The sequence below is a fragment of the Panthera leo genome, chromosome Y (genome assembly GCF_018350215.1).
Source record: "Panthera leo isolate Ple1 chromosome Y, P.leo_Ple1_pat1.1, whole genome shotgun sequence".
Classification (NCBI taxonomy): Eukaryota; Metazoa; Chordata; class Mammalia; order Carnivora; family Felidae; genus Panthera; species Panthera leo.
The window spans coordinates 7849426-7921514 of record NC_056697.1 but is presented as its reverse complement, the minus strand read 5'-3'; the positions used below and the strand labels follow the sequence as shown (position 1 = coordinate 7921514).

Sequence of the window (72089 nt, the reverse complement as noted above, 5' to 3'; positions counted from 1 at the left end):
TTTTTTAATATAATTTATTGTCAAATACAACACCCAGTGCTCATCCCAACCGGTGCCCTCATCAATGCCCATCACCCACATTCCCCTCTCCCCCACACCCCATCAACCCTCAGTCCTTTCTCAGTATCTAAGAGTCTCTTATGGTTTGCCTCCCTCCCTTTCTGTAACTTTTCTCCCTCCCCCCTCCCTCCTCCCCCATGGTCTTCTGTTAAGTTTCTCAAGATCCACATATGAGAGAAAATATATGGTATCTGTATTTCTCTGACTGACTTATTTCACTTACCATAACACTCTCCAGTTTCATCCATGTTGCTACAAATGGCTATATTTCATTTTTTCTCATTGCCAAGTAGTATTCCACTGTATATATAAACCACATCTTCTTTATCCATTCATCCGTTGATGACATTTAGGCTCTTTCCACACTTTGGCTATTGTTGAAAGTGCTGCTATAAACATAGAGGCACAAATGCCCCTATGCATCACCACTCCTGTATCCCTTGGGTAAATTCCTGACAGTGTTATTGCTGGGTCATAGGGTAGATTTATTTTTAATTTTTTAGGGAACCTCCACACTGTTTTCCAGAGTGGCTGCACCAGTTTGCATTCCCACCACAGTGCAAGAGGGTTCCCATTTGTCCCCATCATCTCCAGCATCTATAGTCTCCCAATTTGTTCATTTTAACCACTCTAACTGGCATGAGGTGATATTTCAGTGTGGATTTGACTTGTACTTCCCTGATGAGGAGTGACTTGGGCATCTTTTCATGTGTCTGTTGGTCATCTGAATGTCTTCTTTAGAGAAGCATCTATTCATGTCTTCTGGATTATTTCACTGGATTGTTTGTTTTTCAGGTGTGGAGTTCGGTGAGTTCTTTATAGATTTTGGATACTAGCCTTTTCTCCGATATGTCATGTGCAAATATATTTTCCCACTCTGTTGTGTGCCTTTAGTATTGTTTATTGTTTAGTATTGTTATTGTTATTTTAATTCCCTTGCCTTTGGGGATGTGCCAAGTAAGAAATGGCTGGGCTGAGATCAGAGAGGTTTTTTCCTTCTTTCTCCTCTAGGGTTCAGATGGTTTCCTCTCTCACATTCAGGTCCTTTATCCATTTTGAGGTTTTTTTGTGTGTATGGTGTAGGAAAGTGGTCTAGTTTCATTCTTCTGCATGTTGCTGTCCAGTTCTCTCAGCACCATTTGTTAAAGAGCCTGTCTTTTTTCCATTGGATATTCTTTCCTGCTTTGTCAAAGATTAGTTGGTTATACATTTATGGGTCCAATTCTGGAGTCTCTATTCTATTCCATTGGTCTATGTATCTGTTTTTGTGCCAATACCATACTCCTTTGATGATTATAGATTTGTAATAGAGGCTAAAGTCTGGGATTGTGATGCCTCCTGCTTTGGTTATTTTCTTTATATTACTATAATATTCAGGGGCATTTGTGGTTTCATACAAATTTTATGATCGTTCTAGCTTTGAGAAGAATGCCAGTGCAATTTTTATTGGGATTGCATTGAATGTGTAGATTGCTTTGGATAATATTGACATTTATATTGACATTTTAACAATATTTGTTCTTCCAATCCATGAGCATGGAATATTTTTCCATTTATTTTTGTCTTCTTCAGTTTCCTTCATAACCTGTCTACAGTTTTCAGCATACACATCTTTTACATCTTGGTTAGATTTATTCCTAGGTATTTTGTGTTTATTGATGAAATTGTGAATGGGTTATTGGTTTCTTTACTTCTCTTTCTATTGCTTCATTATTGGTTATAAAAATGCAAATGATTTCTGCACATTGATTTTGTACTCTGTTACTTTGCTGAATTCATATATCAGTTCTAGCAGACTTTTGGTGGAGTTTGTAGTTTTCCATGTAAAGTATCATGTTGTCTGCAGAAAGTGAAAAATCGACTTCATCTTGCCAATTTTTATGCCTATGATTTCATTTTGTTGTCAATTGCTGATGTTAGGACTTGCAATACCATGTTAAACAACAATGGTGAGAATGGACATCCATTTCGTGTTCCTGATATCAGGGGAAAGCTCTCCATTTTTCCCCACTGAGGATGATATCAGCTGTGGGCTTTTCATAAATGGCTTTTATGATGTTTAAGCATATTCCTTCTATCCCGACTTTCTCATGGGTTTTTATTAAGAAAGGATGCTGAATTTTGTCAAATGCGTTTTCTGCATCGATTGACAGGATCATATGGTTCTTATCTTTTATTTTATTGATGTGATGTATCACATTGATTGATTTGCCAATATTGAACCAGCCCTGTAGCCCAGGAATGAACTCCACTTGATCATGGTGAATAATTCTTTTTATATGCTGTTGAATTCGATTTGCTGGTATCTTGTTGAGAATTTGCGCATCCATATTCATCAGGGATATTGGTCTGTTCTTCTTCTTCCCCTCCCCCTCCCTCTTCCTCTCCCCCTCCCCCTTCTTCTTCTTCCTCTTCTTCTTCTTCTTCTTCTTCTTCTTCTTCTTCTTCTTCTTCTCCTTCTCCTCCTCCTCCTCCTCCTCCTCCCCCTCCCCCTCCCCCTCCCCCTCCCCCTCCCTCCCCCTCCCCCTCCTCCTCCTCCTCCTCCTCCTCGCCAGCTCTCTCTCTCTGGTTTGGGAATCAAAGTGATGCTGGCTTCATAGAATGAATCTGGAAATTTTCCTTCCATTTCTATTTTTTGGAACAGCTTGAGAAGGATAGGTATTATCTCTGCTTTAAATGTCTGGTAGAATTCCCCCTGGGAAGCCATCTGGTCCTGGACTCTTATTTGTTGGGAGATTTTTCACAACTGATTCCACTTCTTTGCTGGTTATGGATCTCTTCAAGTTTTCTATTTCTTCCTGTTTGAGTTTTGGAAGTGTGTGGGTGCTTAGGAATTTGTCCATTTCTTCCAGGGTGCCCAGTTCATTGGCTGGACTAATTTTTCATAGCATTCCCTGATAATTGCTTGTATTTCTGAGGGATTGGTTGTAATAATTCCATTTTCATTCATGAATTTATCTATTTGGGTCCCTTCTCTTTTCTTCTTGAAAAGCCTGGGTAGAGGTTTATCAATTTTGTTTATTTTTTTCAAAAAAATCTACTCTTGGTTTCATTGATCTGTTCTACTATTTTTTTTTAGATTCTACATTTTTTATTTCTGCTCTGACCTTTGTTATTTCTCTTCTTCTGCTGTATTTGGTCTGTCTTTGCCGTTCTCCTAGTTCCTTTAGGTGTGTTGTTAGATATTGTATTTGGGATTTTCTTGTTGCTTGAGATAGGCCTGGATTGCAATGTATTTTCCTCTCCATACTGCCTTTGCTGCATCCCAACTCGTGTTTTCATTTTCATTTGTTTCCATATATCTTTTAATTTCGTCTTTAATTGCCTGGTTGACCCATTCATTCTTTAGTAGGATGTTCTCTAACCTCCATGCTTTTGGAGGTTTTCCAGACTTTTTCCTGTGGTTGATTTCAAGAGTCATAGCATTGTGATCTGAAAGTGTGTATGGTATGATCTCACTTCTTTTATGTTTATTGAAGATTATTTTGTGACCCAATATGTAATCTATTTTGGAGAATGTTCCAAGTACACTCGAGAAGAAGATATATTCTTCTGCTTTTGGATTTAGAGTTCTAAATATATCTGTCAAGTCCATCTGGTTCAATGTATTGTTCATGGTCATTGTTTCTTTATTTGATTCTCTATCTAGATGATCTGTCCATTGTTGTAAGAGGAATATTAAAGTCCCCTGCAATTACCACATTCTTATCAATGAGATTATGTTTGTGATTAATTGCATTATATAATTGGGTGCATTTTTAATTCGGTGCATAGATATTTATAATTGTTAGCTCTTCCTGATGGACAGACCCTATAATTATTATATAATGCCCTTCACCATCTCTTGTTACAGCCTTTATTTAAAAGTCAAGTTTGTCTGAAATAAGTATGTCTACTCCATCTTTCTTTTGACTTCCAGCAGCATGGTAGATTTTTTCCTTCACTGTGTAGAAGATTTTTATTTTTTATTTTGATGAGTTCCCAGTAGTTCATTTTTGCTTTTGTTTCCCTTGCCTCTGGAGACATGTTGAGTAAGAAGTTGCTGCGGCCAAGATCAAAGAGGTTTCTGCCTGCTTTCTCCCTGAAGATTTTGATGCCTTCCTGTCTTACTTTGAGGTCTTTCATCCATTTTGAGTTTTTTTGTGTATGGTGTAAGAAAGTCGTCCAGGTACATTCTTCTGCATGTCACTGTCCAGTTTTCCCAGCAACACTTGCTTAAGAGACTGTCTTTATTTCATTGGTTGTTCTTTCCTGGATTGTCAAAGATTAGTTTGCCATATATTTGTGGGTCCATTCCTGGGTTCTCTATTCTGGTCCATTAATCTGAGTGTCTGTTTTGAGTGCCAGTACCATACTGTCTTGATGATTCCAGCTTTGTAGTATAGCTTGAAGTCTGGGATTGTGATGCCTCCTGCCTTGGTTTTCTTTTTCAAGATCACTTTGGCTTTTGGGGTATTTTCTGGTTCCACAAAAATTTAAAGATTATTGTTCTAGCTCTGTGAAGAATGCTGGTGTTACTTTGATAGGGATTGCATTGAATATGTAGATTGGTTTGGGTAGTATCGACACTTTAACAATATTTTTTCTTCCTATCCAGGAGCATGGAATCTTTTCCCATTTTTATTGTGTTTTCTTCAATTTTATTCATAAACATTCTATAGTTTTCAGTGTATAGATTTGTCGCCTCTTTGGTTAGATTTATTCCTAGGTATGTTATGGGTTTTTTTTTTTTTTTGTACAACTGTAAATGGGATCAATTCCTTGATTTCTCTTTCTTTCACTTTATTGTGTATAGGAATGCAACCGATTTCTGTGCATTGATTTTATATCTTATAACTTTGTTGAATTCATGAATCAATTCTAGCAGGTTTTTTTGTGGAATCTTTTGGGTTTTCTATATTGAGTATCATGTCATGTGTGAAGAGTGAAAGTTTGACCGCCTCTTGGCTGAGTTGGATACCTTTTATTTCTTTGTGTTGTCTGATGGCAGAGGCTGACTTCCAATACTATGTTGAGTAACAGTGGTGAGAGTGTACATCCCTGTCTTGTTCCCGACCTTAGGGAAAAAGCTCTCAGGTTTTCCTCATTGAGGATGATATTAGCGTTGGGTCGTTCATATATGGCTTTTATGATCTTGAGGTATGCTCCTTCTATCCTTACTTTCTTGAGGGATTTTATCAAGAAAGGATGCTATATTTTGTCAAATGCTTTCTCTGCTTCTATCGAAAGGATCATATGGTTCTTGTCCTTTCTTGATGTGACGAATCATGTTAATTGTTTTGCGGATATTGAACCAGCCCTGCATCCCAGGTATAAATCCTGCTTAGTCGTGGTGAATAATTTTTTTAATGTATCGTTGGATCCAATTAGCTAATATCTTGTTGAGGATTTTTGCACATGTTCATCAGGGAAATTGGTTTATAGTCCTCCTTTTAGTGGGGTCTCTGTCTAGTCTTGGAATCAAGGTAATGCTGGCTTTATAGAAAGAGTTTGGAAGTTTTCCTTCCATTTCTATTTTTTGGAATAGTTTCAAGAGAATAGGTGTTAACTCTTCCTTAAATGTTTGGTAGAATTACCCTAGAAAGCCATCTGGCCCTGGACTCTTGTTTTTTGGCAGATTTTTGATTACTAACTTGATTTCCTTACTAGTTATGGTGTGTTCAAATTTTCTATTTCTTCCTGTTTCAGTTTTGGTAGTGTATATGTTTCTAGGAATTTGTCCATTTTTTCCAGATTGCCCATTTTATTGGCATATAAGTGCTCATAATGTTCGATTATTATTGTTTTTATTTCTACTGTGTTGGTTGTCATCTCTCCTCTTTCATTCTCGATCTTATTTATTTGGGTCCTTTCCTTTTTCTTTTTGATCAAACTGACGAGTGGTTTATCAATTTTGTTAATTCTTTTAAAGAAAGCCGCTTCTGGTTTCATTGATCTGTTCTTCTGTTTTGTTTTGTTTTTTTGTTTTGTTTTGTTTTTTGTTTTTTGTTTCGAAAGCATTAATTTCTGCTTTAATCTTTACTATTTCCTGTCTTCTGCTGGTTTTGGTTTTATTTGCTGTTGTTTTTCCAGCTCCTTAAGGCGTAAGGTTAGGTTGTGTGTCTCAGATCTTTCTTCCTTCTTTAGGAAGCCCTGGATTGCTGTATATTTTCCTCTTATGACCAGCTTTGTTGTGTCCCAGAGCTTTTGGGTTGTGGTGTTATCATTTTCACTGACTTCCATATACTTTTTAATTTCCCCTTTAAACCCTTGGTTAGCCCATTCATTCTTTAGTAGGATGACTTCAGTCTCCAAGTATTTGTTACCTTTCCATTTTTTTTTTTCTTGTGGTGATTTTGAGTTTCACAATGTTGTGGTCTGAAATTATGCACGGTATGATCTCTGCCTTTTTGTACTTACTTAGGGCTGATTTGTTTCCCAATATATGGTCTACTCTGGAGAATATTCCATGTGCACTGGAGAAGAATATGCATTCTATTGCTTTAGGATGAAATGTTTTGAATATATCTGTGAAGTCCATCTGGTCCAGTGTGTCATTCAAAGCCATTGTTTCCCTGTTGATTTTTTTATTAGATGAGCTGTCCATTGCTGTGAGTGGGGTGTTGAAGTCCCCTACTATTATCATATTACTATCAATGAGTGTCTTTATGTTTGTGATTAATTGATTTATATATTTGAGTGCTGTCACATTTGCCACCTAGTGTTTACAATTGTTAGGTCTTCTTGGAGGATAGACCCCTTGATTATGATATAATGCCCTTCTGAATCTCTTGATACGGTCTTTATTTTAAAGTCTAGATTGTCTGATATAAGTGTGGTTACTCTGGCTTTCTTTTGTTGACCATTAACATTATAGATGGTGTCCCATCCCCTTATTTGAATCTGAAGGTGTCTTTAGGTCTCAAGTGGGTCTCTTGTAAACAGCATATAGATGGATATTGTTTTCTTATCCATTCTGTTACCCTATGTCTTTTGATTGAAGCATTGAGTCCATTGATGTTTAGAGTGAGTACTGAAAGATAGGAAATCATTGTCACTGTGTTTCTTGTAAAGTTGGAGTTTCTGGTGGTATTATCTGGTCCTTTCTAATCTTTGTTGCTTTTGGTATTTATATACATATTTATATTTATACTTAATATTCATACACATATTTAATTACATATATACATATATGTTTATTTATTCATATACATATATAATTTATATATATATGCATATATATAAATACATATGGGAGAAAAGATGAATATATATATATTTTTTTTAAAGATGAAAATATATATATATTTTTAAGGGGGGCTCAGAAAGTCCCCCTTAAAATTTCTTGCAGGGCTGGTTCAGTGGTCACAAAATCCTTTAATTTTTGTTTGTCTGGGAAACTTTTAATCTCTCCTTCTAGTTTGAATGACAGCCTTGCTGGACAAAGAATTCTTGGCTTCATATTTTTCTGATTCAGCACATTGAATATATCTTGCCACTCCTTTCTGGCCTGCCAAGTTTCTGTGGATAGGTCTGCTGCAAACCTGATCTGTCTTCCCTTGTAGTTTAGGGACTTTTTTCCCTTGCTGCTTTCATGATTCTCTCCTTGCCTGAGTATTTTGTGTATTTGAGTATGATATATACGTCTTCGTGAGGGTCGGTTTTTGTTGAATCTCATGGGGTCCTCTTTGCTTCTTGCATTTTGGTGTCTTGTGTCTTTCCCCAGGTTCAGAAAGTTTTCCCCTATGATTTGCTCACATAATCATTCTACCCCTATTTCTCTCTCTTCCTCTTTTAGAACCCCTATGATTCTGATGTTCCTTTTTAATGAGTCACTGATTTCTCTAATGCTGAAATTCTTAATCTCCCTCTTTTTTTTTTTTTTGCTTCGTTATTCTCCAAAAGTTTTCCCTTATATTGCTGATTCTCTGTTCTGCCTCATACATCCTTGCCACCACTTCATCCATACGTGATTGCAGCTCAGTTATAGCACTTTTAATTTCGTTCTGGCAATTTTTTATTTCTTTTGTCTCTGCAGAAAGAGATTCTAATCTAGTTTCGATTCCAGCTAGTATTCTTAATATCGTGATTTTAAATTCTAATGCAGACATCTTGCTTGTATCTGTGTTGGTTAAATCCCTGGCTGTCATTTCTTCGTGCTCTTTCTTTGGGGATGAATTCCTTTGTTTTGTCATTTTGAAAGGAGAAAAAGAATTAATGAGGTAGAAATATTGAAATTAAAAAAATTAAATTAAAAAAATATAAAAATTAAAAATTAAACACACACACACTCACACACACACACACACACACACACACACACACACAAATCAAATAGATGATTCTAGATCCTCCGTGTGTTTTAGTTGGTGTTGAAAGTGGTTTGACAGATATGAAAAAAATGGGGGGCGGGGAGGAAATCATTTGAGAATTTGAAAAAATGAGAATTTGAAAAAATTTAGTCCACACTAAGTGGACTAAAATGAGATGATGGGGGTAAAATAGAATTTGAAAAAATGTACACAAAAGTAAAAAATATGATATAAAAAAATTAAAGAAAAATATTTTTAATAAAAATTAAAAATAAGTATGAATTTTTTCTTTTTTTTGTATTTAAGAAAAAAGAAATGAAAAGAGATAAAAGATAAAAAAGAAAAAAAAGAAATCATTTGAAAATTTGAAAGAGTGAATACCTGTAGTAGACTAATATAAAATGATGGAAGTAAAATAGAACTTGAAAAAATTTACATAAAAGCCAAAAAGAGTGTAATTAAATTAAATAAAAATATTTTTAATAGAAATTGAAAGTAAACATGAAGTTTTTCTCTTTCTGCATTCAAGAAAAAAAAAAGAAACGAAAAAGAGAAAATAGAAAAAGAAAGAAAAGGAAATTGTTTGAAAAGGTGAATACACTGAAGTAGACTAAAATAAAATGATGGAAGTAAAGTAGAATTTGAAAAAAATTAAACAGAAGTGAAAAATATAGTAATAAAAATTAAAGAAAATGTTTTTAATAAAAATTGAAAATAAAAATTATTTTTTTCTCTTTCTGTATTTAAGAAACAGAAAGTAATTGTAAAAGAGAAATGGGGGGGAAAAAGAAATAAAATTGAAAAAATGAACCTGCTAACAGATTGAAGTAAGATTCATATTGCTTTGTTTTCCCCTAGAAGTCAGTCTATGTATCTATTTATGGTCCATAAATTAAGTTGGTGGTGAGACTTGTGTTCTTGAAGAGTGAAGTGGCCCAGTTGGGCAGGACTGCATATAAAAACTCTGCTCTCCACTAGATAGCACTGCCAGCCTACTGGGGTGGATTGTTGCAGCTCTCCTTGGTGCATATACATATGCCCAAGACCGGTGAAAACGACACCACCCAGCTACCCAGTCTGTTCTCCCGGATCAGCAATCATGCACCTGTCCTCTGTCTTCAGCTTCTGTCCACTGCCCACTTTTGCACTCTCCATGACCAGGCCCCAAGCAGTACCTCTCTCCTGAGTTTTGTCTCAGATCAGTTGTTTTCCCTGGCTCCTTACTTCTGAAGGACTGTGGCTTTGACCCATTCTGCCCCTCTGTGGGAGGGTCTCACTGAGCAATGCCCAAATGAGCAATGGCTGAATATCGGCTGCCCCCAGGAATGCCCATTGGACCCTGTTGCAGCCGGTGCCCTGAGACTGTGGCCAGGTGCCAGGCTGCCCCAGAAAAAGTTCACAAGACAGTGTAGCAACAGTGTTTCAGGTATTATGGAAATTCCCAACACACATCTGGCACCAGGCTTCGTTTTTAATGACCTTGTTCCAGCATCAGTGAATGTGGCCATCTTCCAGGGTCTGGTGGAACAAGGTGGCTTCAACAGTCTCTACCAAATGTCCTTTCAGCCCTTTTACCCATGTGGCCCGAGAACCTCCCAGACCCCACTCTGTTCCTGGGGATTTGCCCTTCCCACCAGCGCACCGCCAGGTATTGAGCTGCAGAGTTGTAGCCTTTGTGTTCCCCTTAAGGATTGAAACCCTCTCCTTTATCCTTTCTCCCTTTTTAGTTTAATCCCTACAGCTGTTTCCAATTTTCCACCTTCTCTCCACTTTATTTGGGGAAGGGGTGCTTTTCCCATATTCTTCCTCCCTCTCTCCACCCACAAAAGTGTTTCCCTACCTTTCACGGCTTTTTGCTCCCCAAGTTCACCTCTCTATTCCACATACCTGCTGAATTCTGTGGTTCAGGTTGTGCAGATCGTTGTGTTAATCCTCCAATCAGTTTTCTATGTGTGTAGGGTGGTTTAGTGTTGATCTGACTGTATTTCATGGATGTGAGACACACAAAAAGCTTCCAGACTGTTTTGCCATCTTGCTCCTCCCTCTGGTTTGTTTTTTATTCAAACAATCTATGCATTTTGTTTGGGAGTTTAATCCATTTACATTTAAGCAATGACATACATCTACCATTTTTCCATTTGTTTCTATATCTTCTATTTCTCTTGTCTTTTACTTCTTTAATTACTACCATCTTTGAGATTTACTTGTTCTTAATTATTTTCTTAATTAAAATTGTGTAGAATTTTAATTCCTCTCTCATTTGCTTTTCTAAATATTATTTTTGGGGGTTCCCTGGATATTACAATTGACATCGAAAATTTGTAACATACTAGTCCATATTAATATCAATTTTATCTTCCAAAGTATAGCATATAGAATTATGGTGCCCAGTGGTGCCCATATTCTAATCTCTGAAATCTGTCAATGTGTTACCATACATGGCAAAAGGGAATTTGCACCTGTGATTGTGTAGGATATTGAGATAAGGAGAGTATTTGAATTGTCTAGGAGGGCTCAGCGTAATCAAAAGGAACATGATAAGAGGGAAGCAGAATGGACAGAAGGAAGCAAAGAAGTCGTTTAGGTGATAGAAGCAGAAAAGGGAAAGAGATATAAAGATGCTATGTACCTAACTTTAAAGATGGCAGAAGGAGTGAAAAAGCAAGGATGTGGGCAGCCTCTAGAACCTAGAAAGGACACAGATTCTCCTTTAAAGCCTACAGCAGAAACTGCTAACCCATTTTGGACTTCTGACCTCTAGAATAGCTGCATACTATATGCATGTTTTTTAATCCACGGTTTTTGTGGTCATTTCTTAGGACAGTAAGGACAGTAAATAAACTCTAACATAGCATGTATTTTGTAAAATGCCCCCATTCACCTGTTACCATAAGAGTTCTTCTGGGGCCACAAATTATATTCATTATGTCTCATTTTCTTAACCCTTTGAAAGATAGGTATTATACATTCCAGTTTACAGATAAGAAAACAAAGATGGACCTCCCACAGCCACAAAGAAATGCTTAAATTGTATATTCAAAGACTGGGCTTCTTGGCTTCCAAGCCACTATCCATTTCATCTATCTCATGCTCTCTGAATATAATATAGTTCTTGAATAAAGTAAAGGTAAAAAAGAATTTGCTCCTGTGGGATATGAGCAAAAAGTTAGTGGAAAGTAAATGAGTAATACATTTTGCTAAATGAAGATAAACACATATGGGAAAGGGTGTTTAATAGGACATATCATAGATCTCTTGTAATCTTGGGAACAGTAAGTTTTGCGTCTCATAGTCCTTATATATTTTGGTTCATATATTTAGACACAAAGTAGATTTTCATATATATGATTCAGGAGATATACTACACTGTAATGCCCTATACAAATTACCAAAAAATGTAATTTGCATTAATTAAAAGCTTGAGGAGATTAAGGTGACCGTTGAGCCAAGTTTAAGCTGTCATTCGCAAATCCATATCCTTCAATAATTACTTTTAATATAAATGAACTATGAGGGTTAAGATGGCAGAGAAGTAAGGCAACCCTAAGCTTGCCTCTTCCCCTGAACAGCTAGATAAATATGAAATAATTTTGTATACAAAAACAATTGATCAGAAGTCCTAGAGAATAAAGCTGTCTGTCTGAAAACAGGAACAATGATCTGTAGAAAGTGGGAACTGTGGGGAATTGGCTTCTGCGAGAAAAGAGCCACTGATGCTGTGGTGGGGAGGGGTCCCTGATCACAAAGAAATGAGTTAAGACTAAAGAAAAAAAAGAGTGAAAACACAGACAAGGGGCTGCACACATACACACACCAACACACACACGCACCTGTTCTCTAACACCATTAATGGAGAAAAAGGAGAGGGTCTCAATACAACCAATGTTTTATAAACAGTGGAGTGCACAGCCTGAAGATTTAGGGGTCAGTGCGTGGTGGTGCTCTCCTAAGGAAGCAGGGTGGAGTCCCCCTCTGAGGATCCCCTGGGTCACACTGGGAAAAGAAGTTCCCCTGCTTAGAATGCAACTGGTAGAGGTGATAAGACCTCTCTGGGGACAAGAGACCCAGCAAGTACCACAGAGCTTCCACATTCACTGATTTATAGGAAGAAAGACTCTGACTGCGGACAGCAAACTTGGCGCAGTTATGTGTTGAGATTTACCATAAACTCTGAGCTGCTACCACTATGTGGTGGTGCAACTGCTTCCTGGGACAAGCCAGCACCAGCCATAGTGCAGCAAGACCCTCCCTCAAAGGATAAGCATGGGTCTGAGCAATGAGGGTCTCTGAAGTGCTGTGGTTTTGAAACACAGATGTGCCTGAAATAAAGCACAGCCTTGGAGGGTAGCACACCTGTAAGAAAGACTTGTCAGACACAGACAGGATGAAAGCAGGTAGCTAACAGAAGTTGGGGACACAGGAGAGATTGTTTCTGTGTCTGGGACAGCCTGAAAATCCAACTCTGGGGACTAGAGAGCAGGGTGAAGCCATTTTTGGCCCTAGCCCACCAGCCTTGATTAATCTTAGTGAGCTAAACAGTGCCACCAAGTAGAAAATAGAGCCATTCCACCAAGCCCCACCTCCTGCATCTTCCAGGCACATCTCTATAGGGCAAAATCCATCTGAGAATCAAAGCTGCAGGCCCCTCCCCGCAAAAGACCACACAAATCCCTTCCATGCACCAAGTCTACTGATCATAGAGAGCTGCAAAGGTTCATCTCTAAGAGAAGGAAACAGGATCTAACTTACTATGGGTTTTTATTTGTTTGCTTTCTTTTTCTGTTTTTGTTTTTCTCTTCAAGGATATGAGAAAAGCACACCTTTATTTATTTTATTTTTAATTCATTTCTTTCCTTTTTTCTTGAAAGCTTCTCTTACCAAGGGGACCAAAACACACCTAGGTTTCAGCTTCTTTCAACATTGTTTTAAAATTTTTTTAATTTAAATTTAATTGTTACTTTTTCCCTTCAAAGTGACAAGACAGAGAAATGCATCCCAAAAGAAAGAAGAGGAAGTAGAAGTAATGGCCAGGGACTTAATCTATACAAGTAGAAGTAAGATGTCTCAACTAGAATCTAAAACATCAATTATAAGAATTCTAGCTGGGCTTTCAACAAGCATTGAAGTCTCTAAAAAATTCTTTACTGCTGAGATGAAAGAGCTAAAATCCAGACAGGCTGAAATTTAAAATTCCATAACTCAGATGCAAACCAGATCGGGTGCTATAACAGTGGTATGGATGAAGCAGAGGAATGAATTAGTGATCTAGAAGATAAAATTATGGAGGAAATGAAGTAAAAGAAGAAGTAACGAAGGTAATGAATCATGGAGGTAGACTTAGGGAACTCAATGTCATATTAAAATGAAGTAACATTTGTACCACCAGGAATCCCAAAAGATAAAGAGAGAGAAAATGGGACAGAAGTTTTATTTGAGCAAATTATAGCTGAAAACTTCTCTAATCCAGAGAAGCACACAGACATCAAAGTCCAAGCCACCCAGAGAAATCCCTTAAATTCAACAAAAGTGGGCTACTGTGAAGGCCTATCAAAGTCAAATTTATAAAATACACAAATAGGAAAAAATCCTGAAGAAGCAAGGGAGTAAAAGTCTTACACTTACAGAGAAAGACAGATCAGCTCATAGCAAATCTGTCCAGAGAAACTTGACAAGCCAGAAGACATTGACAGGAAATATTCAATGCGATCAATGGGGGAAAAAATGCAGCCAAGAATACTTTATGCAGCAAGTCGTTCCTCCAGAACAGAAAAAGAGATATAACACTTCACAGACAAAAACTAAAGCAGTTTCTGACCACTCAACCAGCTCTGCATGAAATATTAAGGGGGACTCTGAGTGGGAGAGGTGTGCAGTTAAGACAAAAAGCAACAGACTGTAAAGAAAAGATAACATCACCAAAAAACACCAAAATTACAGGTAACACAATGGCACTAAACTCATATCTTTCAATAATTATCCTGAATGAAAATGGACTAAATCCTCCAATCAAAAGATAGGGTATCAAATGGGTTCAAACAACAACACCCATCTATATGCTGCCTACAGGAGATCCATTTTAGACCTAAAGACACCTGTAGATTGAAAGTGAGAAAATGAGGAAACATCTATCATGCTAATGGATGCCAATAGAAAGCTGGAGTAGTCATACTTATATCAGTCAAACTAGATTTTAAACCAGAGAATATAACAAGAGATGAAGAAGGGCACTATATCATGATTAAGAGGTCTATCCAACAAGAAGTTCTAACAGTTGATAATATTTATGCCCCCACGTGGAGCTTCCAAATATATAAATCAATTAATAACCAGCATAAAGAAACCCATTGATAATAATACAATAACAGTAAGAGTCATTTTTAATTTTTTAAAACAATTAAGATTTTTTACAGAGAGAGGGAGCATGTGTGAGTTGGGAAGAGGGACACAGGGACAGAGAGAGAGAGAGAGAGAGAGAGAGAGAGAGAGAGAGAGAGAGAGAAAGAGAGAGGAGAAAATCCCAATCTTGTTCTATCCTCCGTGCGGAGCCCAATATGGGGCTTGAGCCCACACCCTGAGATCATGACCTGAGCCCAAATCAAGGGTCAGACCCTCAACTGAATGAGTCACCTAGGCGTCCTATTGTAGAGAACTTTCACACCTAACGAATAGCAATGGACAGGTCATCTAAGCAGAAAATAAACCAGGAAACAATGGCTTTGAATGACACACTGAACCAGATGGACTGAACTGATACATTCAGAACATTCCATCCCAAAGCAGCAGAATACATACTCTTTTCAAGTGCTCATGGACCATTCCACAGAATAGATTACATACTGAGTCACAAATCAGCCCTCAACAAGTGCCAAAAGATCGACATCATACCATGCATATTTTCAGATGACAACACTATGAAATGTGAAGCCAACCACAAGAAAAAAATTGGAAAGCCCTCAGACACGTGGAGGTTAAATCTCATCATAATAAAGAATGAATGGGTTAATCAGAATATTGAGGAAGAAGAAGAAGAAGAAGAAGAAGAAGAAGAAGAAGAAGAAGAAGAAGGAGGAGGAGGAGGAGGAGGAGGAGGAGGAGGAGGAGGAGGAGGAGGAGGAGGAGGAGGAGGAGGAGGAGGAGGAGGAGGAGGAGGAGAAGAAGAAGAAGAAGAAGAAGAAGAAGAAGAAGAAGAAGAAGAAGAAGAAGAAGAAGAAGAAGAAGAAGAAGAAGAAGGAGAAAAAGAAGAAGAAGAAGAGGAAGAAGAAGGAAAAAAAACTACGTGAAACTGAAACCAAGACAGTTCAAACCCTTTGGGAAGCAGTGAACGCAGTCCTAAGAGGAAAGTATATTCCAATACAGGTCTAACTCAATCAGTAAGAAATTTCCCTAAATCACCGTACACGTAAAGGAGCTGACAAAGGAACAACTAATAAAGCCTAGAATTAGCAGAAGATGGGAAATAATAGAGACTAGAAAAGAAATAAACTATATAACAACAACAACAATAACAACAACAGCAAATACCAGTAGAACAGATCAACCAAACCAAGAACTGGTTCTTTGAAAGCATAAATAAAATTGATAACCCCCTAGCCAGACTTACCAAAAAGAAAAGAGAAAGGACTCAAATAAATAAAACCAAAAATGAAAGCAGAGACATCACATCCAATACTGCAGATATATAATTATCAGGCAATATTATAAGAAATTACATGCCAACAAAAGTGATAATTTGGAAGAAATTAAGGAATTCATAGAAACACACACACACCACCAAACTTGCAAAAGAAAGAAATAGAAATATGAACAGATCCATAACCAGCAAGGAAATGGAAATAGCCATTAAAAAAAATCCTCTAGCAAACAAAAACCCAGGGCTAAAAGATGGATTCCCAAGGAGTTGTACCAGACATTTAAAGAAGAGTTAATACTGCTCATTCTCAAAAGATTCCAAAAAAAAAAAAAAAAAAATAGAAATGTAAGGAAAGCTTCCAAAGTCCTTCAACGAGGTCAGCATTACCTTGATTCCAAAACCAAACACTGTATACCAGCCAATATCCCCGACGAACATGCAAAACTTCTCAACAAGATACTAGCAAATCAAAGCCAACAAACAGTACATTAAAGAATGATTAACCATGATCAAGTGGGATTTATTCCTGGGCTGCAGGTCGGGTTCAATATTTGCAAATCATTCAGTGTGACACACCATACCAACAAAGGCAAGTTAAGAACCATGTGCTCCTCTCAATAGATGCAGGAAAAAGCATTTGACAAAATTACAGCATCCTTTGTTGATAAAATGCTCAACAAAGCAGGGATTGATGGAACACTCCTCAACATCATAAAGACCATTCAGCAAAGACCCTCAGCTAATATCATCATTGATGAAGAAACACGGAGAGCCTTTTCCCTGCTCGGGAGTAAGACAAGGATGTCCTCTCTCACCATTGCTATTTAACATAGTAACTGGAAGTCCTAGCTAAAGGAATCAGACAACAAAAAGAAGTCAAAAGCATCTGAAATAGCAAGGAGAGGTAAAACTGTCACTATTTGCAGAAGACATGATGCTCTATGATGTTCTCTATGGAGAGCACCCAAAAGACTTCCCCCAAAATTTGCTAGAACTGATACATGCATTTAGTATAGTGTCAGGATATAAAGACAATGTACAGAAATCTGTTGCACTTCTGTACACCAGTAACAAAACGGCAGAAAAATGAATCAAAAATGAGTCTATCCCATTTGCAATGGCACCAAAACAATTAAAAACGTGGGAGGAAAAAACCTAATAAATGATATGTACTCTGAAAACTATAGAAGACTTCCAAAAGAAATTGAAGGTGACACAAAGAAATGGAAAGAGCTTCCATGGTCACGGACTGGGAGAACGAATATTGTTAAAATATCTATACTACCCAAAGCAATCTACACATTTAATACGATCCCCATCAAAATACTGCCAACTTTTTTCTCAGAGCCAGAACAAACAATCCTAAAATTTGTACGGAGCCACAAAAGACCCTGAATAGCCAAGAAATCCTGAAAAAGAAAAACAAAACAAAACAAAACAAAACTGCAGGCAATGCCATTCCGGATTTTAAGCGATATTACAAGGCTGTGGTTGTCAAGACAGTATGGTATTGGCACAAAAACACACAGGTCAATGGAACAGAATAGAAAACCCAGAAATGTACTCACAACTATAAGGTCAAGTAATCATTGACAAAGCAGGAATGAATATCCAATGGACAAAAGAGCCTCTTCAACAAACGGTGTTGGGAAAATGGGACAGCAACATGAAGAAGAAGAAGGAAACTGGACCACTTCCTTACACCGACACAAAGGTAAATTCAAAACCGATGAAAGACCTAAATGTAAGCCGGGAAACTCTCAAAATTTTAGCAGACAACACAGGCAGCAATCTCTTTGACCTTGGCTGTAGGAACTTCTTACTAGGTATGCCACCAGAGTCAAGGGAAACAAAAGCAAAAATGAACTACTGGGACTTCATCAGGATGAAATCTTATGCACAGCAAAGAAAACAATCAACAAAACTAAAAGGCAGACATTGGAATGGGAGATGATATTTGCAAATGACATACTGGATGAAAGGTTACTGTCCAAAATATTTAAAGAAGTTATTGAACTCAACACCCAAAGAACAAATAACCCAGTTAAGGAATGGTCAGAAGACACCCTGGAAAGCAGTATGGGGTTCCTCAAAAAATTAAAAACAGAACTATGTTACAACCTCACAAGTGCCCTACTAGCTATTTATGTAAAGGATACAAAAATGCTGATTCAGAGGGTCACATGCAACCCAAAGTGTATAGCAGCATTATCAACAATAGCCAATTTATGGGCCAAGCCCAAGTGTCCATCGACTGGTGAATGGATAAAGATGTGGTGCATACATAGACATGATCAAAAAAAGTGAAATCTTGCCATTTGCAACAAAATGGGTGGAACCAGAGAGTATTATGCTAAATAAAATAAGTCAATCACCTAAATATCATATGATTTCACTCATATGTGGAATTTAAGAAACAAAACATATGAACATAGGGGAAAGGATAGAAAAATACAATATAATAAAACCCCAGAGGGAAGGACACCATGAGAGTCTCTTAATACAGAGAGCAAATTAAGGGTTGCTGGAGGAGGATGGGTAAATAGGTGATGGGCATTAAGGAGGGCACTTGTTGCGATGAGCACTGGGTGTTACATGGGAGTGAATAATCACTAAAATATACTCCTGACACAAACAAACAAAAAAACAAACAAATAAAATTATATACTGCATTATTAAAATTTCAAAAAGGATGGACAGAAGGAAGGAAGGGAGGGAGGGAGGGAGGGAGGGAGGGAGGGAGGGAGGGAGGGAAGAGAAGGGAGGGAAGGAAAGGGAATGGAAGGAAAGGGAAATGGAAAGTGAAAGGGCAAGGTGGGGAAGGCAAGGCAAAGCAAGGCAAGGCAATACGGAAAAAAGGAAGGAAGAAAGAATGAAAGGAAGGAAGGAAGAAGCAGATGATATGAATAGATTTTTTTTCCAAAAGAAGACATTCAGTTGGCTAACAGGCCTGTGCTCCTCATCACTCATCATCAGGGAAATACAAATCAAAACCATGATGAGATAGCACCACACACCTGTCAGAATGGCTAAAATTAATAACACAATAAACAACAGGTGTTGGTGGATGTGGAAAGAAGAATCCTCTTGCACTATTGGTGGGAATGGAAACTCATGCAGCCACCCTGGAAAACAGTGTGGAGTTGCTCAAAATGTTAAAAATAGAACTATCCTACAATGCAGCAATTGCATTATGAGGTATTTACCCAAAGGATACAAAAATACAGATTCAAATGCTTGTAGCAGCATAATCAATGGCAACCAAACTATGGAAAGTGTCCAAATGCCCCTCGGTTGATGAATGAATAAAGAAGATTTGGTATCTATATAAAATGGAGTATTACTCAGCCATCAAAGAGAATGAAATCTTTCTGGTTGCAAGAATGTGGATGGAGCTAGAGTGCATATGCTAAGCAAAATTAAGTCAATCAGAAAAAGACTAATATCACATGATTTCATGCCTATGTGGAATTGAAGAAATGAAACAGATGAACACTGGTGAATGCGGAGGCAGAGAAGAGAGGGAAACAAACCACAAGAGACTCTTAGTGATAGAGAACAAACTGAGGGTTGATGGAAGGAGATGGAAGAGGATGGGCTAGATGGGGCATGGGTACAAAGGAGGGCATTTGTCATGAACACTGGGTGTTGTATGTAAGTGATGGATCACTGAATTCTACTTCTAAAACCATGATTACACTGTATGTTAACTCACTTGGATTTACATATAAATTTGAAAAAAAATAAGTAAATATATATTGACAATTTATGCTCAAATATATATAAATAAGTTAAATGTCCTATTAAAGAACTGGATGGAGCTATGTCCTGGTTGTGGCTGAATGAGACAGTCCTCCTTTTTGTCACCCTTGAGAAGAAAAATTAGGCATCCATCAATGAACAAAAGGGCCTCTGTGGAAGTTGTGGAATAAGCACACACAGCAAGGGATGTGGGAAGACCATTACCCACCTCTGCCTCTGGTAATCGAAATCTCTGGATGCATGGCAGAAACAGTGGGGCCAGTGAAACAGCTCCAACTCTTCTATGCCATAGTTGGGGGAAACCTGGAGATTGCTGATATGAACGTATGCCTATGAACAACAGAAAATTTGTAGCGGCCAGCCATGACCAGCTATGGCTGACTGAAATTTTCCAAAATTCTGATTTTCATTTGAAAGTTTGAAGTTTTCCCATTGCGACAAATTCTGTTGTTTATCCTGATGGGCTTATTTCATTCATTTTCTAGAAAATATAGGGCAGATACCCAAATCTGAAAAATCATGGTAACTAGAAACTGTGGAGGGCCAGAGATTTTACTTTACTTGCAAACTGATAACTTGGCAGTATTTTATGAATATGGGGAGAAACCTCGAGACAAAAGAAGAGTTTTTTACAATTGCATTTACCTGAGGGCCCGCATGCACGCACCTGTCTCCTGAGCCTGGTGGTGTAAGAGAAGCAGATGATGTTTGCATTTCAGAAGAGTAATGCTAGGTTTAGGGGATCTGACTCGTTAATAATGGGCAGTGTGGTAGGAGGAACAGTGCCTGCTCAAGGACGCCCATGTCTTCAGCAGGACTCATGAATGACCTCATTGTCCAAAGGGACTTGGCAAAGATGTGGCGGCATAGATTAGGATATTGAGGGAGTCTTTGGATGGGCCCAGTGAAACTGCAAGGATCCTTGCAAAGGAAAGATGGGGAGAGGAGTCGGTGGCGAGGTGGCGGGGGGGTGGGGGGGGTTGGGGGGGGGAGGAGGCATTATGTATGAGGCTTAACTTGCTATTACTGGCTTTGAACATGCAAAAAAGGGCCACGAGCCAAAGAACACAGGTAGCCCCCAGAAAAGACAAGGGAATGGATTCTCCCACAGAGCCTCAAGAAGGGATATAAGATAATAAATGAGCCACTGAGTTTGTGGCCCTTTGTTACAGCAGCAACTGGAAACATAGGCAGTAAGCAAATCTGCCCATTGCTTTAGAAGTCAATGCCATTCTTATTTTTTTCCCCAGGGCATCCTTGAAAAGATAGTCTGAAACAAAGACAGGAGGTGTGTCGTGTCTCTGCCCACAAGAGAGGCAGAAACACTGTCATAGGCTCTGGTGAATCTTCTGTTGGGTGCCCATTGGCCACACTTGTTCAGTCTGACCAGCATAGCCCAGGACCAGATTTTTCCAGTCTGTCTCATAGGATACTATCAACAGGACTCCAAGCATGAGGAAGAGCCCAAGTGGCAGGATTAACTTCGACCCTGCCCTGCTGTAACTGGCTGAGGAAGTCTCACAGACCGTCAGAAAGCCAGATGGCTTTCTTCCGTGGGGCCCGGTGTTGACCTTTCCACTGGCCTGAGGCATGGCAAGATACACTCACAAGTGGTCCGCAAGAAAGAGGTCTAGGGCAATTTTGTCATCATTAATAACTCTGGCCAGGGAGTTGAGACTCCCTTGAAGCCATTCGTTGATCATTTCAACTAAATTTGTGGACAGATTTCAGACTGCCTTTGGTTCGTGAATGACTTCCATTGTGGGGATAAAACTACCTGCGCTGTGGGCATAAACCCACCTACGTGTGGAGTTAGTTGTTCTCGGGTGGGTTCCTGCAAGGAACCAAAGCTAGCATCATTTTGGAGAGCACTTCACAGTTGTCTGAGGGCTACATGAGTACTAGTGGTATTTAAACACTTCAACACTTGATGATCTGTTATGACTTAAACACTTGGTGATCCATTATGACCACCGCTAAGATAGACGACGCTTGAGGGACACAAATTAGTGCACAACTTCCATGAAAGACGAGGCACACATGGTACCTTTGGAAAGAAAGTGTTGTTTATGATTTTGGAGCTTCCCAGGGAGGACTTCAATCAGTGTCCCCAAGTGGCACAAGTTCAGAGTGCTTGACAGCATAACTCCCTAGAGAGCCGGTGAGTCTTAGAGTTTGCAGGTAAGTAATTGAATTATATCCCCTTTTTGAATGGCCTGCCTGAGGCCAGTCCATGCAGTTTGTCCTTCTGTCCATGACATCGGGAGGGTGGCATTTTTCTGCCCCTGGAATGAGCTGGTGATGCCTAAGAGGAATGAAGGCAGGGCAGACACTCAGTGAGGTACACATGTATTTTATTTGGGAGGTGCAGGTTCGGGGACATCCCCTGCTAGCTACATCCATTTAAATTGCAGTCAAATTGTCATGAGCTGTCTGGCTGGAAGGCACATTCAGCAGTGTGTCCAGTCCAAGGAGCTCTTCCTTCCCCCCCACCCCCAGCACCCCTTCGCCTAACCCGTTCCTGCCTCAGTGCGTACATTTCGGTAACTGCCGCAAAAATATCTCCGGTATTTCCAGGAGATACATCTTTACCTTTTGTCCGGTCATCCCCTACTTGTGGCAGTCCTTTTGTCCAGAAAGGTTAGGTACTTCAGGGCTGAGGTAAGTTGTATAAACGGCACAGAGATGCATTCTCTCCTCTTTGACCGGTGTGGACTATCACCCTAGGGATATCCCTTGGGCATTGTACTCAACAATGTACGCCATCATCCTTGTGATCTAGGACCATGTCAGTCCCACAAGAGACTCCAGGTAGCTGATGCAACGTTTGAGTCCTCTAGGCCCCATTTGGTACCTGGAGGGTGTTCCCCCTGGGTGACTCGGTTTTACTGTCGGGGGAATGAGGCAAGCATCAGCCTAAGAATGCTATGGTCAGGATTCTTTGAATTTCTTCTGCCGCATTGGCCCCGATGATGATTACCCGGGAGGAGACAGAGGGGATGATCCCTTTCTGGGGGCAGCTGCATTCACTGGCCCAACTCGCATTTCCAAGGTGTGTAGATAAGGACAAGGTGGGGAGGTAATATTAGGAACCCAGCATGGAGCCCATTGTGGGGCTTGCACTCATGACCCTGAGATGAAGAAGACCTGCGCTGAGACCAGGAAGTTGGAGGCTTAACTGACTGAGCTACCCTGGCACCTGTTGGGAGTCTTGTTGAGATGGCTTTTGAGGGGCAGTCCTAACTCCCAGTAATACTACGTGCCTATGGATGATGGGGGAACGTGGGTGGTACAAGGGGTACCTGGACTGTCGCTGCATTCTTAGTGGGTCTTTGATAAGAGGTGTGCCACTGTCAGATCACAGGTCATCTGTAGGAGGTGATCACAGGATCGATTAGGGCAAGGGCTTCGTTGCTGTGGTGAGAGTCAGCTGATCAGAGTGGAGTGGCAACCCCACAACCTGAAAAGGAGGTAGCCGTGGGGTACCCGAGACCAGTAGCCCTGGCAATAGTTCAAAGGTCAGCGGTACTCAAACTTCCAGCAGGAGGTACACTCAGTGCCCTGTGTGCTGTGGCCTTCCCAATCTGGAGACAACTGGGTCAACTCTCAGCCTGTGTCACAAGCCTAGCATACAATGGTAACGTCTGCATCAGAAACAGAATGTTTTACTTTGTGCCCAGTCTACGATGGTGGTGTACATGTTGCCATGATCCGTGCAGTCGGTGAGCGTAATTCAGCCTGTAGCAAAGGCGGCAGTCCGGGTGGTGCAGGCTTGATCCGCAGCTTGCTTTCACTCTCACCATGGGCATCTACGTGAATAACCCAGATGATTCATTTAGTGGGTTTGATTGATTTCCCCATTTCGTGGTGCTAAAGAGGAGGTCCTTAATCTACCAGTCTGTCTTTTTTTTCTAAGTTGAAGACCAAGTAGTGAGCCGTAACAAGTCTTACCGGGGAGAGATAAGGTATAGGCCAGAGCAGCAGAGCAGCAGGAGTTACCTTGAATTCACTCCGCCTAACGCAGCAGCCATGTCCATTCTTGGTTCTTCATAATTTGTGCTGAGGCAAAACAGCGAGCACAGCCAGCTGCGGCCATTCGGCTTCATTGTAACCAGGTCACCGGGTAAACTGGAGATTTGGAGAGGAAACCGGAATTTGGAGAGCCCCTCTGAATCCCACTGGGCCAGTGGCTTTGCTTCAGGCAACAGACCTCCAGAATGACAGCAAACACTTCTTTGTGTAAAGTAGAGGTGGGACTTGGCTGACTAAGTCCTCGAGTCGGCCATTTCAGTTTGTTACATGAAACCTGTTGGGCTTTTCCTACATTGTTAGTCTTAAAAACTGAGTTCACCCACCCCGAAAGGAGAATATCAGGCCAGAGAGTCAGGAGAGCATCTTGGAATAAGTCTTCAGCGTTTGCAGGAGCCCAGGGACAAGATAATTGGTGCTTTTCAAAAGGATGCACCGGGTATGTGAGGTAGGCTTGCCCATTGCTTGCCTTATCACAGAGACTTGTAACATAAAGGAGTCATTAGGATTTGTGGACGCCAAAAGCACTTATTTGTGGGTTTCCCAAATGACAGAATCCCCACTGGCAGCATATTACGCTTTATATCCGATGTATACATGTATTTGTAGAGTAATCTGAAGCATACATTCAGATTAGGGCAGCGCAGTAACAGTACATTGAATAAGCCCATGGCTGATTGTCTCACTTCCTTGATCTGTGAAGTGTGCCCCAAATGCCATCGGTGGAACAGACTCAGATGGGGGCAGTGACTTCAGTAGCTGTTTCCAAACAGAGACATAAAAGTTTGAGTCCCTCTGTTGTCCACGGTACACCAGCATGCTGGGATGCATGCGTATGGCCTTTGGCTTCCGTTGGGGGATGGGGAATCCTTACTCCCGACCCTAGCCATCCTCCTCCTTAAGGTGGCTAAAGTCAGGGTACACAGGAAGAAATCAGAGGACGTGAAGAGGGAGAGGGTGGCCCCACATCAGTACACAAGACATGTTTCCACTTGCTTTTGAACGGCGTAGGCAGGCTGTTGATAACTTTGCTTTCACACGTTAGCTCTCACTTCTACATGAAGGCCAGGCGGATGCCAGAACTTTTGAAAAGCCTGTATCATCATCTCATTTCCCAGTTTCTCTCTCCTCTAGCTTTTCTCTCTCTCTCGCTTCCTTTTTCCTGATTGTTGTTCCATACACCCAGCCGCTGAAGTCAATACTTGTGGCTGGGATGTTTGTATCCAGAGCATCCTGGGAAGCTACCTCAGTCTTGGGACAGCTCTCCCCAAAGTAAAACAGAGGCAAACCTACGTACACGGTTCTCAGAGACCTGCCAGAAAGGGTTGACTGGGACCACGATCCTTTGAAAATAATGTCTGCGTTGTTCCCTCTGGCACTAAGAGTGTGGGCTGCCGCCTCCATGGTCACTGTTGACGTAGGGTATAGGGAATGGTTGGTGGGAAGTTTAAAATCCCACAGTGCTCTCTCCTGCTGCAAGACAGCTGCTTTTTCATTCGCTCAGCCTTCCGTTTGGGTTATAAGTTTTATTTTGTGTTTGTGTTGTAAGTTTTGAGAAGGTCCCAGAGTTCTGCAGAAGTTGATTCTGGTGGATTCTGCCAGCATGTTACTTGCTGGAGGGACAGAGCCTCGGGGTTTTCTATTCTACCATTATGGTAGTCCTTCCCAACTCTTTGCCTCCTTTGATTCTAACTGGCATTGCTATTTTGCAAACAACTGTGAAAGGAGGGGGGAAAAAAACTGTGAAATGATGATGGGCCCACTGATTGTACCACATACGAAAAGTACACAGTATGTTTAGACATGAGCAATGTAAGATGGAAAACTGTATTCTTATGCACTGCATAGTTCCCCTTCCTTCACTACAATTGATTTAGCCCCTTCCATGGCCCTTTTTAAAATTTCTTTTTCCCCCTCTTCATTCTTTCTAGCTTGTGAGTGGCACGATGGATGAATCTAGAATTTGCAGGCTAGGCGTAAAAGCAGATAGGTTGTGTGACTCTCAGTCGAACGATACTCTTCAGCACCAAGACTCAAATTGTGCTGGCGCAAGTAGCAGGCATTCCTTGCAAGAGGATGAAGACAGTAACTTTATAAGAAAGAACAGGAATTTGGTGAACCCAGTGTACTGCACGCAAGAGTCAAGAATGGAGCCTCCTGGGCCAGATGGTGGAAGAGATCCTTCTGATGATCAGCAAGATGCACAGTGCAACAGGAACAAAGGAAAAACCTTAGGTAATAATTTCTGCTCAGTGCTTGGACATTTTCACATGCTACTCATTTTACCTAGCCTTTCTGCAGCACAGGTAATGACAGAACATAGTCTGTTTTAAGTCTGTCTTAAGATGTGGTTAGGTGAAAACACACCTCTGTGTTCTTGGAACAGGTTGGCAGTTACAATCAGGATGAGAATATGACGAGGTAGGAAGCCTGGTCATAGGAATCACATTATTTCTCTGCAAATAATCAAGAATTGTTTTTTGGGGGAAAAAGTTTGTGGCCTTTGGGCAGCAGTGCTGTTGTTTTGCCCCGTATTTAACCCTTTAAATGAATGGAGTGGAGTGGAGTGGAAATCTGACCAGTAATTACTGCGAGACCTCTGTATGTGCTCAGTTTATTTAAAAGACTCTTCACTAAAATTTGGAAACGGTATATGTTTTCTGTGGCTTAGAAGGCAGGCTCACAAGAATGCTTTTCAGGGTGTGCTTTCTCCCTCCTGCTCTGTTAGTTTGACAGGTTAGGGCTTAGAATGTGGTATGTTACATTTGAGGAATAAAATCTAAAACGCCTACTTGGCCTTACGGGTTGCTTCTCAATTTTTAAAATTCCTACTGTACGTAACGTTTACGTGGTTTGATTTGCATGAGTTCTGTACCTGCCTATAACTTGGAATTTTTAAAAATCCGCTTTTGAGCACCCTGTAGGACTTTAACATTACAGGAATATGAGAAGGATTTAAAATTCCTCGCCAACAAGACAGCTGTCTTCAGAACCCATCACTCCACCAATGTGTGTAAATTATAGCTTCAGGTTAAAATTGTTAAATAGTTTTAGATGGTTACAGTTTAAAACCTTCATACAATTAGAGTTTACATGGACGGTTACTTCTTACACATTCGGTAATTGTATTCCCTCTGTATTTGTCCTTGAACAGACTGAGAAATGGTTTCACTGCGGAAATTGTGTGTGCTGTCATAGCAGAGTATTTTTTGAAGTCAGCCTGTTCCTCCTCCTCTTTCCCATGCATAGTTGTTTGTAAAATATTAAAGTTATTTAACTTAATTTAAGTTATTAAATTTAAGACAACTATCAAAGTTGTCTTCAGATTTTTAAAATGAAACGTCCTACATACAAGAGGGAACAATTCAGAAAATAAAAAGGTACCTACCCGCAGGGTACAGAATGAGGCGTATCACTTAGTTTGAAGCACCTTTGCTTGCCCCCACTTACCTCAGCTACCGCTTCTCCCTGGCACAGTTATTCTTCTCTGTTAAAAAAAAAATTTTTTTTTAACGTTTATTTATTTTTGACAGAGAGAGAGAGAGAGACAGAGCATGAGCAGGGGAGGGGCAGAGAGAGAGGGAGACACAGAATCCCAAGCAGGCTCCAGGCTCTGAGCTGTCAGCACAGAGCCCGACGCGGGGCTCGAACTCACGGACCGCGAGATCATGACCTGAGCCGAAGTCAGACGCTCAACCGACTGAGCCACCCAGGCGCCCCATCCCTGGCACAGTTATTAAAGTATCCTTGTAAAACTCCCCAAGGAAAGAGCTATTTTTTTTTTTCACTTCTTTTTCTTGGCCCTAATCTTGATTAGCACCCAGAGTATCCTTGGTAAATCACCAGGAAACAGTCATTAAGTCACATTGGTCACTGGAAAAGGTGTGTGTCCCTGTGGATTATGTGCGTTTTAGGTAGTCTTAAACTTCCTTGAATACTTGTAGTTGGCTAGCAGAAAGCTTTTGAAGACATTCCGACCCTTTGTAGAATGTCTTAATTTGGAACCAGTGGCTAAGTTAGAGTACTTACACTTTCATTCAGTGGTGTTCTTACAGTGTCAGTGCCAAATAGCTGACCACTAGTAGTGTTAGTTATTAAGTGAAGCGATGTGGGGCAGGGAGGAGGCTGACCCCTTCTAATCAAGAATTTGAAAATAGTTTCACTGATTTCCTGGTGAGCCTGTATCTAATGTCCCCTTAAATCATAATCTGGATAGCTGAACATAATTTTTATGTAGAATTGACAGATTGGATTAATTTTATCCTTCTGGTACTTTTTTTTCCTCCATTCCTTTTGGACCATCAGGAAAAGAAGTGTTACTATTGATGCAAGCCTTAAACACTCTTTCAACTCCAGAGGAGAAGCTGGCAGCTCTCTGTAAGACATATGCTGATCTTGTGAGTATTAAGGGTGCAAAGCCCGTATAAAATATAACGAAAGGTGCATGTGCCTGATAAGCTTATGAGATGTGATTTTGATATGGTTTTAAATGTAAAGTTGTTTTTCATTACAAAATTGAGGGTAAGAATCTAATTCCTTGAGACTTAGGTTGATTGTATGGCCTCATTTTATGGTATGCTTAGATACAGCATTTTACTAGTCTCTGGGATGTGGAATAGCTTTCCTAAAACTCAGTCAGCTCTGGCATTCCTAGGTCAGCATTTCCCTCATACGTTTAGATGCCTGACAGTTGTGAGGATATGATTTTCTATATGTAGATTAAGCAATTGTAGAACCTGAAACACGGTTAGATTCAAAAGTGTTTAACCATTTGACTGAAGCTGAGTGTTGTGAAGTAGTGTAGTAAAACAGTACTATTTCTCAGGAAAATATTTCCTTAGCATCCACTATATGCCAGGCACTGTATTTTTATTTTTATTGTTATTTTTTTAATTTTCTATTTTTATTGCATCTTCCAAAGAAACTGACTTGTATAAAGAGTTTGTTCTGGTCTGTGGCCCATGTTATTTCAAGTAGCATTCACCTTGGGTATATGGAAACATTCTCAACAAGGAAACCCTGCCATCAGTTTAAAAGTGAAGAATGCAGGGGGGGGCGGGGGGGGCGGCGGTGCACCTGGGTGGCTCAGTCGGTTGGGCGTCTGACTTCAGCTCAGGTCATGATCTCACGGTCCGTGGGTTCGAGCCCCGCGTCGGGCTCTGTGCTGACAGCTCAGAGCCTGGAGTCTGCCTCGGGTTCTATGTCTCCCCCTCCCTCTGTCCCTCCCATGCTCGTGCTCTGTCTCTGTCTCTGTCTGTTTCTCACTAATACATACATGTTAAAAAAAAAAAAAAGTTAAAAAAAAGTGAAGAATGGGATAGGACATTTTGAAGAATCGTGGCAGGAATGTTTTAGAAGTGTTGGTTCCAAGGTAAATGCGGCAATTCTCGTGGGTTGTGAGGTGTCTATGTGAATTACCAGTGATGAATTTTGTCCATTCACATCTGTTTGAAAGCATCTGCTCTGTAGCATACACGTTACTCTTTTCTGAATAACTGACTCTAAGTATAGAGCTGGAACAGTTGTACTTACTACCGCTCCAAGTGGCACAAGTATACCCCACTTAGCAACCTGGCACCTTCTGAAAATTGTGGAGAAGCAGGAATGGCCTAGAGCGTCTCTGAATGGCCTACACACGGTCCAGATGCAAAGATGGCAGCAATCAGAGTTGTTGGGGATTGCCACGTCAGGAAAGGCAAGAGCTACACATCTGCTCTGGGAAACAGCCAGATGGAAGCTTCTGCTTCTGGTCCTACAGAACTGCATATATTTGCGTATTTTAAAATGTGTTACCTGGGGCTGTACTCCAATTAGTACAGATCTCAGTGCTCACTGAGATCCGCCTACATTGGGACCCCAACAGGTCTTGGCACACTGAACATGCGTGTTTATGAAGGGCAAAATAGGCCATTGACAATCCTGAAGGTTTGAGAGACAACCAAGACCTAGGGCATTGCTGAACTCCGCGGTTCCTCTTACCCAAGGCATCCCCTCAAAACTGGGAGGGGTGACTGCCTCAACTGTTGCATAGAAACAGACACAGGGAGTCCGGAAAAATGAAGAAAGAGTGGAGTGTGTTCCAACAGAAACACCAAGATACAACCTCGGGAAAACAAACAAACAAACAAACAAACAAACAAACAAACAAACAAAGCCTTAATGAAACAGAACAGGTAATTTCTCTGTTAAGTGTCCCAAGTGGTGGTCATGAAGGTGCTCACCAAACCTGAGAGAAGAATGGATGAGAACAGTGAGCGCTTTAACAAAGAGATCGAAAATACAAAAGAAAAGAAAAAAGAAAAAAAGCCAAAGAGAAGTGGTCGAGCAGTGGAATACAATTAACTGAACTGAAAAATACACCAGAGAGTTTCAACAGCAGACCAAGTGAGGTAGAAGAAAGGGTCGGTAAACTTTTTGGCAAAAGCAGTGGAGCTCACCATCAGAGAGCAAAGAGAAAATGGGAAAAAAGTGAAGATAGCTAAAGGGACTTACAGGACAACATCAAGTGGAGAACCAAGTGAGAAAGAGGAAGAAAATTTACTTAAAAAATAGCTGAAAACCCCCCCTAACCCGGGGAAGGAAACAGACCTTGAGATCCAGGAAGCACAGACCTTGAGATTCAGGAAGCACAGTTCCAAATATTATGAACCCAAAGACATCCACACTGAGACACACTGTACTTAAAACGTTAAAAGTTGAAGACAAAGATTATTATAAAGCAGCAAGGGAACAAAACCAAAACCAAAACCAAACCAACCCAATTTACATACAAGGGAACCCTGTTAGCCTATCAGCAGGTATTTCAGCAGAAACTGCAGGCCAGAGTCAGTGACATGATATACTCAAAGTTCTGAAAGGAAACAAACAGAACACTTGTGACTAACTAAGAATACCCACCAGGCTAACGCTGTTATTCAGAAGTGAAGGAGAGGTAAAGGATATCCTGGAGACGTGAAATCTAAAACTGTAAAAGGAAGTCCTTCAGACTGAAAAGAAAGGACACCAATCAGCAACACAACGTGGAAGTGTAAATCATACTGCTCACGGTGAAAGGCTATAAAGGCAGGAGCTTCATCACTTCAAACCTCGTTTGAAAGTTAAAAGGGAAAAGTGGTAAAACTAACCATAACTACAATAATCACGGAGAGAACACACACGATAGAAGGGTTTTTTTTTTGAATGTGCCATAACATCCCGAAACATGAGCAAAGAATTAAAATGTAGAGCTTTAGAATGCATCCTAACTTAAGCTGTTACAACACAAAATAGACACACACACACACACACACACACACACACACACACACACACGATGTCATGCGGGAGCCTCTTGGTAATCACAAGACAAAAATCTGTGGTAGATAACCAAAAGACGTTGAGAAAGGAATGTAAGCATACCACTTAAGAAACTCCTCAAACCCCAGAGAGCTGGACAAGAGGAAAAGAAACAGAGTAACTGCAAAACAGCCGGCAGCGAGTACAGACCTATCCATAACTACTCCAAGTGTAAAAGGACTAAATCGTGTAATCAAAAAAACATAGTGATTGAATGGACTTGGAAAACAACAGTCATCTATATGCTGCCTGTGAGAGAATGACTTACGATGGAAGGATGCACACAGACCACAAGTGAAGGTATGGGAAAAGACATCCCATGCTTATGAAAACCAGAACAAAGCTGGGGTACCTATGGTCACATCAGACAAAATAACCTGACAAATAAAAACTGTGTAAGAACAAAGAAGGGCATATCATAATGAAAAATCCGTCAGTCCAGCAGAGGACCTAACATGTTTATATATCTATGGACCCAACATAGGAGCGCCCACATAGAGAACACAAACATTAACAGACCTAAAGGGAGAAATAGATACGTATACAATGACAGTAGGGGGCTTTCATACCCTATTTACATCGATGGACCAATCATCCAGACAGAAAATCAGTAAGGGAATATTGACCTTAAACAACACAATAGAACAGGCAGACTTAAAAGCTATATACAGAACATTGCATCCCAAAGCAACAGAACACACCTTCTTTCAAGTGCTCAAGGAACTTTCTCCAGAATAGATCCCATTAGGCCACAGCCTTGCCAATATTTGTTGTTTTCTGTTTGTGTAATAAGAGCCATCGTAATGGTTGTGCGATGGTGTCTTACTCGGTGGTTTTGTTTGCTTTCTGTAATGATTAGTGATAGTGTGCATCTCTTATGTGCTTATTGGCGATGTGTTGGTCAGCTCTGGAGACATGTCTATTCAGGTCTTTTGCCCATCTTTAAATTGGGTTGTTATTTTGTTCTTGTGCTTTAGGAACTGCCTATAAGTTGTGGATGTTAATATCTTATGATACGTAATTTCACCATACTTTCTTCTGTTCTGTCACTTGCCTTTTCACTCCCTTAATGGTATTCTCTGATGCACAACATATTCAATTTTCATGAAGTCAAGCTATTTTTTTTTTCCCTTTCTGTGCTTTTGGCGTCAGTCCAAGAATCCCTGTCAACTACAATGGCATGAAGCATTTCCCCAAGTTTTCTTCTAAGACATTTACAGGTTTAGGTCTGACATGTAAATCGGGATCCATTTTTTTTTCCACCAAGAGACATTTGGGATATAGGTTTTAAGATTTTTCCAAATACTTGCCCCTTGGTTTTCTCTTTCTTTTCTTTTCTTCTCTTTGCTTGGCTTGGCTTGGCTTGGCTTGGCTTGGCTTTTCTTCTCTTTTCTCTTCTTTTTTTTTTTTTTCTTCTTTCATTTTTTTCTTTTCTCTCTCTCTCCCCTTCCTTCCTCCCTCCCTCCCTCCTCCCTCCCTCCCTCCTTCCTCCCTCCCTCCCTCCTCCCTCCCTCCCTCCTCCCTCCTTCCCTTCTTTCTTTCTTCCCTCCCTGCCTCCCTCCCTGCCTCCCTCCCTCCCTCCCTCCCTCCCTCCCTCCCTACCCCTGTCCCTCCCTCTGTCCCTCCCTCCCTCCCTCCCTCCCTCCCTCCCTTCCTTCCTTCCAGTCCTCCTCCGTTCCTTCTTTCCTTGCTTCCTTCTCTCTCCCTTCTTTCATTTCTGCCTTGCTTCCTTTTATCTTTGTTTCCATCTTTCTTCCCTTCCCTTCTCTCCCCTCCCCTCCCCTCCTGTCCCCTACCTCCGCCCTGTCCACTCCCCTCCCCTACCTTTCCTTCCCTTCTTTCTCCCATGGCTTCCCTTCTATCCTCCCTCCCTTCTTTCTCTCTCTTCTTTCTTTCCTTCCTCCCTCCCTCCCGTCTTCCCTCCCTCCCTCCCTCCCTCCCTCCCTCCCTCCCTCCCTGCCTCCCTCCTTTCCTTCTTTCTTTCTCAAAATTTGTGTGTGGTTGCAACATGGGATTCAGGTGTACAACATAGCGAATTTGACACATTTATACATCAGGTTATGCTCACCACAAGTGTGCCAGGATAGCTCCATCTATCCCATTACATCGCTATTACAACATCACTAGCTCCATCTGTCCCATTACATCGCTGTTACATCATTGACTGTGCTCCGAATACTGTGCCTTTGATTCTTGAGACTGACTCGTTCCGTAACTGGAGGCCTGTATCTCCCACTCCCTTCCACCCATTTTGTCCATTCTGCCGCTTCCTCCCCTCTGGCAACCATCAGTTTCTTCTCTGTGTATGGGTCTGATTCTGCATTTTCTTTGCTTATTTCATTGTTTTATTTTTGATTCCCCTTAGGAGTGAAATCATTTCTATTTGCCTTTCTCAGTCTGACTTCTTGTCAGTTAGCAGTACACCCTCCAGGTCCCACCATGTTGTTGCAGATGGCACGATCTCTTCCTTTTCTGTAATTTTGCATTGTGCAGGTGCATGTTTTTCTTATCCATTTGTCTTAGGTTGCTCTCATAAACAGTGTGGCCAGAAACATCGGGGGACATGTATCTTTTCGGATTAAGGTTTCATTTTCTTTCTTTGGAGGTAAATACCTCCAAAAGGTCGTGGAATTACCAACTCACATGGTAATCCTGTTTTTAATGTGTTTGAGGAAGCTCCATACTCTTTCCAAAGAGTATGACTGTACCAGTTTGGATTCCCACCAGCACTGCAAGAGTGTTCTTTTCCTCCATGTTCTTACCAACACATGTCGTTTCTTATGTTTTGGATTTTAGCCTTTGGGACACGTATCAGCCCCTAATCTCGTTGTGTTGATTTTCACTTCCTTGAAGATGAGTGAGTTTGAACATCTTCTCATGTGTCTGTTGGCCATCTGCGTGTGTTTTTACACGGGAAAAAAGAACATCTGAACAAGCACTCTGCCCGTTTTTGAATGCATAATTGCAGGGGGAGGGTTGGTGTTGAGTTGTGTCAGTTCTTAGCCCTTCTGATACCCTATGCCTTTTGGATGGAGCATTTAGTCCATTTGTATTCAAAATGATTGTCGAAAGATACGATTTTAGTGCCATCGTGTTAACGTGTAGAGTTGGTGTTTCAGGTGACCTGGTCCTTTGCCGTGTTTGTTGCTCAGGACTTTTATCTTCTTTTTTTAATCTCCCACTCAGGGGGTCCCCTTAACATTTTCTGCCTGGTAGTTTAGGGGTCACGAACTGCTTTGGTTTTTGTCTGTCTGGGAAAGTCTTTAACCCTCCTTCTATTCTGAGTGACAGCCTTGCTGGTGCTCGATAAAGAATTCCCGGTTGCACATTTTTCCCATTCGGCACCGTGAGTATTTCCTGTTCCTCTCCTCAGACCTGCCAGGTTTCTGAGGACAGGTCTGCTGCTAACTTCAAGCCTTGTAGGTTAAGGACCTTTTTCATCCCTAGCTGTTTTCAGAATTTGTTGTCTCTTTTTTTTTAACTTTTATTTAAAGTCAAGTTACAGAGAGGGTCACAATGGATTCAGGCGTACAATTTAGTGATCCATCACTTCTCTGTAACACCCAGGTGTACTCATCCCAACAAGTGTCCTCCTTCATGTCCATCACGCGTTTAGTCCATCCCCCGTGCTCCTCCCTCGAGTAATCCTTAGTTGCTTCTGTGTATTTAAGAGTCTCTTATGTGTCCCCCTTCTGTTTTTACCTTCTTTTTCCTTGCCTTCCACTACGTCCATCTGTTTTGTTTCTTGGATTCCACATATGAGTGAAGTTGTGTGGTATTCGTCTGTCTCTGACTGACTTATTTCGCTTAGCGTAATACACTCCACTTCCATCCACGTTGTTGGAAATGGCAGGATTTCATTCTTTCTGACTGCCAAGTAATATTCCACTGCGTAAATACACTACCTCTTCTTTATCCATTCATCAGTCAAAAGACTGCTGGGCTCTTTCCCTAGATGGGCAGTTGTTGAGAGTGCTGCTGCTATAAACATTTGGGTGCACCTGCGCCTTCGAAACAGCATTTTTCAGGGTAATGCTGGCCTCATGGAATGAATTTGGAAGTTTTCCTTCCGTTCCTACTTTTTGGAACCGCTTTGAAAGAAGAGGTATTAACCCTTCTTTAACTGTTTGGTAGAATTCCTCTGGGAAGCCATCCGGCCCTGGAATGTTTTTGTTGTGAGAGCTTTGACTACGATTCAGTTTCCTTACTGGTTATGGGTCTGTTCAAATTGTCTATATCTTCGGTTTCAGTTGTGGTAGTTTACATGCTTCTAGGAGTCTGTCCATTTTTTCCAGATTGCCCAGTTTGTTGGCATATCACTGCTCATAATATTCTCTTATCATTGTTTGTATTTCTGAAGTACTGATGGTCATCTCTCTTATTTTTATTCCTGATTTTATTTTTTGAGTCCTTTCCTTTTTATTTTTTATTGTTGTCTAGGGTTTATTAGTTTTGTTAGTTCTTTGAGGGAACCAGCTCCTAGTTTCGTTGATCTGTTCTACTGGTCCGTTGATCAGTCGATGTCATTGATTTCTGCTCTAATCTGTATCATTTGCCTTCTTCCTCTGGTTTTGGGCTTTATTCACCGTTCTTTTTTCCAGCGCCTTCGGGGCCAAGTTTTGATTGTGTGTTTGGGGACTTTCTTGCTTCTCGAGATACGCCTGATTTGCAAACCTCTTAGGTCTGCCTTTGCTGCCTCCCAAAGGCTTTGGACTGCCGTGTTTTCATTTTCATTGGCTTCCCTGTATTTCTTTATCGTTTCGTAAATTTCTTGGTTAACCCATTTGTTCTTTAGTAGGATATTCTTTAACCTCCATCTTTCTGAGGGCTGTCCAACTTGTTTCTTGTGGTTGATTACAAGTTTCATAGCCTTGTGGTCTGAAAGTATGGATGGCATGAGCTCGATCTTTTTTGCACATGTTGAGGGCTGACTTGAGACCCAGTGTGTGATCTATTCTGGAGAATGTTCCAGGTGCACTCAAGAAGAATGTGTATTCTTCTGCTTTAGGATGAAATGTTCTGAATATATCTGCTAAGTCCATCTGGTCCAGCCTGTCATTCAAAGCCATTGTATCCTTGCTGATTTTGTGTTTAGATGATCTGTCCATTGTTGTAGTGGGGTATTTAAGTCCCCTACAGTTATGGTATTAGTATCCATGATTTTCTTTGTTTGTTCTTAATTGGCTTACATGTTTGAGTGGTCCCACTTGGAGACGTAACTATTTACGATTGCTGGATCTTCTTGATGGATAGACCCCTTAATTATTTGGTCTGATTAGTTTGTCTGATACAGGTGTGGCCCCTCCAGCATTCTGTTGATGTCCAGTAGCACGATAGGTGGTTCTCTATCCCCTCATTGTCAATCTGCAAGTGTCTTTAGTCTAAAATGAGAGTTGTGTAGGCAGCATTTGGATGGACCTTGTTTTGAAATCCGTTCTGATGCCCTGGGTCTTTTGATTGGAGCATTGGGCCCATTTACCTTTAGAGTGGTTACCTTTACCTTTTGATTGGAGCATTGGGTCCATTACCTTTAGACATGAATTTAGTGCCATTGTGGAGGTGGTCTTTTTGGTGAAATTCTCTTGCCCTTTCTAGGTTTTGGTTGCTTTTGATCTGTTTTGTGGTTGGTTTGTTTGTTTGTTTGTTTGTGTGTTTGTTTTCTTTTACATTCTGTTCTGTTCTGTTCCGTTTTGTTTCTTTCTACACTCACAGAGTCCTCCTAGAGACTCCTTGCAGGGCCTGTTTAGTGGCCACAGATTGCTTTAGTTTTGGCTTGTCTGGAATACTCTATCCCTCCTTCCATTCTGAATGACAGCAGTTCTGGATAAAGCATTCTTGGTTGCGTGATTTTTCTGATTCAGCACGGTGAAAGTATCCTGCCTCTCCTTTATAGCTGGCCAAGTTCCTGTGGACAGATATGCTGTAAGCCTGGCCTGCTTCCTCGTGTAGGTGAAGAACTGTTTTTGTCATTGCTGTTTCCATTATTCTTTCCTTGTCTGTGTGTTTTGTGAATTTGACTATGATATGCCTTGGAGTTGGTTATTTTGCATTGAATCTAATGGGAGTTCTCTGTGCTCCTTGACTTTGATGTCTGTGTCCTTCCCCGGATTAGGAAAGTTGTCTGCTACAATTTGCTCACATAAACCTTCTGCCCCTTGTTTTCTCTATTCCTCCTCTTGAACTTCTAGGATATGAATGTCCTTCCTCTTTCACAAGTGGTTGAGTCACCTAAGTCTTGTATCGTGATCTTTTGCATTTGTTTCCTACCTCTTTTGCTGCTCCATTATTTTCCATAGTCTTACGGTCTATATCACTGAATTGCTGCTCTGCTTTCTCCATCCTTGCCGTCATGACAGCCATTCCTGATTGCATCTCGGTATAGGATTTTTCATTTTGGCCTGATTAGCTTTTAGTTCTTTTATCTCTGCAGAAAGTGTGCCTCTGGTGTCTTCTGTGCTGTTTGCAACCCCAGCTAGTAGTCTTATAATTGTGGTTTTGAATTCTAGTTCAGACATCTTACATGTATCTGTGTTGATTACGTCTTAGGTGTCATTTCTTCTCGTTTCATTTTGGGTGAATTCCTCCATCTTGTCATGTTGGAGGGAGAAATAAATTAATAACTTAAAGAGTTAAAAGTAAAATATTAAAAACAAAACAAAAATATCATTTAAAGGAAGCTAGATCCTAGGTATGCATCTGTCTGCATGTTAAGAGATGCTTGATATTAAAGGGACTAAAAGAGAAAGGAAACAGAGCTTAAAAAATGAACACATTAAAAAGAATTTAAATAGTAAAGTCGAATAAAACCGTTAAAGAAAACAAAATAAATTTTTTAAACTTGAAAAATTAAAAAAAAAAGTTGTTCCTTCTGAGTGCAAGAAAAAGGAACCAACATAACAAAAGAGAACAGAACACATCAGAAAAACAGAAGCAAAGAGAATGAACAGATGAAGAAGCGTACGGAATGAAATCCGAGTGGGGTTGCCTCCACTTTTCCCTAGAACTGAAATTTTGCAGTACGCTGTAGTCCACAGACTTGACAGGTGGAGGGATTTGTTCTGGTCTTCTGGGAGATGTGTCTGGAGGACACAGGTTGGTCAGGCTCCGGGCGGGGGTGGACTTTGTTTTCCGCTGGGTGGCGCTGCTTAGCTCACTAGCGTTGATGAGTGTGTGTGGGAGGGGGCGCACGCTAGAGAAGAAAATGACTTCACTCAGCTAGCTCTCCAGTCTCTGGAATGGGAATTTTGTACCCTCACGTGAGGAAGCACCCCTCCTTTGTCTCAGGCCTCTGTCCACTCCCTGCATCCACACTGTCTGTGTCCAGGCTGTCCGCCGGCCAGGCAGCACTTCCCTCCAGAGTTGGATCTCCGATGGGACTGTGTCTCAGAACCCCAGGCTTCAGAGATTCCCCCGGATTGGACACACGCCAGTTATCTGGGAGCAATGGGCAGGTGACGACTTGTCCCAGAAAACAGTTGTGCGCCAGCACACCCTCAAAGGTTCGGATCACAGCACGCAGCTGGGGCCAGGTTTCTCTGCACTCTGGCGTCTTTGTCTCAATGCCAGCAAATGAGGCAGCTCTCCTGGGCCTGTGGGGTCTTTTCCCGTGGGGAGGCCAGAGGCCATATGGCCTCTACCAGATTCTCTCCACGCAGGGAAATTGCTTCTCCCCATGTGGCACGTGGACCCCGCAGGCCACGCTGCCTGCTCCTGGGAGATTCTCCCTACTTTGTCACCAGAGCACCACCAGGCACTGAGCTCTGAAACGTCAGACTCGTGCTCCACTGTTAACACAATCCTGTGCTGTTGAAATGCTCTCCTTTCCCCCCATCAGTGGTGATAGGGAGCAGATTTCTTGTCCAGTCCTCTTTGAGTGTTTTCACCCTTTTCTCTCTCCCTCTCTCCAGCTACTTTCAGGGAGAGTTCTCTTCTTGCACGCTCCCGATGTCCCACACTCTCCCCCTTTTCTCTTTCCCTCTCTGCTCTCTCTCTCTGCCAAAATGGCTCCCTGCCCTCCATGGCTTTTCTCTACCCCGGTTTACTTCTTCGCACCACAGACCTGCCAAGTTCTGAGGCTCAAGGTGTGCAGATTGTTTCATTAATCCTCAGACCAATTTTCCCAGGTGTTTACAATGGTTTGATGCTGATCTGTCTGCATTTCAGGGATGAGACCAACTCAGGGTCTCCATGCTGCCCTGCCATCTTAACTCCTCTCTGCCAGAATGCTCTCTTTATCCCTATATTTTGCAAGTTTCCCTATGATACGTCATGGTGTTGACCTGCTTTTGTTGATTCTGAGGGGAGTTCTCTGTGCCTTTTGGACTTGAATGCCTGTTTCCTTCCCCAGTAAATAAGTAGTTGCCAGGCACGGATGGACAGGGTGGGGTGTCAGCGGGTCCTGCCTCCACTGGCAGTGGCAGTACTGCTCTCTGAAGTCCCACCCACCGTGTTGGTGCTGGAGGGGAAATGGCGCCACTGCAACCTCTCCTCCCTCCACTGGGGACTCTCACATCCCCCGCTGTGAGAACAGTGAGGCCCTCACAGAATAGTGAGGCCAGGCAGCACGGGGATCATGACCTGGGCCAGAATCAGAGTTGGTCGCTCCACGGACTAACTCACCCAGGCACACCCCTGTCTTGCTGATTTTAACACTTTTTCTCTGTCCCTATTTTTTTTGTATCTCTAATTACAGTACGTCTTGGAGTTGTCCTACTTTTGTTAATTTTGATGGGAGTTCTGTCGTGGACGCGCTGTCTTTTCCCTATCACTGAATGTGATGTTTTGTTTCCTCAAATAAATGTTCTCTCCTCCTTTTTCTCTCTTCTTCTGGGACTCCTAGTATATGAATGTTATTACATTTGATGGAGTCACTGAGTTCCCTAAATCTGTCACCACAATTCTTCTTTCTCTCTCTCCTCTGTCACCTTCTTTAGTTTCCATAACTCTATCTTCCGTATCACTTGTTCATCCGTCTGCTTCTTCCGGCCTTGTGGTCCTTCCATCTAGCCTGTTATGAAGCTGTTATTTTATTTTTTCATTTCTGAATGATTGTGTTATAACTGCTTTATCAAGGTGGCCTCCCTGATGTCCTCCTCCCTTCTACTAAAAGTTCTAAAAGAAATTGTTAATGTTTGTTTGTTTATTTATATATTTACTTACTTACTTACTTACTTATTTCCTTCTTTATTTGAGAGAGAGAGAGAGAGAGCATGATCAAGGGAGGGGCAGAGAGAGAGGGAGACACAGAGTCCAAAGCAGGCTCCACGCTCTGAGCTGTCAGCACAGAGCCCGACGTCGGGCTGGAACTCACAGAGCACGAGATCATCACGTGAGCCGAAGTTGGACGTTTGACCGACTGAGCCACCCAGGCGCCCCTGATGTCTTCCATTGTTCTCTCAAGTCCAGCCAGTATCCTTATGGTTGTTGCTTTAAATTCTCCACCAGGCATGTTACTTACATCTGCTGGGGTTCGATCTCTGGCTGTGACCTTATCTTGTTGTTTCTTTGGGGATGAATTCCTTCTCCTTGGCACTTTGTCTAGGTCTCTGTCTTCTTCTCTGTGTTAGAAAAGCCTGGTATGTTTCCTGTGCCCACAGTGCCCACGGTGCCCACACAGTGAGACTAAAGGCTTTATGAAGAACCAGTCATACAGTGTGCAGGACTTCATGCTTCAGGGAATGTCTGTGGTGTATGCTTGGTGTGCTCTGCTGCTCTGCTGTGGCTGCTCTATCCCTCAGGCCAGTCATCTGCAGATGCTCTCTTTACCTGCAGTGGACAGTGTTGGGTCCTTGGCCAGAGTGGGGTAAGTTTTTAAGCAGGCATGGTAAAAGAGACCTGATGCTAGTTCCACTAGAACTGAAGTCCTGCACAACTCAATGGTCGGTACACGTGGGGTGTGGGGGATGTGTGCTGGTCTTCTGGGGGAGGCGCCCCCTGCACTGGCTTCTATGCACAGAAGCGGTGCCAGCAGAGTGCAGGGGGGCAGGACTCGGTGTTAGCAGGTCAGGCATCCACTGTGTGGGCACTGTGCTATTTACTGAAGTGGCTTATGGTGGGGGCGGGGGGACAGAAATGGGACCTAGCCAGGTCCCTTGTTTCTGGAGAGAGGAGTTCATGCTTATGCTCTCAGGGAAGTCCCCCCGAAGAAGAGTGAATACTTTCCCCTCATGTGTCTAGGTGTCTTTCAGATTGCTGTTTTCTGTCTATTCCGCGTTACTTGCCGGCCCAGAGGAGCACAGTGCATTTGGGGTTTACCCCAGCCAGCTCTGCTGACTTCTAAACTTCCAAACTTCAGGGTCCTGGTGTTGGGGAGATTGGCACCGGTCCTCTGGGAAAGGTTCTCGCTGTGCTGCGACAGATGCAGGTTTGGTACAGAAGGGCAGTCACACCAGAGCACAAGGGTGTGGGATTTGGAGCAAGCCTGCTGTGCAGTGTTGTGGTTAGCTGCCCTGAGGATGTGTCTCTGCACCTCCGCTCAGGAGCAGAGGAAATGGTGCCCACCAGCTCCTCTGTCTCCACAGAGGCAATGCCACGCCTCACAGATGTGTTCCAAAACAAACCAGCAGTCTCTCCCTGCCCACTGAGGTGATCCTTAGAACATGCCATCTGCCCAGAAGTTGTTTGCCTGTCTTCTCTCCAGGAGTAGGGCACCGTCCTCAGATCTCCATCCCAGCTATCCTGGGGACCTGTGAAACTCCAGGCTTTGAACCCCACTGTTTACAAAAGCTCACAAAATTCACCCCCTCTCGTTGTGGAGTGAGTGCCTTTGGGGAAATGTTCCTGTGTCTTCCCCTGAGTGTGCCTCTTTCTCACCCTTCTTTGTGACTAGGGTTCTCTGCACTCTGCAGCACCTGCAGTCTGTTTCCCTCCCGAACCATGTCTCTGCACTTCTTACCTTTCTTCGTGTGGCCTCTTGTCTCTCTCTACTTGTGGAGTTTGTTTCTGTCAGTCCTCAGGTCATTTTCGTGGGTACTCAGAATGATTTGATGGTTATCTAGCTGTGTTCGAGGGACAAAGCAAGCCTAGGGTCCTCCTACCACACCTCCGTCTTAGCTCCTCTAGGGTGGGTTTTTTTTTTTCCCTTTTCTTTTCTGTTTGAGTGAACTTCCATAACATTGTTGGGGAGGAAGGAATTCCATGTCCCCTTCAAGATCCTTCTAGCTGGACTGTGAATCAGATTGATACGAGGAGAGTAACAGGAAAAAACATCAAATTCAATTTCATATACATGGGGACTCCACACCAACACAAAATTGAAAGACTGGATATATGTGACATACATCATTCTGCACTAAGGAGAAGCAGGTAGGAGTCTGGGCTTTCAAAGGGAAGGTGTGCAAATCACAGGAAAAAGATAGAGAGTAGATAAAGTGTTTGCAGACAATGGGGCATAGGAATTTTCACAAAAAGGCTTTGCTGAATTCCTCCTTGTTTTACCTGCTTCAATCCCTGTCTTCCACCCCTCGTTCTTATCATAATGTAGTTATCTGTGCAGATTGCTCCTTCCAGGAGCAGCTCCTCCATCTAAGTTGTCTTGAGTCAGCTGAGGGAGACAAGAGGGTCAAAAACTTTTGCTGAGTTGGGACGCCTGGGTGGCTCAGTTGCTTAAGCCACTGACTTCAGCTCGGGTCACGATCTCACAGTTGTGAGCCTGAACCCCACGTCAAGCTCTGCGTTGACAGCTCAGAGCCTGGAGCCTGCTTTGGATTCTGTGTCTGCCTCTCTCTGCCCCTCGCGAGCTCGTGCCTCTCTCTCAATCAATCTCTCTCTCTCTCTCTCTCTCTCTCTCTCTCTAAAGAAAAAAAACATTTAAAAAAAATTTAAAAAAAAACAACAACAAACTTTTGCTGAGTCTATTCGGTTGTGACTGTTTTTAACTGGAAATAATCTTTGTGCCAAAGTGGCCCATCTCGGGGCATCCTGCCATTGGCCTCTACAGGAGTTTTCTATATGGTGAGTAAACTTAAGTGCCTTGTATGCAAAGTGTATGTGATATGGCTTATCATTTGTTTTCACATGACTGTCCCAATATTTCAATACAATAAGAAAAGACAAAAGAAAACTGAGAAAGTGAAGAGAAGAAAGAAAAAAAAAGCCTGACCCAAAACGAGAAAAATAAATGAAAAATAAACAAGAGACTATGAACCTGAGTTTAAATGAAAAAAGTAAAATAAAATAAATAAGGAAGCCTGGTCTTATTTCCACCAGAACTGTGGGTGTCATTTGGACACTTGATTTTCAGTACACTTGGTGCTTGTGGGGTGCTGTCGGTGCTGGTCTTCTGGGAGACCAGCCTGCTGCCTCGCTCAGCATCAGTCTTGCCTCTCAGTTGACAGGCAGGGAGCAGCAGGTCCCTCATCCACTGGGGGCTGCTGTGCTGCTCTCTAAAGTCTGACCCTGTTTGTGTTCTGGCAGGCAATGGCACCACTCTAATCTCTTGCCTCATGGACAGGGGATCTTCCACTCCCGGCTCTTCAAATAGTCCTAACAGAAGAGCGAAGGCAGTGTGTTCACAGTGTGCCACAACTCTTCTGTGTTGTTGTTGTTGTTTTTGTTTTTTTTTTTTTGGGGGGGGGGTGGCTGGGATTCAGAACCCAAAGCCTTAATGGACCTGGTCTCACATGGATCCCCACTCCCTCCTGTAGATTAGAGCCTCTCCACACTGTCTGAAATCCTGCCCCTGATAATCAGTCCCCCGCCTGCACAGTGTGCGGAATCTATGGTGTAGCATTGCTAAAAGCGGCAAAAGCTATATTCCCTCTGGATGCACCTCTGTCCCCTGCTGATGGACGGCTTTGTGCTGGGGCTTGGCAGGGTCTTTGGTCCTTGAGATAGTAATATACCCTGTTGCAAAAGTACTCCAGGAAGAGGAATGTTCTCTCCCAATGCACCCCGGGTATCTCTATACCATGCTATGTACCCTGGGACCATTTCTCTCTTCCCCAGGAAGCCACAGCTCTGCTCCTGAGAAAGTCACACACTTCCAAAACCTGAGTTTGAGTTCCAAATGCTGTTTGAAAACAAAACAAAACAAACAGCAAACAAACAAACACCTGTGGCCCTTTTTGTGTATTTTTTGCCCCCAGTCCCATGGTCAGAGAGGGTTTCCTCTTTTGCGAACTCAGCGCCCCTCTTTTTCTCTTCGTTTCGTCTCTCTGTGGAAAGGGTTCCCTCCCTCCATGGCATCACCATTTCTCTGTCACCCAGTTCACTTCCATGCACCTCGCACCTCCCATGTTGTCTCCCTCTGACTCTGGAGATGGTTCTGCCACTCCACACACACATTGCAGATCGATTTCCTGGGTGTTCCTGGGAGTCGACCTCAGGAGAGCTGTGTTCGCCCAAGTCGTATCAGTTCTTTATATATTTCAGGTATTAACCCGTTATCAGATCTGTCACTTGCCCACATCTTCTCCCATCCAGTAGATTGTCTCCTGTTCCTTCGCTGTGCAGAAGCTTGTATTTTGTCATTATCTCAATAGTTTGTTTTGCTTATGTTTTCCTTGCCTCAGGAGACATCGAGGCAGTGTTGCTATGGTAGATGTCAGAGACATTTCTGCCTGGGTCCTGTTGTTAGGAGTGTTATGGTTTCAGGTCTCACACATACTCAGTCCAATTTCAATTGATTTTTGTGTATGGTGAAGAAAGTGGTCCAGGTTCATCCTTCTGCACGTTGCTGTGCAGATTTCCCAGAGCCATTTGTTTTTCTTTTTCCCCCTGAATATTCTTTCCTGCTTAGTGGAAGATTAGTTGGCCGTATAGTTGTGGGTCTATTTCTGGGGTTTCTGTTCTGCCTTATTCATCTGTGCGTGTGCGTGTGCGTGTGCGTGCGTGCGTGCCTGTGTGTGTGTTTTGAGCCAGTACCAAATATTTTAAATACTTCAGCTTTGTACTATATCCTGAAATCTGGTATTGGGATGCCTCCTGTTTCTACATCAATATTTATTAGGATTTTTTTTTTTTTTTTTTTTTTTTTTGTCTATTCAGGGTCTTTGGGGGTTTCCTACCAATTTTGGTATTATTTGTTTTAGTTCTGTGAGGGCTACTGTTGGTAGTCTGATGGGATTGCATTCAATGTGTAGATTGTTTTGGGCAATATGGGCATTTTAGCATGAATGTCTTCCAATCCATGAATATGGAATGTCTTTGGGAATGTCTTTCCATTTAGTTTGGGTCATCGTCAATTTATTACATCAGTGTTTGACAGTGTTTCAAGTAGAGATGTTTTACCCTGCATGGTTAAGTTTATTCACAGCGTTATTTACGTAGTTATTTTTTGGGTAAGATTGTAAATGGTGTTACTTCCTTAATTTCTCTTTCTGCTACTTCGTGTTACTGTAAAGACTCACTTCTGGTATCTGCGTATTAATTTTGTATCCTGCCACTTTCCCTAATTAGTTTATTACTTATACTATTTACTTATTTATTTTTTTGGTCGAGTCTCTAGGATTTTCTATGTATAGGACCTGTCATCTGCAAATAGTGACAGTTTAATTTCTTCTTTTCCCGTGTGGATGCCTCTCATTTCTTTTTCTTGTCTGATTTCTGTGGCTAGGCGTTACAGTAATCATTGATAAGTGGTGAGAGGGGACATCCTTGTCTTCTTCCTGAGGTTACCTGAACTTTCAGCTATTCTGAGTTAATTATTGCGTATGGTGTTCAATGTCCAGCTTCATTCTTGTTTTCGTTTCTTCTTCTTCTTCTTTTTTGTTTAATGTGGCTATTGTTTCCTCAGCATCTTTTGTTGCAGGGGCAGATTTTTGCCCTCCGAATGGCTCGGCACCCTTTGTGGAAAATCATCTGAAAATGTGTTTGAGAAATTATTTCTGTGCTCTTACTTTCATTAATCTTCATGTTTGTCTTCATCCCAACACCACATCATTTTGATTATTGTAGCCTTGTTTTAAGTTTTAAAGTCAGGAGATGTGAGTCATTCAACTGTTTTCTTGTTTTGTTTTGTTTGTTTTGTTTTGTTGTTTCAGTATTTGGCTCTTCTAGTCCGTTGAGATTCCATATCATTTTAGAATGGATCTTTGCACTTTTGTAAAAGAGACACCCCTGGTAATTTGATAGGGACGCATTGAATCTGTAGATCACTTTGGTAATACTGCCTCCTTAACAATGTCCTGATGTTAGTATAGCCATCCCATTTGTCTTTTGGTACGTTTTGTATGGAATATCCTCTTCTACCTGTTTTTCTCTACCTGTTTGTATTTTGGACCTAAGGTGAATCTCTTGCAGGCAGTATGTAGAAGGACCATGTGTTGATCTGCTCATTGAGTTACTTACTAGCATTTTTTTTTATTGAGATATAAGTGTTATAACTTGTACAACCTAATGATTAGATACCTGTACACAATGGAAAGTGATCATAATAAATCTAGTTAACATCCATCAACACACATAGTCACAAATTTTATTTGTCTTCTGATGGGAACTTTTAAGATCTTCTGCCTTGTCAGCTGGCAAAGATACGGTACGCTATTTGTCATTACCTGTAGTCAAGATACAGTACATTACATCCTCTGGAGTTATTTATGGAATAAGTGGAAGTTTGCACCGTTTGACCACAGTCACCCATTCTTGGCTCCCCCAACCCTGATTCTGGCCACCACCAGAATTTGTGTTGTTTTTGTTTTAGGACCCACGTGTAGATCAGATCACATAGCATTTGTCTTTCTCTGTCTGACTTGTTTCAGTTAGCGTAATGTCCTCAAGTTCCATGCATGTTGTTGCCAACAGCAGCATTCCCTTACATTTTTATATCTGAATAATATGCCTGCCCTCTCTCATTGGGGGTGTGTGTGTGTGTGTGTGTGTGTGTGTGTGTGTGTGTGTGACTTTTTTATCCATTCATGAATTAGTGGACGCTTAGTGTTTCCCTTTGTTAGCTACTGTAAATAATGCTTTAGGGTACATATATTCTTTAGTTTGAATGTTCATCTCCTTCCCAAAAGACTTACAAGTGGAATATGGAAGTTCTACTACCTTTCATTTTCTGAGAAACCTCGAAAGTAATCACCATAGTGGTTCTCTGGTTCTGTGTGTATTTTAGGCTTGTACTGTTTCTGTTCTTGTTCCACTGGAATTTGGATGGGGATCTCATGACTTGGTAGATTGCCTTGACTAGGATGCACATCCTAAAAATGTTCATTCTTGGGGCACCGGGGTGGCTCAGTCGGTTAAGCATCTGACTGCAGCTCAGGTCGTGATCTCGCGGTGTGTATGAGTTTGAGCCCCATGTCCAGCTCTGTGCTGACAGCTCGGAGCCTGGAGCCTGCTTCAGAATCTGCGCCTCCCTCTCCCTCTGCCCCTCCCCTGCTCGCGCCCTGTCTCTCTCCCTCTCACACACAAAAATAAATAAACATAATTTTTTAAAATGTTGATTCTTCTACCCTCATGAGCATGGAATCTCTTTCCATTTATTTGTATCTTATTCATTTTTTTTTCCATTGGTGTCTTATAGTTTTCAGTGCAGGTCTTTCATCTCTGTGTTTAAATTTATTCTGAGATATTTTATTATTTTTAGTGTAACTGTAAAAGGGGTTGTTTTCCCAATTCCTCCTTGGATAGAAAGAAACACAGCTGATTTTGGTATACTAATTTCACAGTTTGTAACTTTACTGATTCAGGTATTAGTGCTAGAAGTTTGTTGGTGGACTCATTAGGCTTCTCTATACATATGATATAATGTCATCTATAATTAGGGATCCTTACTTTTTCCTTTCCAATTTGGATTATTTTATTATTATTTGTTTTCTTGTCTAATTGCTTGTCCAGGATTTCTGATAGTCTATAGAGTTAAAAGTGGTGAGAGTGGGCATCCTTGTCTTTTTCCAGATCTTAGAGGAATAGCTGTCAGCTTTCCACCTTGGGCTATGATGTTAGGTGTGGGCTTGTCATATATGGTCTTCATTGCAGTGAGGTGTCTTTCCTGCAAACCACTTTGTCAACAGTGTTTATCTCATAAATGGATGTTGATGTTTCTGCATTTATTGTGATGATCACACGATTTTTATCCTTTATTTTATTATCGTAGTGTAGCTTTGATTTGTGAATGTCAAACCATCCTTGTATTCTTGGAATAAATCCCACTTGATCATAGTATATGTTTCGTTGATTGTATCGTTGAATTTGGTTTGTTAATATTTTGTTGAGGAGTTTTGCATCTCTGTTGCTCAGGGATATTGGCATGTGATTTCCTTCCCTGTTGTGTCCTTGTCTAGTTTTGCTGTCACAGTAAGACTTTGCCTCATGAAAATGAGATTGGAAATGTTCCCTCATCAGTTTTTTTTTTTTTTTTGAAAGAGATTGAGGTATATAGTGTTAATTTTCTAAAATTTGGATTGAATTCAACGTTGAAGCCATGGGTCCTAGAGTTTAGTTTGTGGAGAAATTGTTAATAACCGAGTCAGTCTTATTATTTGAAATTTGTGTTTTCATATTTTCTGTTCCTTTGTCATTGTGCTCTTGGGTTATCTTTTCTAGGAATTTATCCATTTCTTCTAGGTTGACCTATTCTTTTGCTCTACAATTGTGCATGATAGTCTCATAATCCTTTGTATTCTGTGGTATGTGTTGTAATGTCTCCTTCGTTTCTGATTTTTTTTGAGTTCTGTAGTGTACTTGGTTAGTGTAGCTAAATTTGCCGTTTGTTTTTAAGAACATTAGCTGTCCCTAATCTTTTCTACTGCCTTTGTAGTCGCTATTCCTTTTAGTCCACTCTGATCTGCGTTATTTCCTTCCTTCTACTAACTTTGGGCTTTGTTTATTCCTTTTTCCCCTAGTTCCTTGAGGTATAAAGTAGGTGGTTCACTTGGGCTCTGTGTCTTGATATAGGTATTTATTACTATGAACTTCCCTAGTAGGAATGTTTTTGCTGCATCAAATTTTGGTATGTTGTTTATCCACTTTAATTTGTCAGAAGGTTTTTTTTTTTATTTCTTTAGATTTCTTTGTTTATTTCTTTAGATTTCCATTGGTTTTTCACTTTGTGATGTTTAATCTCCACACATTTGTGAATTCGGTTTTCCTCTCTCATTACTTTGTAAATACATTGTGCCGCTTCCCTCTAGCCTACACACAGTTTCTGCTGAAATGTCTGCTGATTGTTTTATGGGGATTCCCTTGTACATACCGGGTGTTTTTGTTTGTTTGTTTGTTTGTTTGTTTGTTTTTTCACTTGTTGCTTTTAGACGCTCTCCTTGTCTTTAATTTGAAAGTTTATTTATGTTTATCGTATGGGTCTCTTTGAATTGTTACTTGGAACACTGCCGGCTTTCTGTATCTGGATGTCTATATCCTTCCCCAGGTTTGGGAAGTTTGGAGCTGCTGTTTCTTCGATATGTTTTCTGCCCCTTTCTCAATATCTTCTCCTCTGGGACCTTTATTATGTGAATGTTGGTGAGCTTGGTGTGCCTTAAAGCAGTTTCTAATTCTGTTTTCTTTTTGCTTCTCTGATTGGGTGAGTTCCACTGCCTTGTCTTCCACTTCACTGATTCCTTTTTGTGCTTCATCTAATCTGCTGCTCAAGCCTCTCTTGCATATATTGCAGTTCAGTTCGTGTATATCCTTCTATGACTTCTATTTGAATATTAATTTGTATTTTCTATTACTTTATTATAATTCACAGTTTGTTCATCTGTTCTTCTCCCAGGCTTGGTGAGCGTCTTTAGGACTGTTAATTTGAACTGCCTTTTATCAGGTAAATCACTTACCTCTGTGTCAGTAGGGTTTTCATCTGAGGTTTTGTCTTATTCTTAACATTGGAACATAGTCCTCCATTTTGTTATTTTGCTTGAATTTCTGCCCTTGTTTCTATGTATTAGATGAAACAGCCATCCATCTCAGTCCCAAAGCAGTGGCCTTGTGTAGGAGATAAACCTTGCCTTAGCTCTTGATTTTATCTGAAACTGCTGTGACTGTTCACACAACCTACTTTATTTTTAGTGGCTCTCAGAAGCTGAGGGTGTGTCAGTTTCCCAAAGGGAACAGTCCATCGCTGAGATTCAGGCTGATTGTAAGCCAGATGCTACAAAGGCAGCAGCTTTCAAAGTATGCAAATAACACTCTTTCAGAGGAAGGCTAAGGGATAAACCTTCAGAACGGTCTCTGTGCACTAATCCCTTGGGTGATAGACAGTTAAGAACTGTTTATTCATCTGTTACTGTGTTGTGAACCTGTGAACACAAACTTGGCTGGCCACAAGAGTCAAGCATTCCAGGGATGTGTCATCTTGGCAATCAGTGGTGCTAGACATATACAAAGTCTCCTTCCTTGAAGACGCTGATCTCCTGGGACGTGGTAGACGTAGAGTGTGAAGATGGTGCCTCCTCTTCCTGCCTTGTATAGAGGATTTGTAGTTGGCTCCTAGATGTATGCTTTAATTTAGAAGCCTGCCTTTTGAAGATACGCTAATAGGCCTCTTCCACAGAAAGACTGGGTTACATTTCAGTCTGCCATTTCTTCACTGTGCTTGGTGTGTGTTGGCTCAGCCCACATGGATGGTTCTCCACTTGTAACAGTCCTGTGGGATCTATGAGTATAGTCCCCACTGGCCACTAGAGCCAGGCAATGAAGGGGTGTCCTCCCTCCCCCGGGCAATAGTCACAACAAACCAAAGTATAAGAAGTGAAAACAGGAGGAGCATATATGTTTACACACTCCCCTCTAGGAGATAGCAGCACTCAAGAATGTGGTCACCACCCCCTCAGCTCTTGTGGATCTGTGAATGTCTTCATTTCTCCGTCAGTTTTGAAGGACAGTTTTGTCAGATACAGGAGGGACTGTCTCCCTCCAACACATCAGCACTTTGAAGGCCACTGACTTCTGGCTTCTGCTGAGAAATTAGCTGATAATCTTATGGAGATTCCTTCATAGGTGATGAGTCACTCTCCCTCTTGCTGCTTTCAAGATTTTCTCTTTGTCATTGGCACTGGGCAGTTTTTATTATAATGTGCCTCAGTGTGGGTGTCTGTTTATCCTTCCTGGTGTTCAGCCAGCTTTTTGGTATTCATATGTTGCATCAAATTTGGGGAAGTTTGTGCCATTATTTTTTCCAATAATTTTTCTGCCCATCCCTCTTCTTTGATTCCCACGGTGCATATGTTGCTCCACTTGGTGGTGTCCCAAAGGTCCTTTATGCTCTTAGGTTTTTCCTCATTTTTTTTTTTTTTTTCATTCCCTGGAGTTGAGAATTTACATTGACGTATCTTCTAGTTTACTGATTTCTTTCTTTTGTCTGGTCATATCTGATTTTAAATCTTTGTAGTGAATTGCTCACTTCAGTTTTGTATTTTTCAATTCCATATTTTTATTTTAGTTCCTCTTTATGGTCCCTCGTTATGGACTTTTTTTCCTTTTAATTCCTACATTGTTTTCCTGACTTTATCCTCATCATCCATTAGCTCTTTGGGCAGTGTAAAGAGCTAAAGGTGTTGTTTTAATGTGTTTGGTATTTCTATCATCTGATCTTCGTCTGGGACAGTTTCTGTTGACTTACGTTTTTCCTTTGAATTGGCCATACTGTCCTACTTCTTTGTACGCCTTATGATTTGTTGCTGTTGCTGTTGTTGTTGTTGTTGTTGCTGCTGCTGCTGCTGCTGTTGTTGAAAACTAGATATTTAAATATTATGACATGGTAACTTGAATATTAGATTCTCTCTATTTTGCCTAGGTTTTGCTCTTTGCCTTTCCTTGTTTGGCTAGTGTTGTACAAGGTCTGTCAGAGATTAGAATGAAATGCAAACTTAAGGTCTTCCCTGGTTGTCTTTCATTCTAGGCTTGCATGGGTGACTTTCTAAATTTCCACAGATATATGGTTGTTTTTGAATGTCATAGTACTTCAGTGTATGCCTTCCCCTCCAAAGAAGAAAAGAGGATAAGTGAAATGAGGGAAATAATAATTAAGTAGGGTCTGTTTCCCTACACACCCTGCGTGCCACTTCATATGGTGGGAGGCATCTGCAATGATGGTGGCCACCACTCTGTGTGCACCTTTGTGATCAGATGTGTCAGTCGCAGTCAAACACATATCTTTGATATTTTTGAAAGACTGAGACCTTACTGCTTACCTGGCTCCTGTAAGCCACTGCAGGAACATGTGATAGTATAGTCACCTGCCACAGGAGCATGGGAGTGGAGTGAAGAGTGAATATCTGCTCCTGCACTGTTGGCTTAAATTAACCAAAATTAACCACTGTTTACTGGCTCAGCATGCCCTTGGAGGGTGCAGGACTTTGAATAGATTCCAGAGTTCCAAAATAATGAAGTTGTAGGAGTGGAACAGCTTTCTCTGATGTCACTTCAGTCTCTTGTTCCGTGACCCTTGTCCTTGATTACCTATCTCATCTCTGTACCCCCTTGGCCACCCTCTGCTTTGGCTACCTTATGTAGCCATAAGAGGACATCAAAAGCCACAAGTACAGATACTCCATTCAGATTCTGAGTATCACCAGTCCAGAAAATACTTTTTGAAGGATTCCCACTATATTTGTTCTCTCTGTAACCATTGCAGCAAGCAGTACATTGAGCTTCTACTTTCACCTTGCCTGTACTACCTTCAGTCTTTGTGTTTGTTTTTTCCCTTAGATTTCATATGCCATAAAAATCAGTCTTTCTGGAAATATACTTTGTCCATCCATTTCACCTGCCAGACAGAAACCCACTCAAGGTGTCCAAAAATACAGCCAGGCAGATGAAATCACAACTAGGTCTTCATGGTCATTTTAATACCTCTCTGTCTACAATCACTACACTATTATAAAAACTCCACATATTAGACACTTTTTTCCATTGACTGTATAAACCCTCAACTTCTTTCTACCTGCCCTCCTTCTCCACAGGAGTTGCAAATAATTTTCTTGCACTATGCAAAGTGCAACTAAATTATTTGCAACTGTGCCTTTTTTTGTAGAGGAAAGAGAAGCCATCAGGCTTTCTGTGTCTCCATGTCAAATATATCAATTACTTGCAATGGTGCCTATCTTCTCGGGCTCCTTTTTGTTCATTTTTTTTTTTATCATTAATATTTATCAGCTCAGTGTCTCGTACCTAGTCAGTTCAGTGTAATATGTCATCATTAGTGCCTAAGGTAGTCACGTCTGAGCTGCATCACCAGTAATTTGTTATTAGTATTACCATGAAAGAATTCAATTCCAATAGACATAATAATGTTTTTACTCAGCTTCTGATACATGAGCAGCAGGAAAGAATGGGGAGTGGGCAGGAAACCAGTTGGGTTGCAGATAATTTGTGTAGCACCTATAGCCAGGTGAATTATGCTATACTCATAGTCCGTAGTAAGATTCAAAGAAAAATTATTCTTTGCCAGAAGAAATTTCAATGAAGGTGTTTTTAGTAGCTCTAAACGTGTGGCCTGTAAGAGTGTTTGATAAGTCTCCTGGATAAGTCGCTCTTGCTCTTGCTCTTGAAATGTGTGACTTGTCAACATTTTTTCTTTAGGAGAGCTTTACTGAAGTGTCAGCAAGACTGTCATTTTATCTGTTCTCATACAATAGAATAAATTGCCTTCTTTTCACGAAGAGCTGCTTCTTTGTTTCATTTCTTGTAGTTTTTCCATTTCTTGTAGAAAAGTAAAACCAGATGGTGTTCACTCATAAGAAGTTTGCCTCAAAGATCTATTTTGTTTTTAATTTTAAAAAAGACATTGTGGTTTGTTTTCTAAATACACCAAAATTATTTGCATGCCATTTTATATCTCAGCCGAATAAGAGAGTAGTAGAAAAGTTTCCATGACTAATTCCAATTCTGCCAACTGTAACTCCGAGGTTCTTACTTTATTTTCTAACTGTATAAACTACTTGTTAATTTTAGCTGGAGGAGAGCAGGAATGTTCAGAAGCAAATGAAGGTTCTGCAGAAGAAACAAGCCCAGATCATCAAAGAGAAAGTTCACTTGCAGAGTGAACACAGCAAGGCCATCTTGGCAAGAAGCAAACTAGAGTCTCTTTGCAGGGAACTTCAGCGTCACAATAAGACACTAAAGGTTAGTTGATGCATTTTTCTGTTTTCAGGAGACGGCTAGGGTGAGTGTATAACCACTGTTTGAAGTGATTTTGTTTGAAGTAGATCCTTGCTTCACTTGCTGTAGTGGGACTTGGTTGTAATAATGGCAGCTTGGCGATAACTCCAGGGGACACTTGCTTCAGGTGTCAGGTAGGTTAGGTTCCTGAGCAGAGGACTTTGGTGGGTCCTCAAAGACATACTACCTTCAACATTTATTTATTCAACTTTGCCTGGGTTAATGCTGTATGTAAGGCCACTTGTAAATCTAATACTCTGCTATCCAACTGTTGGTTTCAGCATCAAGAAAGAGTTCAGTAATGTACCTTATACTTGATCACAGGGTATCTAGATGGTATTGATGTTAGTGTTCATGGCCCTCCTGTTTAGTAAGCTCAGGGTTGCCAGGAATTTTTCTGATGATTAATGTAGTTGATTACCATGACCTTCATGGTGATGAAGAAATGAAATGCTCAGCAGAAAGCAGAAAACATTGACTGGTAGTAATAGACTTGAATCAGAATGAGTTTACGAAGCAAAAACAGATTGCAGAGAACTCCTATGGATCCTAACTGGCTAGTCTGTGTAACCGTTCTCTTCCCATCTTCAGCAATTCACTTCCTAAGTACTACAGAAGAGCACTCACGCCTACGTTGGTTTTGTACACATGTAGGTGAAGGATTTACTCTTCTCTATATATACAGGAAGAGGGAACAGTTATTAAAATTTTATAATTTGTGGAAGGATAAAGAACTAGAGAGTGTAAAAGGAATCTGCCTTTTCTAATGGGAACATGTCTGCCTATAGCTAAGAATACGGAGTAGGATCTCTAATTACCTTTATCACAGCAAACTCCCAAGATCCAGGAATACAGGGCAACTCATGAAATAAATCCTGATCTGGGGTGAGGGTTTTTTTTTGTTTTTTGTTTTTTTTTCATTAGAAGACTTAAATTTAGATTGATTTTTTTTTCTTTTTTTTTTAAATTTTATTTTGTATTTTTTTAAATTTACATCCAAATTAGTTAGCATGTAGTGCAACAATGATTTCAGGAGTGCCCCTTACCCATTTAGTCCATCCCCCCTCCCACAATCCCTCCAGCAGCCCTCAGTTTGTTCTCCATATTTATGAGTCTCTTCTATTTTGTCCATCTCCCTGTTTTTATATTATCTTATATTATTTTTATATTATTTTTGTTTCCCTTCCCTTATGTTCATCTGTTTTGTCTCTGAAAGTCCTCATAAGAGTGAAGTCATATGATTTTTATCTTTCTCTGACTAATTTCACTTAGCATAATACCCTCCAGTTCCATCCATGTAGTTGCAAATGCCAAGATTTCATTCTTTTTGATTGCCATATATACATATATACACACACACATATGTATACATATATGTATGTATATATGTATATGTAAATATGTATATACATATATGTGTACATGTATACATATATATGTATGTATATGTGTATATATATGTATATATGTACATATATATATATACACACGGAATGGGAAAACTGGACAGCAACAGGCAGAAAAATGAACCTGGACCGTGTTCTTAGCATATATATATATATATATATATATATATATATATATATATATATGTATATATATATATATACACACATATATATATATGTATATATATATACACATATATGGTATATATGTATATATATATATATATACACACATATATGGTATATATGTATATATATATATACATATATATATATATAAATGTATATATGTATATATGTATATGTGTGTGTGTGTATGTGTGTGTGTGTGTGTGTGTGTGTGTGTGTGTGTGTGTATATACACACACACACCACATATACCACATCTTCTTTATCCATTCATCCATCCATGGACATTTGGGCTCTTTCCGTACTTTGGCTATTGTTGATAGTGCTGCTATGAACATGGGGGTGCATGTGTCCCTTCGAAACAGCACACCTGTATCCCGTGGATAAATGCCTAGTAGTGCAATCGCTGGGTCATAGGGTAGTTCTATTTTTAGTTTTTTGAGGAACCTCCATACTGTTTTCCAGAGTGGCTGCACCAGCTTGCATTGCCACCAACAATGCAAAAGAGATCCTCTTTCTCCGCATCCTCGCCAACATCTGTTGTTGCCTGAGTTGTTAATGTTAGCCATTCTGACAGGTGTAAGGTGGTATCTCATTGTGGCTTATCAGGTTATTTCCCTGGTGATGAGTGACGTTGAGCATTTTTCATGTGTCACTTGGCCATCCGGACGTCTTCCTTGGAGAAGTGTCTATTCATGTCTTTTGCCTGTTTCTTCACTGGATTATTTGTTTTTTGGGTGTTGAGTTTGGTAAGGTCTTTATAGATTTTGGATACTAACCCTTTATCTGATATGTCATTTGCAAATATCTTCTCCCATTCTGTTGGTTGCCTTTTAGTTTTGCTGATAGTTTCCTTCGCTGTGCAGAAGCTTTTTATTTTGATGAGGTCCCAGTAGTTCATTTTTGCTTTTGTTTCCCTTGCCTCCAGAGACGTGTTGAGTAAGAAGTTGCTGCGGGCAAGATCAAAGAGGTTTTTGCCTGCTTTCTCCTCAAGGAATTTGATGGCTTCCTGTCTTACATTGAGGCCTTTCACCCACCTTGAGCTTATTTTTGTGTATGGGGTAAGAAAGTGGTGCAGGTTCATTCTTCTGCATGTCGCTGTCCAGTTTTCCCAGCACCACTTGCTGAAGAGACTGTCTTCATTCCATTGGATATTCTTTGCTGCTTTGTCAAAGATTAGTTGGCCACAGGTTTGTGGATCCATTTCTGGGTTCTCTATTCTGTTCCATTGATCTGAGTGTCTGTTCTTGTGCCAGTACCATACTGTCTTGATGATTATAGCTTTGAAGTGTGGGATTGTGATGCCTCCTGCTTTGGTTTTCTTTTTCAAGATTGCTTTGGCTCTTTGGGGTCTTTTCTGGTTCCATACAAATTTTAAGGTTATTTGTTCCAGCTCTGTGAAGAATGCTGGTGTCACTTTGATAGGGATCGCGTTGAATATGTAGATTGCTTTGGGTAGTATCGACATTTCAACAATATTTGTTCTTCCTATCCAGGAGCATGGAATCTTTTTCCATTTCTTTGTGTCTTCTTCAATTTCTTTCATGAGCTTTCTGTAGTTTTCAGTGTATAGATTTTTCACCTCTTTGGTTCGGTATTTTATGGGTTTTTTTGTGCAACTGTAAATGGGATCGATTCCTTGATTTCTCTTTCTGTTGCTTCATTGTTGGTGTATAGGAATGCAACCGATTTCTGTGCATTGATTTTATATCCTGCAACTTCACCTAATTCATGAATCAGTTCTGGCAGTTTTCTGGTGGAATCTTTTGGCTTTTCCGTGTAGAGTGTCATGTCATCCGCGAAGGGTGAAAGTTTGCCCTCCTCCTGGCCGCTTTGGATGCCTTTTGTTTCTTTGTGTTGTCTGATTGCAGAGCCTAAGAAGAGTTCCAACACTATGTTGAATAACAGTGGCGAGAGTGGACATCCCTGTCTTTTTCCTGACCTTAGGGGGAAAGCTCTCAGTTTTTCCCCATTGAGGATGATAGTAGCATTGGGTCGTTCATATATGGCTTTTATCATCTCGAGGTATGCTCCTTCTATCCCTACTCTCTTGAGGGTTTTTATCAAGAAAGGATGCCGTATTTTGTCAAATGTTGTCTCTGCCTCTCTTGAAAGGATCATATGGTTCTTGTCCTTTCTTTTCTTGACGTGATGAATCACATTAATTGTTTTGCAGATATTGAACCAGCCCTGCGTGCCAGGTGTAAATACCACTTGGTCATGGAGGGTAATTTTTTCATGTATTGTTGGAGCCGGTTGGCTAATATCTGGGTGAGGATTCTTGCATCCATGTTCATCAGGGAAATTGGTCTGTAGTTCTCCTTTTTAGTGGGGTCTCTGTCTGGTTTTGGAATCAAGGTAATGCTGGCTTCATAGAAAGACTTTGGAAGTTTTTCTTCCATTTCTATTTTTTGGAACAGTTTCAAGAGAATAGGTGTTAACTCTCCCTTTAAATATTTGGGAGAATTCCCCTGGAAAGCCTTCTGGCCCAGGACTCTTGTTTTTTGGCAGACTTTTGATTACTAATTCGATTTCCTTACTGGCTATGGGTCTGTTCATATTTTCTATTTCTTCCTGTTTCAGTGTTGGTAGTGTAAATGTTTCTAGGAATTTGCCCAATTCTTCCAGATTACCCATTTTATTGGCATATAATTGCTCATAATATTCTCTTATTATTGTTTTTATATCTGCTGTGTTGGTTGTGATCTCTCCTCTTTCATTCTTGATTTTATTTATTTGGTCCTTTCCTTTTTCTTCTTGATCAAACTGACGAGTCGTTTATCCATTTTGTTAATTCTTTCAAAGAACCAGCTTTTGGTTTCATTGATCTGTTCTACTGGTATTTTGGTTTTGATAGCATTGATTGCTGCTCTGATCTTTATTATTTCCTGTCTTCTGATGCTTTGGGGTTTTATTTGCTGTTCTTTTTCCAGCTCCTTTAGGCGTAAGGTTAGGTTAGGTATCGGAGATCCTTCTTGCTTCCTTAGGAAGGCCTGGATTGCTGTATACTTTCCTCTTATGACCGCCTTTGCTGCGCCCGCCCCAGGGGTTTTGGGTTGTGGTGTTATCATTTTCATTGACTTCCATATACTTACATTAATTTCCTCTTTAACTGCTTGGTTAGCCCATTCATTCTTTAGTAGGTTGTTCTTCAGTCTCCAAGTATTTGTTACCTTTCCAATTGTTTTCTTGTGGTTGATTTCCAGTTTCATAGCATTGTGGTCTGAACATATGCACGGTATGATCTCGATCTTTTTGTACTTCCTTAGGGCTGATTTGTGTCCCAGTATATGGTCTATCCTGGAGAACGTTCCACGTGCACTGGCGAAGAACGTATATTTTGCTGCTTTAGGATGAAATGTTCTGAATGTATATATATATCATCCTTTCACCCACTTTGAGTTTATTTTTGTGTATGGGGTAAGAAAGTGGTCCAGGTTCATGCAGTCAAAAAGAATGAAATCTTGCCATTCGCAACTCCAGGATGGAACTGGAGGGTATTATGCTAAGTGAAATTAGAGAAGGACAAAAATCATGATTTCATTCCTATGAGGACTTTTAGAGACAAAACAAACACAAGGGAAGGGAAACAAAAATAGTATAAAAATAGGGAGGGGGACAAAAGAGAAGAGACTCATAAGTATGGAGAACAAACTGAGGGTTGCTGGAGGGATTGTGGGAGGGGGGATGGACTAAATGGATAAGGGGCACTAAGGCATCTACCCTTGAAATCATTGTTGCCCTATATGCTAACTAATTTGGATGTAAATTATAAATAAAAAAAAAATAAAATAAAAGACATACGATGCCTGAATATGAGTAATTAATCAATTAAAGCAGGATTCATTCATATGCTGCCTACAAGAGGAACACTTTAGCCTTAACGATACACATAGAATGAAAGTGAAGGAATAAAAAAAGACATTTTCAGCAAATGGCAACAACAGTAAGAAGAAAAGAAGTAGGGGTAGGTATATCTATATTTTAAAAAATAGACTTTGCACTCTCAATGGTAAAAAAAAAAACAGACAAAGAAGCTCATTATATAATAATAAAGGGGTCACTCTATCAAGAAGTTAAAACAATTGTAAATATTTATTCATCCAATGGTACCCACCCAAATATATAAAACAAACCTAACAGAGATAAAGGGAGAAGTAAACAGCAATACAGTAGTAGTTGGGGATTTTAATATCCCATTCTCAATAATGGATAGATCATCCAACAGATGGATGAACTCCATTCATGGAGTTTGAATAACACTATCAACCAAATGGACTTACTGACATATAGAGAAATTCAAGAAGACTGAAATCATGCCAAGCATCTGCTCTGACCACCATGGTGTGAAAATAGAAATCAGTAGTAAGAAGAAAATTACAAAATTCATACACACATGGAAATTAGAGAAAACTTTCCAGAAAACCAATGGATCAAGAAGAAGCTAAAGGGGAAGAAAAAAGTTTCTTGAAACAAATGAGAATTGAAACAACATACCAGAATTTATGGGATGCAGCAAAAGCAGTTTTGAGAAGAAAGCTTGTAATGATAAATGCTTACTTACCCTAAGAAGCAAGGAAGATCACAATAGCAACCAGACTCTAGGCCTCTGGGATCTAGAAAAGCCAAAAGTTAGCATATAAAGGAAAAGAATAAGTGTTAGAGCAGAAATAAGAAAATGGGGAGTAGAGAACCAATAGAAGAAATTAACCAAAGTAAGAGTTTGAAAATGGAAAAACCTTTAGGTAGGTTAACCAAGAAAAAGAGGAAAAGGACACAAAAACGAAATTACAAGTAAAAAAGAGCTATTACAAGATACCACTCAAACTCAAGGATCCTGCGAGGCAACTATGACCAAGTATAAGCCAATCTCCTGGAAAACCTAGAAGAAAGGGAGAAATGCTTAAAAACATACAGCCTACCAAGACTGGATCATAAAGAAATAAAAAATCTGAACACACCAATTATTAGTAAGGAGATCTGAGTCAGTAGGCAAAAATCTCCCAACAAAGAAAAGCCCATGAGCCGACAGCATCAAAAGGGAATTCTACCAAACAGTTAAGAATTAACACCAAGTCTGCCGAAATTCTTACAAGAAAATTAAAGAGGGGGAAACTCTTCCAAACTCATTTTGAGACTAACATTACCCTGATATTAAGGCAGACGAGGATTCTACCAAAATGGGATGTGGAGGGGGCAGTGGGAGAAGAGGAAAAAGAAAGAAATGGAAGAGAAAATTACAGGCCCATGACCCTCCTTAACATAGATGCCAAAATCCTAAAAACAAAAACAAACCAAACAAAAACTAGCAAACCAAATCCAACAGCATATTAAAAGGATCATTTATCATGATGAGGTGTTTTTTTTCCCTGAGATGCAAGAATGGTTAAACATACACAAACCCATCAGTGGAATACATCACTTTAATGGGATAAAAAGAAGGAATTATACGGCTATTTCCACATGCAGAGAAAGCATTTGACAAAATTCAGCATCCATTCAAGATAAAAATTCTTAAGAAATTAGCACAGAAGGTACATAAACCTCCATATCACAAAGGCCATATTCGACAAGTCCACAGCTGACATCATAGTCAATGAGAAAAGTTGAAAGTTTTTCCTCTAAGATTAGGTTCAAGAGAAGGGTGCCCTCTCTTACGATACCTATTCAAAATATTAATGGAAGTCCTAGCTAGAGCAATCGGGCAAGAAAAATAAAAGGTATCAGAATTAGAAGAGAAGAAGTAAAATTGTTTCTATTTGAAGATGACATGATTTTTATATAGAAAATCCTAACGACTCAAACAAAAATTGTTAGGTTTAATAAACAAATTGAGTAAAGTTGCAGGATACAAAATCAGCATTCGAAAATCTGTAGATTTCTATACACTGACAGGGACTTTTCTGAAGGAAATAAAGAAGTTATTACCGTTTACAATAGTATCATAAACAAAATATTTAGGAATAAATTTAAGGAGTTAAATTTAAGATGTCTACATTGAAAAGTAGGAGACATTGATGAAAGAAATAGAAGACACAAAGAACTTTAGGAAAAGTACCCTGTATTCATGGATTGGAAGAATTAATATTTTTAAAATGTCCATAAGAACAAAAGCCATCATTAGAGTCAAGGAAATAATCCCTATCAAAATTTCAATGGAATTGACATGGAATTCTGAATTAAGAGTTCATTGATCTCCATTTTGTTAGGGTCCGTTATTAGAGCTGTATTAGTTTCCTTTGAGAGCTCTTTGTTTTTTGTCATAGCTCCAGCTGACACCCCGGTTTCCCTGAGGCACGCCACTGACTTTGTTCTGCAAATTTTGGTTCCACCTGTCAGTTTCTCAGCTCAAGCGCCACTGGGCCACACAGCTTCCAGGAGTTGTCAGAAGCCCTGAAGTTCAGATGGGGCTACAAGCCACTTTCCACAGAAGGTGGGGTGGTGTTTCAGCACCTTTCCTGCACAGGGCCAGCCAGGTTTTCTGGCCAGCAAACCTCCTCATTTAAGGATGCAAGTCACACAGACCTCCAGTCTGGTGAGTTCCTGGATCATAGTGCACCTCCAACTTGATTCTGCAGATGAGTGAAACCCCTGGTTGGGAATATTACATGGACACTGCAGGTATGAACTCAGTCTGTCAAGATCCCTGTGCTGGTTGTTGGGGGTTCCTTCCTATTATCTATCACAGTCAGATTTCTAGTGGCTGCACTCTGCAGTCTCCATGGTGTGATGTCATAGTGGCAGCTCCCACAGAATGACCCACAGTGCGGGCAGCGGGGAGAAGGATGGGGCTGGTTGCCCAACCTGGGTTCTTTCTCCTCACTGGAGGAACCATATGCTCACAAAGACCTCAATTTGTGGTGCTTCACTGGCCTAGTAGAGGGACAATGAGGTCATCAGGTAGCCATTCCTCTGACCCTTCTAGCACAGTCTGTCACGGTCTCTGGCTGCAGAGTGGTGCTTAAGCCTCGCCTGCATATTCTAGGATGCCTGCATATTCTAGGATTCTCTCAGTGGTGTCTTGTCCATGTCTTGTTCTTCTTGCGAAGGGGAACAAAACAGAATGACCTATGTTGCAGTCTTGAGATGTCACTCACTTCCTGTTTAATTTCTTGGGAAGCACCCAAATTCTTTTCCACAGCATTTGCACCATTTCACATTCCCCTAAGCAATTTACAGGAGTTCAAGTTCTCCACATTCTCGCCTTATTTTGCTTAGTGTTTATTAGTGTTATCATGGCCCTAGTGGGTTTGAAGTGGTATCTCCTGATCTTGACTTGCATTTTGCTAAAGATGACCCAGGTTGAGCTTCACTGCATATGCTTAACTAACTGTTACACGGGGGTTTGGGGGAAAGTTATGAATCCAAGTCCTTCTACTGAATTTGTCTTTTTATTGTTGAGTTGTAAGAGTTCTTTGTATCTTCTCAATAGTATACCTTTGTCAGATACATGATTTAGAAATATTTTCTCCTGTTTTATAGATTACCTTTCCACTTACTAGATAATGTTCTTTGACAAAAAAGTTTTCAAATTTGGTTGTTTCAGTACAGGGCCAGACTCCTGGCATTTTCCACAAAGTTATTCTTGACTTTTATCTTTTAATTTGTGCCTAAGGTACTCAAATACTAGCTTTCTTCCAACTTGTTAAGCTAGAAAACACTCACTCACTTGCTTATATAGGATTCGGTAAACTGTGCTTTTTCTTATCAACAACTAATTCATTAAAAGGACACACAAAAAAAGTTCTATATACAAGTGTGCCTTCGTAAGATCTAAGATCTGAGATATTCACAATTCTTGCAGTTTTTTAAAGTCCTGCCAGAAGTTACACCTACTAGACATCATCCAGAATCACCTACTTTACTGTGTAGGATGGGGGTGGTGGTGGGTGGTGCTTACAGTGCTCTGGTGGAATAAATTTGTGTTACCAACATCAAAAGGTATCTCCTCCATCCCATACTCATTTAATTGTACAATAATTAGCTGTGTTTTAAAACCTGAGAAGTCAGCTATTTACAATTATCTCCGAGCTTGAATGTTACCAGACCAGAGAAGTCACATTCAGTGTAAAGGATATACAGAGGCTGTTAAATTAATCATCACATATTTATTCAACTTTACAGCATAGACAAAATAAGACTCACATTAGTGAAAAATTTCTACAAAATGACTGTGAAAAGCAAAATATGACTTCTTCATCAATTTTGTATTTTCGTGAAACATATTAGCTATGAAAATAAAGCAGTTTACTTAGCACTGCGTCCTTTTTTGGGCTATGTTCAGTTATAGTTTGAAAGAGGTAGATATTTTTGTAACACCTGAGAAATGAGCTGTGATAACCCGGTATGATAAGACAGTTTATACATAATTTAAACGTATTGGTCTTAGGGCCACAAAATGTATTCATACACATATGAAGATGAAATGGTCTGTGTGGAGCCATGTTTTTTTCTACACCGTGGATTCCAATGATGCTACTGATTTTACAACTCCAGAAGGTTCCACAAAATGGTGCAACAAGTATATTTTAACTGATTGCAACATTTAAGCTTTTCCTGGATCAGCTGCAGGGTATTTTAACAGGGTTGACAAAGGGTCAGACAGTAAATACATAAGAATTGCTCAACATAATAGCTATAGTATGAAAGCAGCCCTAGTCAAGATAGAGATGGTCTGACGGCTCCTGTTCCAGAATACAGTAGGTAGTACACACTACAGAGCCATTTGGAAGGGAGTCCTTCCCATAAGGTTCTTTTTTCCCTTGTTAACCACAGGAAAAGTTCTGAAACGAAAGCAAATGCTTCCCAGATTCCAGAGGCTTTCCATGTCTTATGTCATTTCACACAATGATATCTAATATATACCTATTAGATCCAAAACAGCAGAGCAAATGCTCTGAACCACATTGCTTTCAGCCCAAGATTTGCCTTCCCCACAAAGTAAGTATCACAAAGAAATGTGGGGCCACCAAACTACCTTAATAAGATGTTAAGAACTTACATGCTGTACTGTTCTGGTGAAATATGATCACTAGAATTAATTTTAAGGTGAATTGTAGTTCTGACACATAATCTTTATCCCCCCCCCCCCCCCCCCCCGCAAAGTGGTGGGTCCAACAGTTCCATTTAGTAGCTGATGGAGACACTTTTAAAAAACTGTTGAACGGTGAAGTGTGGACTTGCTACTTTTGGCAGACTAACTAAGGATGTCAAATTTCATGTAAATTTATTTTGCTTAACTCTCTGGTCCCTTGATTATCATGGTCAGTAGTGAAAGTTTGCAAATACTTCACACTGCAGGCTGTTTTACCTATCAGGTAATCTTCAATTTTCAACCAATTTAAGGTCATAGATGTGACAGGAACATATAAATAAAAGTAACTTTCAAACACTGAAATAACAAAGGAAAGTAACAAACAAAATTACAAAGCCCAGAAATTTTGCCATTGTAAATGCAGAGATCTAGATAATTTTTTTTTCTTTAAACACATGTGTTCTAAGCTGAAACCAAAGCAGTAGAACCATTTTTAGTGACTTAAGCATTAAACCTATTTGTCCAATGACTTGTGTGTACATGCTATTTTGTTTACAAGTGACAACCGCATAATCATATTCTGCCACAACCTTGAGAAAGTCAAGACAAGACTTAACAGTCATCTTCATTTGCAAGTGATAAAAAATATTACCAAAAAATCGAACCTATGTCAAATATGCTACACTTGTTTCCTATCCCACACTTGAGCTTTATTTTCCACTTGGCATTTGAATGAGCTACTAGACAAAACTAATCATCTTTATATTTTCTCTTTTTTATATTAGTGGAATAGAGAGTTTAAATTAGTTTTAGGTTTCACATAGGGAAACCACCATTGAAACAACGCTCAATTTAATTATGATAATAACACAAGGGGCAGGGATAAGGCAAATGAACACAGTGAAAGGATGAGACATGTATTCCAATAAAAGGTTAGTAAGGCAGGTATGTAATACAGCTGTGGAAACTGTACACATTAAAGCAATGCAAAACAACTAAGCAGCCTCCTGTGCCACACAGTCCAATAGTTCTTTAAAAATACATATATAATAGAAAAAGAAAATTTTCATCACAAAACTAATAGTAACGACTACAGAAAACTGATACACAAAATATCACTCAGTACAGTGGTCACACTTCATCTGATTCAACTGAATCAGTGCCTGGAAGAGATCATGTAGAAAGGGTCTTTGGAGTTGTGTTTTGTTTCATTTGCTCCCTGAAGCTTAGCCTCCAGGTACACTCCTGGAGCTCTTCTAGAAGTCTTCAGCTCCTTCTGAGAAACAACACCAGTGCAGGACTGTGTCACAGGTGTGGCTAAATCTACATCCACTGCATTTACAGAGACCTGCTCTTTGAGGGCTTCCACCTTCTCACTGAGCTCATTTCTTTCCATTTGAAGAGCTCTACACAGCTTCTCTAACCGTTCCAGTTTTATTTGAAAGGCCTTGTACTCTTTATCATGCACAGCTTTCTGGGGAGTTGGGGGGGGTGGGGTGGAGAGGAGAGAATTCATGTAACCACTCTACATATAAATACAGAGTACATTATTGTCTACAAAAGAAAAAAAAAGAAATCTGTGCCACACTGTCAACTACCTTTTACCATCTGCTGAAAATACAATTATTCTGGAACAATGCAAAAAATTAAATACTCTTTTGTCATGTTTCTTTAAAGTAACCAAAATGCACATCTTGATTTTCAGTTAATTTTATGTTGACTTAATAAAGAATAAATAAAATTAATTATTTTAATTTAAAATGCTAGAAATAAGAGTACAGTCTTCTTTCTTCAATTTTTCTTCCTTTCCACCATTTTGAAACCCTAATACTTTCTTTCATGAAATGTTATAACTAGTCCCATGAAGTTTATGAACCTGAGAAATTTAGTAATTGCAAATGGAATACACTTACTTCAGCTTTCTTTGCAGCAAACCTTACAAAAAGTAGTTTGCTGCCTTTCGGAGATGAGCAAGTCAAGGTAGAAAGCAACTGAGTTAAAAGTTTGTGCTCTCTCCATGGGAAATCTGAATAAAGGTGTCTTCCCTGCAAAACTGTGACTCTCAAGTTGTGCCTTCTGAACCAACAGGAGAACTTCCTGGACACATTTAGAAAGGCAAAACTTCAGGCCACACCTCTGATGTAATGAATCAAAAGCTCTGATGGGGAACAGTATCCTGTTTAACAAGCCTTAGTCTGTATAAGCTAAGTTTGCTATAGTGGACAGCAAAATCTACTTCAATTTATAGGTGTCCACATCACAACTCAGAGCTAATTAATTGGGAAAGAAGTTTGATACCTCACCTAAGAGAACCTAACTTACCACAGGAAAGAGACCACGTAAGTAAACCTGTAGTTACTCAGCAAACCGGAAGTTCCAGCCTGCCCTAGTACTGAAATCAATGAGCATTCACTATGCATTCACGTAAAACCTTCTCACCTCTTCGGCCATTTGCAGAAGTACTTTATTATTATTTTCCCATTTTGTACGCCACATTATCATTTCTTTTTCCAGCTTTTTAATTTTCTTTGTCATCTGTGAATCAACACAATGGCAAAGTTAAATTCTAATTTGCATTCCTTGACCCACCCCTCAAATATTGTATAATGTTCCTCCCTTCCCTCATCAGTGCACTATCCTCAACTAGATGCTAGCTGTGTATGTCTTGCTAAAAGCAGTTATGCCTGTCTATTGTGAGCAGAGCTAACAGAAGCCCTTATCGTGGTGGCAGCAGCAAGAACCAAAGTAGAAGGAGTTTCCATAATTTGGCTATTATTGATATTACTGCTATAAATATAAATGTGCATGTGCCCTTTTAAATAGTATTTTTGTATTCTTTGGGTAAATACCTAGTAGTACAAATTGCTAGATTGTGGGATTCAGCTTTTAACTTTTTGAGAAATCTCATACTGTTTTCCAGTTTGCACCAGTTTGCATTCCCACCAACAGTGCAGGAGGGTTCATTCCCCTTTCTTCATATCCCTGCTAAACACCTGTTGTCTCCTGATTTATTAATTTTAGCCATTCCGACAAGTGTGAAATGATTTCTCATTATAGTTTTGATTTGTATTTGTATTTCCATGATGATGAGTGATGTTGAGCATCTTTTCATATGTCTGTTAACCGTCTTTTTATCTTCTTTAGAAAAATGTCTGTTCCTATCTTCTGCACATTTTTAATTGGATATTTTACTTTTTGTGTGTTGAGTTTTATAAGTTCTAGATTTTCTATTTTATTTTCTCCATTCCAATCCTTACTATTTCCTTCTATTTTCTGATTTGGGGTTTCGTTTACTTATTTTTTTTTTCAACGTTTTTTATTTATTTTTGGGACAGAGAGAGACAGAGCATGAACGGGGGAGGGGCAGAGAGAGAGGGAGACACAGAATCGGAAACAGGCTCCAGGCTCCGAGCCATCAGCCCAGAGCCTGACGCGGGGCTCGAACTCACGGACTGCGAGATCATGACCTGGCCGAAGTCGGACGCTTAACTGACTGTGCCACCCAGGCGCCCCTCGTTTACTTTTATCTTTTATTTCTCTAAGTTGTAAAGCTACGCTATCCTTGTGAATATTCCATGTGCACTTGGGAAGAATGTGTATCCTGCTGTTGTGAAAAGAAATCACTGTATATATGTTAGATCTAGTTGGTTTATAGTGTTAAAATTCTTTATTTCCATATTGATATCTGTTTAAATTTTCCATACATTAAAGTGAGATTTAAAATCTCCAGCTATTTTTTGTAGAACTGTCCATTTCCTCCTTCAATTTGCTCAAAATGTATTTCATGTTGTTTAGTGCGTATATGTTTATAACAGTTATATCTTATTGAATTAACAGTTTTATCTAAATATAATTTATTTTGTATCTTGTAATAGTTTTGTTGCTTTTATTGTTTAAAATCTGTTTTGTGTTGTATTACCATAGTAACCCAGCTCTCCTTGATGTGGTATTGAATAGAATGTATTTTATATCCTTGATTTTCAACCTATTTGTGTTTTTAAATTTAAAAAATCTCTTATAACCAGGATATAGTTGGGCTGTGATTTGTTTTGTTTGTTTTCTTTAACCATTCTGACACTATTTGCTTTTTGATTGCCGTGTTTTTTATTGCATTTATATTAAAGGTCTTACAAGGTGAGACAGGTGACATTTTGCCATTTGTTTTCTCTATATTTTATAACTTTCTGTTCCTCATTTTCATTACATTTTTTGTTCTTCTCTTCATTTTTAGTGGTAATTTTTCCCCTATACTTCTTCTTTTATATATTTTGTGGATATTTTCTAAGTAGGAAAATTAGGATGAAGATAAAATCAATATTCTAAATTTAAAGTATTTTGTTAATTGATACCAACTTAGCTTTACTAGGATTCAAAACTCTGTTATTGTTCAGCACCACCTTTATTTGTTACTGTCACAAATTACATTTTTATACATTGTGTGGTCATTAACATAGCTTCGTGAGTATACCTTGTTTGTTTAATAATATAGTAAATAAGGGATACCTGGGTGGCTCAGTTGGTTAAGCATCTGACTGTGGCTCATGTCATGGTCTCATGGCTTGTGAATTTGAGCCCCACATCTGGCTGTGCTGTGTGCTGACAGCTCAGAGCCTGGAGCCTGCTTTGGATTCTGTGTCTCTCTCTGCCCCTCCCCATTCATGCTTTGTTCTCTTTCTCCTTCAAAAATAAACAAACATTTAAAAAAATTTAAAAAACAATACAGTAAATAAAAAGAGGAGTTAAAAACCAAATACACTAAATAATACTGAATTTTGTATTGCCTATTCAGTTATCTTTATCAACGTTATTTTTTATATGACTTTGATATGCTGCCCCTATATTTCTACTTCAAGGGTTGCCTTAAGCATTTCCTGTATGGCAGGTCTACTGGTAATGAACCATGTCAGCCTTATTTGCCCAATAGTATCTAAATATCTCCTTCATTTTTTGTTATAGGATTTTAAAGAATACAGCATGATGATTTGATACATATATATATTAAAAAATTATTGCCAAAATAAATTTAGTTAACATCCATCATCACATATAGTTATTTCTTTCTTACAATGAGAATTTTTAGGATCTACTCCCCTAGCAACTTGCAAATATAATACACTATTATTAATGATAATCATTATGCTTGCCATTATATCCCCAGGATTAGCTTGTCTCCTAACTGGAAGATTTTTTGTTTTCACTATCTTCACCCATTTTTCCCATCCCCTTTCCACAACTGTGGCAACCACCTATCTGTACACTGTTCTTGATGAATTCATTTTTTCTAGATTTTACATATAAGTGAGCTCATACAATATTTCTTTGTCTTGACATTTACTTAAAATAATTTCCTCAAGATCTGTCCATGCTGTAACAAATGGCAAGATTGACTTCAATTTATGGATGAATAATGTAATATTCTTTATTTTCTTAAGGGTGATGTTGCCGGATATGAAGTCTTCATTGATTTCTTTATTTCTTTCAGCATTTAAATGTTATTCCACTTATTCTGGCTTATGTTTTCTGATGACAAATTAGATGACGGCTTTATTGACTATCCCTAAGTATGTGATAAATTTGTTCTCTGTTGTTGTTTCCAAGATTTTTTTTTATCTTTCTTTACCTATCAACAATATAATTATAATGTGTCTTGGTGTGAATCTCTGTTTATCCTTTCTGCATTTTTATTGAATTTCTTGGCTGAGTAAATTTGTGCCTTTCAAAATCTGGGGGATTTCTTAGCAATGATTTATTTAAATATTCTTACTTTCACTTTCTCTTTGTCCTTCTGGAATGCCCCTTATGTGTATGTTTGTATTTTCTCACAGTCCCTTGACTCTGTTCAGTTTTCATTCATCATCCTTCTGCTTTTCAACGCAGTTAGTTTTAATTAACCGATTTCAGGTTTGTGGATTCATTCTTCTGTATGCTCAACTCTGTTATTGTCTCTTTGTGGTAAGTTTTTCATTTCAATTATTGTACATTTCAGCCCCCAGGTTTCTGTTAGTTCTTTCTTGTCACTTATATTTCTTCATTGCATTTTCTGTTTGTCCACCTATTGTTTTCTTTGTTTCCTTTAGTCGTTTATACATGGTTTTCTATTTGAATAAGTTTAAGACGGTTGATTTAAAATCTTTGTGTAGTAAGTACAGCACTTTCCTTCCTAAGGGACAATTTCTGTTAATTTCTTATGGGAAGACTTTTTTTTCTGAATTAATTTTTTAGAGGAGTTTTAGCTGTATGAATAGACTAATATAGAAGAAATCGATTTCCCAGTTACCTCCCATCTGTACATATGGGCACCCTCTCATGGTATCAACATCATTTGCCAAAATGATACATTTTAAATTTTATTTTTTTAATTTTGTTATCTTATTTTACCTTATTTTATTTTATTTTTTATTATTTTTAACAAAGATAATCCACATCAGTACATCATATCATCCAAAGTCCATAGTGTATTTTAGAGTTCATTCTTAGTATTGTGCATTCTGTGGGTTTGGACAAATGTGTAATGACATGTACCCATCATTATAATATCAAATAAAGAATTTCACTGCACTAAACATTCACTCGTCTCTGTCTACTCTTCCCTCCCCCTTCCTGACTGGCAATGACTGATATTTTTAATATCTCCATACTTTTGCCTTTCCAGAATGTCATATAGTTCAAATTCTATATTATTATATAATTATGTATTTTCAGATTGGCTGCTTCCAGTTAGTAATATACACTTAAGTTTCCTCCATGTCTTTTCATAAGTTGATAGTTTATTTCTATTTATATTATGCTCCACTCTGTAAGATGTGTGGAGACTTCTTTAGGACTTTAAGAAGTTTCTTTTTGAGAAGACAGTTCTCTTTAAAAGGCTCTTTTCTAACAGAGAGGGAGGCAAACCATAAAAGACTCTTAAGTATAGAGAACAAACAGTTGATGGGGTGAGGGATTATGAGGTGGGGAAAATGGGTGATGGGCATTGAGGAGGGCCCTTTTGGGGATGAGCACTGGGGGGTGTTGTATGTAAGTGATGAATCACAGGAATCTACTCCTGAATCCAAGACTACACTGCATGTTAGTCAACTTGACAATTAAATAAGAAAGAAAAAGAAAAAGAGAAGAGAGGAAGAAAGAAAGCAAGAAAGCAAGAAAGAAAGAAAGAAAGAAAGAAAGAAAGAAAGAAAGAAAGAAAGAAAGAAAGAAAGAAAGAAAGAAAGGAAGGAAGGAAGGAAGGAAGGAAGGAAGGAAGGAAGGAGAAAGAGAGAGAAAGAGAGAGGGAGGGAGGGAGGGAGGGAGGGAGGAGGAAGGAAGGGAGGGAGGGAGGGAGGGAGGGAGGG

The 72089-nt window shown here is 40.1% G+C and overlaps 1 protein-coding gene and 1 pseudogene across 2 annotated transcripts; one reads left to right on the top strand and one right to left on the bottom strand.

Moving 5' to 3' along the window:
• Window positions 1–25601: 25601 nt before the first annotated feature.
• Window positions 25602–63823, top strand: LOC122212653 (gamma-taxilin-like). Of its 2 annotated transcripts, none has more exons than XM_042926593.1 (4): window positions 25602–26007; window positions 28078–28169; window positions 53941–54111; window positions 62064–63823. In XM_042926593.1, the coding sequence occupies exons 1-4, from the start codon at window positions 25719–25721 to the stop codon at window positions 62292–62294; spliced, it is 783 nt and encodes a 260-aa protein (XP_042782527.1). In that variant the 5' UTR covers window positions 25602–25718; the 3' UTR covers window positions 62295–63823. The 2 variants fall into 2 exon arrangements, with proteins under 2 accessions (XP_042782527.1, XP_042782528.1); XM_042926594.1 differs by having other exon boundaries at window positions 25607–26007; window positions 61991–62156.
• LOC122212657 lies at window positions 63818–67489 on the bottom strand (annotated as a pseudogene).
• Window positions 67490–72089: the final 4600 nt, after the last annotated feature.

Bases quoted from the DNA above. Each gene is read 5' to 3' on its own strand.
- LOC122212653 (XM_042926593.1), top strand. From the start codon at position 25,719: ATGGATGAATCTAGAATTTGCAGGCTAGGCGTAAAAGCAGATAGGTTG. The intron at 28,170-53,940 runs GTGAGTATTAAG...TGTTAATTTTAG, and splicing joins GTAAGACATATGCTGATCTT to CTGGAGGAGAGCAGGAATGT. The intron at 54,112-62,063 runs GTTAGTTGATGC...TCCACCTGTCAG, and splicing joins GTCACAATAAGACACTAAAG to TTTCTCAGCTCAAGCGCCAC.